The 72,089-nt window shown below is 33.0% G+C and overlaps 6 protein-coding genes, 1 long non-coding RNA gene and 1 other non-coding gene across 10 annotated transcripts; 2 read left to right on the forward strand and 6 right to left on the reverse strand.

Annotated features, from left to right (window-relative positions):
* Nucleotides 1–3,143: 3,143 nt before the first annotated feature.
* LOC146901993 (Nuclear transport factor 2 (NTF2) family protein with RNA binding (RRM-RBD-RNP motifs) domain-containing protein) lies at nt 3,144–8,884 on the reverse strand. Its single transcript, XM_085738700.1, has 9 exons — nt 8,759–8,884; nt 7,749–7,934; nt 6,736–7,039; nt 6,410–6,645; nt 6,149–6,323; nt 5,841–5,965; nt 5,687–5,749; nt 3,989–4,052; nt 3,144–3,895 (listed from the first exon to the last, which is right to left on the reverse strand). The coding sequence occupies exons 2-9, from the start codon at nt 7,932–7,934 to the stop codon at nt 3,660–3,662; spliced, it is 1,389 nt and encodes a 462-aa protein (XP_085594826.1). The 5' UTR covers nt 8,759–8,884; the 3' UTR covers nt 3,144–3,659.
* A 2,380-nt stretch (nt 8,885–11,264) lies between these two features.
* LOC146901994 (furry) lies at nt 11,265–15,087 on the forward strand. The gene is made up of 2 exons (XM_085732692.1): nt 11,265–11,672; nt 14,809–15,087. The coding sequence occupies exon 1, from the start codon at nt 11,291–11,293 to the stop codon at nt 11,669–11,671; it is 381 nt and encodes a 126-aa protein (XP_085588818.1). The 5' UTR covers nt 11,265–11,290; the 3' UTR covers nt 11,672; nt 14,809–15,087.
* A 10,908-nt stretch (nt 15,088–25,995) lies between these two features.
* LOC146901995 (uncharacterized) lies at nt 25,996–28,196 on the forward strand. The gene is made up of 2 exons (XM_085735166.1): nt 25,996–26,482; nt 26,931–28,196. Exon 2 carries the CDS (start codon nt 26,949–26,951, stop codon nt 27,879–27,881), a length of 933 nt encoding a protein of 310 aa, XP_085591292.1. The 5' UTR covers nt 25,996–26,482; nt 26,931–26,948; the 3' UTR covers nt 27,882–28,196.
* A 1,193-nt stretch (nt 28,197–29,389) lies between these two features.
* On the reverse strand, nt 29,390–31,802 carry LOC146901996 (uncharacterized). Its single transcript, XR_015022566.1, has 2 exons — nt 31,507–31,802; nt 29,390–31,149 (listed from the first exon to the last, which is right to left on the reverse strand). It is a non-coding gene; the product is annotated as an uncharacterized LOC146901996 (long non-coding RNA).
* Nucleotides 31,803–34,048: 2,246 nt separating this feature from the next.
* Nucleotides 34,049–34,120, reverse strand: TRNAT-CGU (transfer RNA threonine (anticodon CGU)). Its single transcript has one exon. It is a non-coding gene; the product is annotated as a tRNA-Thr (tRNA).
* Nucleotides 34,121–35,297: 1,177 nt separating this feature from the next.
* On the reverse strand, nt 35,298–42,599 carry LOC146901998 (Galactose oxidase/kelch repeat superfamily protein). 2 transcript variants are annotated; one of them, XM_085731739.1, is made up of 11 exons: nt 42,238–42,599; nt 41,853–42,002; nt 41,353–41,520; nt 40,772–40,924; nt 40,505–40,657; nt 38,951–39,115; nt 38,663–38,836; nt 37,692–37,902; nt 37,383–37,566; nt 36,171–36,426; nt 35,298–35,729 (listed from the first exon to the last, which is right to left on the reverse strand). In XM_085731739.1, the coding sequence occupies exons 1-11, from the start codon at nt 42,416–42,418 to the stop codon at nt 35,671–35,673; spliced, it is 1,854 nt and encodes a 617-aa protein (XP_085587865.1). In that variant the 5' UTR covers nt 42,419–42,599; the 3' UTR covers nt 35,298–35,670. The 2 variants fall into 2 exon arrangements, with proteins under 2 accessions (XP_085587865.1, XP_085587864.1); XM_085731738.1 differs by having other exon boundaries at nt 37,383–37,569.
* A 10,537-nt stretch (nt 42,600–53,136) lies between these two features.
* Nucleotides 53,137–57,901, reverse strand: RBL12 (RHOMBOID-like protein 12). 2 transcript variants are annotated; one of them, XM_085733478.1, is made up of 8 exons: nt 57,524–57,901; nt 56,903–57,023; nt 56,285–56,404; nt 55,122–55,232; nt 54,725–54,763; nt 54,115–54,219; nt 53,972–54,013; nt 53,137–53,473 (listed from the first exon to the last, which is right to left on the reverse strand). In XM_085733478.1, the coding sequence occupies exons 1-8, from the start codon at nt 57,871–57,873 to the stop codon at nt 53,384–53,386; spliced, it is 978 nt and encodes a 325-aa protein (XP_085589604.1). In that variant the 5' UTR covers nt 57,874–57,901; the 3' UTR covers nt 53,137–53,383. The 2 variants fall into 2 exon arrangements, with proteins under 2 accessions (XP_085589604.1, XP_085589605.1); XM_085733479.1 differs by lacking the exon at nt 56,285–56,404.
* Nucleotides 57,902–66,785: 8,884 nt separating this feature from the next.
* ABCB27 (transporter associated with antigen processing protein 2) lies at nt 66,786–71,335 on the reverse strand. Its single transcript, XM_085735979.1, has 17 exons — nt 71,202–71,335; nt 70,841–70,912; nt 70,714–70,749; nt 70,532–70,606; nt 70,283–70,407; nt 70,083–70,182; nt 69,810–69,981; nt 69,228–69,346; nt 69,022–69,132; nt 68,788–68,932; nt 68,474–68,606; nt 68,257–68,332; nt 68,103–68,168; nt 67,806–67,913; nt 67,455–67,562; nt 67,170–67,367; nt 66,786–67,054 (listed from the first exon to the last, which is right to left on the reverse strand). The coding sequence occupies exons 1-17, from the start codon at nt 71,253–71,255 to the stop codon at nt 66,851–66,853; spliced, it is 1,902 nt and encodes a 633-aa protein (XP_085592105.1). The 5' UTR covers nt 71,256–71,335; the 3' UTR covers nt 66,786–66,850.
* Nucleotides 71,336–72,089: the final 754 nt, after the last annotated feature.

A 72,089-nucleotide genomic window follows, 5' to 3' on the forward strand; every position in this document is an offset into this window, starting at 1 on the left:
CACTCTAAGGGTATCTAACAATCCTCTGCCTTCATATCCTTCAAGATCATATGGTGCAGTAGCTTATTCAACGAATCCCCTCTGGATGCTGCTAAGTTATGAACATCATGAATGATGAATCTCATCAAAGCCAGTGTAATTAGCAATTCCAACCTGCTCATACCAAAACAAATGATAACAATATGTTAAAAACTATATTTGTGCTACAAATGACAAAATAATGAACTCCCAACACATGATTTACTAAAGACTTCTAAAACGGTAAAACTCTAGATGTAATACTAATAACCATATGGAAGTACAAAACAATCAATACATCAAACATTTTCAGAACTTCATTTAAGCTGCATGTTAATAAATCTTAAAATGGTCTACAATCTACATTGAGGTTATCAAAACAAACAAGGGAAATCAGAATGAGACGCATACGATCATTGTCATTAATAGCATAAATTGCAATTAGAAATGAACACCAACATCTATTTTCAAAAATACAGAAAAAGATTAAAGATACACATGCAGTACCAGTGTACACATGGCTCAATAACTTTTACAAAACAAGCTTTGGGCCGTCTTTCTAGTTCTTGCCTTACCATTTGTTAAATAATGTTCTCGTATCCTAGTTTTTGCTTCCTTTTTCTTTTGTTTCTCTCTCCACTGTGTTTTAGCCTAAAAAAAAACTGTTCAAAATCAAAGATGAACTTTAAATTTGAAAATTTAAAATAAAACATGAAAATAAATGATGCAATTTTGTCTAAAAAATGAATTTTGAAGTATAAACATGTACATGAGAATAATCGAAAATGAACATGAACATGACAATAATCGAAAATGAACAAACAACAACAACAACAAGCAAAACCTTATCCCACTTTGGTTCAAACACGCATAAATGTTCTATCATATATCATATCTCTATCCAACTCATTAATCTCTAGATTTTTCTTAATAGTTTAGCTAATAATTTTTCTAGGTCTTCCTCTCCCTCTAGTGATTTGACACTATCTCCGTCAGGTCTACTCTCATTACTATAGAAACTGCAAAACTTTTGTCTGCATGTCGAAACCACCTAAGCAGAATTTTCACCATCTTTTGTACGATAGGTGCTACCCCAACTCTCTCTATTGTTGTCATTTATAATACTATTTTGTCTAGTCTTACCACACATCCAATAACACATCCACATCTCCGCTATGCTTATTTTTATTCTCGTGTTGGTTCTTTACCGAAAATGAACATTATTTATAATTTCAGACCAACTTGGCAATTAATTGAGTAATTCTTTTCAACAATCCAAAGCAAAAACTTAATATGAGAAAACAGTTACACTTGAGTACAAGCAGTGCACAAGATGAGCTACTAATAAGTCTGACAGCAACAAAAATCTAGGTAAAGTGGCTGGGGACAAGTTTGGTGTGCGGCAGCAGCTTGTCAACTTCTCTGTAAATGAAAGCATCTTAGCACAATATGAGGATCCCCATCCAAGAAATGACAACAACTTTGTATGATATTAGTTGTTACTAATGAAATGACTACAATACAACATAAACATACTTTATTTTGAATAGAGGAGTGTTATTTGAACAACCATTTGGTGAACAACTTATGGGACAACCATAATTTACAAAGAAAAAGTAGGTAACACGAAAATCAAGGCAATAGAGAGATAAAGCAAAAAATAATGTGAGTATGAAAGAGAAAGTTGTCACAAAAGTTGTTTAAAAATGGATGTTAAAATATCATTTCTCTTTTGAATACAATGGAATAAAAAGAAGATCACAACAAACATTAATTATTAATTGAATACAGTGTGTTACTGAAAAATAACAATACAAGATATGATTTACAGACTCTCATGGTAAACATGCAGACCATGTCCAAATGTGCCAAAAATGCTACTGCAATAATCCAGTCCACCATTATCATTCAAATTATACACAATAAGTTCGGATTTATTCTTGTTTCTCAGCAGATGAACACCATTTTCTGAAATGAAGAAGGCATCAGACATAGAAGCGTGAAAAAACGATGTGTGAATAAACTTATTATCCAGAGTTATGGTCATCAATTTAGTCCATGACTCAACAACTCCATACTCTTTCATCATCCACACAACCAGAGGTCCCGAATAGTCATAAAAAGAAACACAAATGCAGTAACTCGAAACACTAAAGTAGACAATGGCTCCATAATGTTGATGTTGAGGCATCAACATTTCCCGATAAGTCTCCTTCTCAAGATCAAATGAAATAATCACCTTTTGATTAGTAGAATTAAGACAATGTTTATTAACTATCCAATTCAAACTGCCACTCACAAATTTCCCTAACTCCCTATAACTATCACGACCACACAGGAAATTTTGAAGATTAGTCCAAGAATTTTCACCAAATATATAAATTATGGTCTTAATTTCCTTAGAATTGGACTTATTTTGCACAACTACTAGAACCTTGTATCTGTCATGAACTCGATCGTAGCCAAAGCCACAATATAGGATCCTCTTATGACGAAAACAAAGAATGGTCGATGAATTGGATTTCAAATTGATAGAAGGATTCCACAATCTGAACTTAGATCGATGTTCATCATACAAACAAATCAATCCATTGCATGAATCTATAATATATCTAACGTGGCTCGAGTGTCTCGTTTTCAAGGTAACGGGAACGGAGTGAAGATTCGACGGGTTTTCCAACAGTAGTTTCAAAGGGTAAGATAGGAATGACCAACTTTTATGATCGCGAATGACAGAGCAATCGTAGGGACGCCGTTGAGCTCAGAAGGTGGCTTTTTGCAAATTGGGGGTCTGAGATTAGAGTTTTCCAGGATTTGCAGACACAATTTTATTGAAGGAGAAGTTTCACCGGAAGTCGAACGTGGATCTCCACGATGAGATCTTCCGGTAAAAACGGTGGCAATGGCTTGTTGACGGTGTCATTTTGAGAATATCGTAGTAGACGCTTCCCTAAACGCGACCGCATCACAAATGTAACACCCATGCTGCCTGCAGCCTTTGGAATTACACTATCTTATCTTGATCAAACAACTTATGATTCAAACGATAAATCAGATACAAAATGTTAAAACTTGAATTATCCAATCTTGATCAGACAACCCAAGATGCACAAGGACAGAAAATGTAGGACACAAATGCACAACTCCCATCATTTTATGGACGAAAATTTTGTTTCCAATGTCATTACAGCCCAATTTAGTATACCAATTTCAACTGAAGCAAAGGCGCAAAACATGCACAAAAACTCTTCCTACACTCGCCTCATCAATCAAAATAGTTTCCATTTCCTTTGAGCTTATTACAGAGAAAAAAATTACAAGGTAAACTTCCACATTGGAGATTTATGTTAACAACTCAATCGGAGGAACACTCTTGCTCAATAGTCTCTTTAACATAACGAGAAACCCAAGAGAAGTTGAAAAAATATTACATGACCGATACAAAACACTTCGGCAAGGGCGGGTGAATCCACTCCTCTTCTATTTGAGTAATTGCAAATTGCAATGATGAAATTTAGAAACCTGCACTTGTGCCTAAACAAGGGAAAACAAAGAGGTTTTTGTGTTTGGTTTATAAAAAAAAATAATCAACCAGCAGCGTTTGCTTTGTTTTCTTCTTCTTTCTTTATTAACCAATATGCTCACACTGGGGTAGATGGTGTAACATTATGGTTCCCCACACCATGGCGTCCACCACGCCCACCTCCATTTTGACTTGTCCTATGAGAACTCCTAGGTCGTCCTGAGAATTCCCCTTGGTTTCTGAATTCATTTCTTCCAAAACCTCGTCCACCACCAAATCTCCCACGCCCCCGGAAACCCTCGCCTCGGAAACCACCTCTTCCCGAAGGATGCCTCCCTCTTCCGCTATCGCTTACTAGAATAAGATTAAAAGAGACAAGAGAGTATGATCAACATATATCTGATAAACCTTGGTAATATGATTAAAAAAATGACAACATCAGCATACCTCGTGTACTCGATATCTTTTCCTCAATAACAGCTTGCCTCTCACCAACAGTGATAGGTGAAGCCTGAAAATGAAATTAAATTTAGTAAGATCTACTACACAAATAACTAAACTGTCAACAGGTCATGATATGCAATCACATATAAGTACAAAATATCATGAATCTACTTCAGAATAATTTGAATGGCCTGTGGTTATGGTTGCTATATGCGAGTACAAATAATATAGGAAAAGTACAAAGTAAAAAACCATTCGATATAGGAAAATTACAAAGTAAAAAACATGCAAAAAAAGCATGCATCTGATTCAAATCAGAAACTCGATATAGGAAAAGTACAAAGTAAAAAACATGCAAAAAAAACCACTGGTTACTATCTTTAGTGTACATTCTGAAAAGCAATAGCACAGTACCAAGCTACTTTCCAATAAAGTTTTCTCAAATCAAATAGGCCAACATCTTTCTTCAGACACAAACACATTCTGCTTACCACTGGCATTACTAAGGTAACGCCGTATCTACTTTCCAATAAAACTAATTGCTTCCTAGGTGCAACCGGATTTTGTGAATACGATTACTGTAAATGAATATCCGTTGTATTATTAATCCCCTTCTGCATAGTATTATTATGATTGATTGTCATGGCCACACTGCTACCATAATACAACCCGGCACCAGCACCTGCTTTGCATTTTCACCACTCACTAGACTCCGACCACTTCTGTTAGAAACCTTTCTTTTGGTATATGGAAAAAATTCCCCAAACAGGGCAGAAATGAATAGACAATAGAATGATTCTAACTAGGATGAAGATTGATCAACAAAATTGGGAAAAGAAGAGTTTTTTTGAATATATTTTTGTTACCATCAATTGAATGGGATAATATGATTGAAAGAGAAGATACAGAATGTTTACAATGAAGATACCTTGCACTCAAGGCTACCCCAAAGGAGCACTCTCCTTTCACATTATTGCATTCTCTGGTCGCTAAATTTAATTAATGACAAGAGAAAAAGACAGGAGAGTATTCAGTTGAGGATAGCTTGTTCCTTTGAAGGAAACAATATTGACCAAAAACAGAACAGAAAAGCCGAGCAACTTAAAGCAAGTCTCAAATTCCTAATTGACTCAACTACCTGTATCTACATCACAAGGATAACATACCATGTGAGAAGATACAAATCTAGAATTTTGTTGAAGAAGCATCACTGACATGATAAAATCAAAACAATCAGATTGGGCATCAATCATGAACAGACATCTTCTCAAATTCCTTCTAACCAGAAAACAGTTTATGTTTTTTCACGCAATCATTACAGCTTAATCATCTTCATCCAACAATCTAGCAAGGTACCGATACAGTAAATACAAAAACTTAATCTCATTTCAAACGAAGTTCTAGCAAGGCATTCCAGTTCGAAAGTATACACAATGTTTTACAATCAGAGGCTGCAAAGCTCATTCAACTATTGAACGTTTAAGACCCAGAACTGCTGCTTTCAGAAGTTGGCACTCAGGAACTACAGAGGGAATATCGATAGAAGCTAGTGCGTACCACTACTTATCAATTCAAAAGTTTTCCAGTTTATTCAAAATTAAAGTTAATCTTATCTTATGTGTAATAAATAGTTCTTTCTTGGCCAAATATACATACAGCACTTCCAAACTATAATCAACAGTTGAAAAGAACAGTCTGTACCTTAAGTGCATTTTGCACAGAACTCAATTCCTCATATTCAACAAAGCCAAAACAGAACCCATGCTGAAAGAAGCCAAAAATACAGATTAGCTTACAAGCTTGCTTCTGATGATGCTCATGTTATTTATATGTGCAGATAGTAATATTCACAGACCTTACTGCTTCTTACTTGGACTCCACCATGCTTAATAGGACCAAATTTCTTAAAAACCTCTTCAAGAAGTTCAATTGTTGCATTAAATGGCAAGTTCCGTATATATATGGAATGACCTTCAGAAGCTGTAGCAAAAAGTAAGTAGATCAACTTTTAAACTAGAATTCAATGCTCCAGAATATATGAAGTTATAAACTCATCAATTCATATAGCCTCTTTTTCATTAATGGGGTAGTTTTGAATCTCTTCAGAGTGAGTCAAAATTGGATTAAACAAATATAGTAATAAACCAAAGCATCAATATACACCTTCTTCAGGAACGTCACTAGTCCTTGGTGCACTGTCACTACTAGGCGCTAATGCCTCAGGCCCAGGAGTAGATTTTGCGGTAGCATGCCGTTGTTCATTGGATTTAGCAGACGCCACTCTTGCAGCTCGGCTGGGAACATAGACACGACCAGATGCTGTGTTACTTTTCATTACCTTCATATCAGTGAAACTCTTAGTAAGTTGATGTAAAAGACCAGAAGAGTAACACAATGCAAGAAAATATACAATGATAAACTCACAATTGACGCATATGATGTCTTTCGTGCATCATCCTGGACTGCAGAAGTTGGATCTTGAATTGTAACAATATCATTCTCACTTAGATCATTAGGCGGTGCAGCAACCTCTTCATCAATAACCAATCCTTCTTCCTTGTTGTCCATAGGATAATAAACTTCATCACCATTATTAGGGTTTTCATCCTCTGCAGAGGTTGCAGGATCTTCCACAAGATGTTCGGAAGGGTGCATGTCCTCTAGAAACATTGAAGAAGCAATTACAGATTGAGGTTTAAGCAAAACATATAACTGTTGAATAAACACATATAGAGAAAAGCCATACTAACCTGATTCTGGCATGTGCACAGCCTCACCATTTTCATTGATGACATTATTTATTGAGGCAGAACTTAACTGTGGGACATCATTCTCCTCAATGTACCTAAAGACGTCATTTAAGACATAATATCCTTTGTCTTGTGGAGCCAAAAAGAATGTCTGTGAGAACTTCCTTCTCACGTTATCCTTCCCAGTTAAGCATCCAGTAACTAAAACTATCACACCTTTCTCATAGGACTCCTGAGCATCTGCAGTTTTTATTTCTGCTGTACAATCTTCATAGTTCAGGGAAACAATTGTTTCATTGATTGCCTGATCCAACAGTTATTTCCTTCTAGTTAATGAGTTGAAAATAAACCACAAGTACCAGGGTAAATATAGATAAAGGATACAAAAGATCAGGGTTACTCAAAACATGCATTAGCAGAGTCTTAAGGGATATGAATTCTAAACAAACTAGACATGCTACATCCCACAATTATTTAGTAGGGAGTGTGAATTTTATCACGTCACAGAAGTATTAATCTACATATACCAAATAGCCTGAGATATCAAGCTTTTAGAAACCAGGATGATGGGGGAAACAATCTCAGCAGCTGTTAAGCTAAAAGCGTTAACTGAAAACCTACTCCAACCAAACAACAGAGCCGTTTTATAAAACCTAAAAGATAAACCTAGTTCTGTAAAGTTCTTGCCTTGGTGGGATCTAGGGGCGGATCCACATGGTGGACAATCACGGAATGTCCCATCATTATGATCTGGAATGCCAACCTATAGAACAATACCTACCTATAATTTAACTATAATTTTGAAAAATCAAAATATGAATATTGCCTTTATTAACCTTTTAACCCACTATATATGAGTATCGACCCTACTACAAACCAACATTTCTAGATCCGTAACTAGAAAGATATCATGAATTTATTGATTTGAATCATTGTTCTATATACATTTGGATTTGAACAATCTAAGTATTTAATGTCAAAGAAGTGAATTACACATGCATATTTAAACATACTTGTGTAGTTGTGACAGTTTTCATCACACCATTGCTGTCTGATCTACTCAAGAGACTCGAATCCTGATAGAACCTGTGCACCAAGTCAGGCGATTGATGCAGAATGTGATAATATTGCTCCACAAAGGCATTGCCAACAACTTGAGGACTAGGAGTAGTAGAAGGGTTTGCTTCCTGTACTGCCATCTGCGAAAAAATTCACAATAATGTAAGGGAGGAGAAATCATTAATGAAGCATAAATTTTGGCCAAGGAAGATCCGAAAAATGTATCGTTTTTCCACCCTGCTCTGCCCAAACCCGATCTCAAATTCGTAAAAGAGCAAACCTTCAATTTGGTCTCTAAACTATCACCTTCTCTCCTATTAATTTTTGTTTTTTGCAGACTATTTATTTATATTTCTATTGTTCAGGGACCAAATAGGATAGAAAATGATAGCCTAGTGACGAAATTGAATGTTTAATCTTAATAAAAAGAATTCGCATAATCAATATGTTCATAAGTAAGGGCGAAAACGTGTGGAAAACATCAGATCTAAGCCTACAATTATAAGGAACAAGACGAATGTTGTGTGGAAACAGATGAAAGTATGAAACTTCGCAATTGTCAAAGACAAAATCAAAACAAGAAACAAATGTTGAGTGATTGTTAATATAACACCACATGTAGTTTCATTTCATGCCTTCATCAATAAGTAGATTATCTTATACAACAATTAGAATGTCTTAAACACTGCATTAACTACTTATAAGTTGAAGTGAGAACACTATTAAATGCTAACATAAATAATAAAACAACTTAATTATGCCACATGGAGAGTATTATAATCAAGACTATAAAAGAACAGGATCCATAAACGAAATGAATAAATAAATCTAGCAATATAAAATGGATCAATAATTAAGCAGTTTAATGAATAATTAGAAATTTTAAGAAAAAAGCAGTTAACGGAAATCGTTGAAAGGAGAGATCAGAGAGTTGTTGATGAAAAGAAGACACGTGCGTGCATACCAGCTTGGTTTAGAAAGCAGAAGAGAGATCTCGACAGAAAGAGAAGTGAGACAGAGATTCTGTTGTGAAGGTTTGGTTTTAGTTGTCTCTCTCTCTATCTTGGTTCGGAGATCACAACACAACAACAAACGATGACTCCCGCTATTGCTTTTTTTATTCCTGACGTGAATCCTACTTAGCTACTATACATTTTCCTTTTTAGTACTTAGTTCTGTTTTTTTTGTTATTCTTGCATTTAATCCCTCTCATCTAAAAAAAAACGACTTTGGTCTTAGTCTTTTGAAAATTAAAAAATAAATAAACTAATTATTTTACCCAACAACTTAAGATTTTATCACTCTTAGTCTTCAGGGTATTCTGGTCACACTAAACTGGCTGACATCAAATGTATATCGATGATTGGACCTTGTCATGTAGCATTGAGTTGCCACATCAACATACCACAAAAGATTATCAACTTCGATTATTGTATAAAATTTTAAAGCTCTTTTGATTCAAATTGAAGATAAAAATTTTAAATTTGATTCTGAGATCTATCTGATTTTCAGATCTGTAAATGAATTTGTGATTATCCATATATTGCTTTATTGAATAACTCGTTTCAAAATCAATGTGGCATACCTATAAAATGCAAAGTCGTGCAAAGCTTAAAAATAAGGGGAAAATAGACAAAAACTTAATGCATCAAGTTCTAGACATCTCATGTTATATGCTACCATGTTACACAAAGAAAAAGTTGAATCATGTCGAAATTGGAAAACAAGATTTAATCATGCTAAGATTTTATACATGATTCGCTTGCTTGAATTGATTAAACCTGAACTCAATGTGTATTTAGGGTTTCCCTGATGCTACAGCAAACAATTGTTGCACTGTCAAACTTATATATCTTTGTGTGGTATCGAGCAAATGTATAGGTTGACTAATGGGCCGATCTTGAGTGTCTAGACCCAAATCATGTTGAACAACATATAAATGAACCAAATTAAATAGATTTTCTTTTGGCACCTCCTTGTTTTTCTTATAAGCCTCCCTTTTGGAATCCCTTGGGTGCATAGTTTTGTATCAAAACTTGGATGTATTTTTTGTCCATTTAATTTTAGCATGATTGAGTACTCATCCAAGCTTTCATAAAAGGCACAGAAGTGCATACTAATGGTGTTAAACTAAATGGCATCAATACAATCTTCACACAACAAATTCCAGGTAGCTGAACCGAGTTATGTTCCTGAGTTCCACCTTACAGTCAGCCTCCTCCGAATCAACACCTATGAGATCAACCATGAACTCAAGCCCCTTATCTTTAGTCAATTTCTTCTCGTGGTCTAAGATATGCTACTTGAATGGCAGATACAACAGATACGAGACATCTCTCGTTATCACTCTCATATCCCCTAATCGAAAGACGAAATCTCGACATCTACTCATGCCAGCTCTCAGTAAACAACAACAAGAGACCACGGTCAACCATGTTATAGTTGACACATCATCCAATAAAGACCACTGGCTGTAATGGTCTCTCTGAACCAGTGTTCACTCACCCTCCGCTCATCTTTTGACTCAACCACATGGTTTTGGTTCGGTTCAAGGTTTTTATTTTAGCAACCGAATCAAACCGCAAACCAATAGTCAAAGATATATCTTCGTTTTAAATAAAAACCAATACTCATAAAAATTCAATGGAAACTTTTATATAGTGACATATTTTTTCTTTGTTAAGTTTATTCTTTGCTTTTTATTTCAAAAATGTATTTATGTGCCTTAATTTGATGTTATTCACACTTTTTTATATCTGTTTATTATAAATATATCTTAAAATACAGTAACAAAAAAATAATATTATATATAAAAATCCAACGAGAACTTTTAAAGAATGATAAAGTCTTAGGGTGTGATTGATCTACTAAAAAATGAAGGACATGACAACTCTAACTGTACAATGTTTGATTTGTAAATGCCGTTTTAGGGACATGACAAAATGGAGGCAAGGGACATGACAAAAAATGAAATTCTTGTCCCTCGCTAAACCACAACACAACTTTTTGTCTCATGTACAAGTTGTCTAAAATACTAAAATGACATTTTTTCCACAAAAAATCATATAAGACAAAATTATTCAATACCATAAAACTTTGTCATGTGTTGTTCAGCCTTGTGTTGTTCTGTCTAGTACTTAATGTTTACCAGATCAAACACACCCGTAGCCTTTTGCATTTCTTACCAGAGAGAGTTACTTTTTGTTTTATCTTTTTAATCCGATCTATGTTGATGAGAACATACCATTTACCTTTTTATCTTTCAATTTAGATGTCTTTTAGCCTCAAAACCGAATCAAGTTGCATCTCGAACACCCCTCTCGGAGGGCGCGTAAGAAAGACAGAGTGTGGGAAATGAAAATCTCATTTTCTAATCAAAGAATATGTTGATGGGCTTTAAATCCAAACAGCCCATTTTCACATACTCACAACACCGTTCAATTTTCAATCTGATTCCCCATCTCCATTCCATTCGCATCGAGAATCAATCACAACCATGGCGAAATCCCCATCCTCCCTATTGCAGAAGCTGAAAAGCTTCATCAAAGCGCCATGGGAGATAACAGGACCCGTTTCCCACCCCGAATTCAAATCCGCCTTACCCGGAGCACTCGATTACCGTCCCTATTGCCCCGCCACTACCAAGGAAAAAGCGATTATTCCAACTTCCGATCCAGAAACCGTTTACGATATCAAATACTATACCCGTGATCAACGCCGCAACCGTCCTCCCATTGTTCGCACCATCTACAAGAAAGCTGATATCGAGAAACTCAGGAAAGAAGCTACTTATGACGTCGAAGATTTTCCTCCGATTTATCCCAATATTATTGTTGAAGAGGATATGAATGCTCGTGGCGGTGGTTACCAATCTTAAGGTCACATTTTTTCTTCATATTAATTCTCATGTTTTTGTTGATGATTAATTGATTAGGGATTTGTTTAATTGCTCTTTGAGTTTGACTAGGGTTGAAGTTTGGATGAATTTACGATTTTTACGAGTATTAGATTATATCACAGTGTGTAATTGAAATTGTATTTCCGGTTAATTTGTTTATGGCTTTTCGAAAGGGCATAGCATTTGGTATATTTATTGATTAAAGTGGAATTAAACATTACATGAGTTATTCTGATATATGTTTGATCCATTTCAAAAGTAGAATAATACATTGCATACTGATTAGATGGATGGTTTGTATGAAGAGGAGAGCTAATTAGTGCAAAGTAGTCTGTGGATAAAGATATATCAACTAATACTAGTGTGCTAATGCTTGTCTTTTATGGTTTTACCGTCTAGTAACTTGTTGTATGACTCTTATACAATGTTAAACGAGCGAAAGAAGTTATGTCAGTGAGCAGATGAAATGCATAATAGGCTAGAGTTCCAACAATTTTTTATCTGGATACTGATGTTAGTCCATAAGAGTAGGGTTCCTTTTGAAAATTGATAATCTGGAACATGCGGGAAAAATCATTGGAAGTTGTTGACACCATGATTAGAAGGACTTTTTTTGTGCCCTCAAGAAAATAAAGTAAAAATAGCGGAGTAAAATAGGGGCCCATATTGCGTCTGAACTCAATCCAACACCGCAACAGTGATGTTTTTCTAAAATTCTGAAAAAGAGGGAAATCTGGATTTTTTTTTTTTTTTTTTTCAGTTTTAGAAGTGAAGAATTATATTAGTAGTAGAAGAAGAGTCACAGTAGTGGAGGAAGAACGCACATCTATATATAAAATAAAAATTATATGCAATTATACAAAATATTAGAAGTGACGAGTTAAGTAGAGGAGGAAGAACACACATCTATATATAAAATAAAAATTATATGCAATTATACAAAATATTAGAAGTGAAGAGTTATAGTAGTAGTAGAAGAGTCACAGTAGAGGAGAAACATATATGTAAAATAAAAAATATTTGCAATTATACAAAATAAAATAGTAAAAATAGCTTATAACAATTAAAATATTATAATAACTACTCCCTCCGGTCACTATTATAAGCAAAAATCAACTTTTTAGATTCATTCAATAAATGATGTATTTGGTCTATATTATGACTAAATACATCATTTATTGAATGAACCAAAAAAGTTGATTTTTGCTTATAATAGTGACCGGAGGGAGTACTTATTTGAGATATTTTGATGTTATATTGTTTTGAGATATTTTGATGTTATATTTTGAGATATTTTCATGATGTGATTTTAAAGAAATTTAAATGGTGTTTTAATTGAGTTACGTTGATAATATGTGATTTATTGATTTCTCGTAGTTATAGTGTGGGTAAGAGAGCGGGTATGGATGCAAAAATTGAAGTTGTTATCCACTCAAGTATGGGGTCCAGAATCTAGATACAAGTATTTTTTTCCCAACTGCAGGAATGGGGATCAGATGGGTACTCTAGCACCCTACCCATACCTTACCTATTGTCAACCTCATCCATATACACGGCTATACCTTGCAAAAACACAGGTCAATGGCCTATAATTATTAATATTTGGGAGAATGATGAATGATGTGGTTCATGTTAAAAAGAGAGATACGGTCACATCCTTAAAATTTTCCATTGAACTATAAACATTTGATGTTAGTTGTATATTCACACCCAAATAGGACTAGAAGAACAACACAGATGAAAATTTGGGTTGAATCAGCACAACGCATTTTTCGGCCACTCCTTCTTTAAGACTCTATTCATAATTCATACCGACAAACACAGGTAAACCCTTTTGGGCCCAAATCATCTGTTTCTTTAGCTGTCAGACAACCTCTGTTTTGTCTCTTCTCATTGTTGATTATCATGCTTCATAGTACCACCTCATCTCTGTCACAACCACCCAACAGAACAACTGAGCGACAGTTTCAGTCTCTTTTTGTTGTTATTTACTTGTTAAGAATGTCTTAGATTGATCGTGATTGTGCGTCTAGGCAATGAAAAGGACAATCTAGTGATAGAAAACTTCTGCCATGGAGAGTTCTTGGCTGTTAAGGTAACGTTTGAACCCATTTGTAGGCAGCATTACCTTTCATTTCTAAGAGGCTAATTAGGCAGCAACCACAACCGTTGGGTCAAAGCTCCCCTTATCTAGACTACGATTTTTGGTTATTAATGATGATATGTCTTCAATTCTGGATGATTTTTAAATATTTTTAACATATAGTAAATGTGTAGTATAGAAGTCACCCTGCTATAGTGTTTTTGGGGCTGGCTGCTCTGCACATTTATCCAGCCAGGATTGGCAGCTAAAGTTTAAAATATATTGGTGTTGGCTTTTTTTCTACTTCATTATTATGGTTTGATGTTATTTTGGTATAAAAAATAATTAAAGGTTGTCATTCAGAGTATTTGGATTTTGCTACTTTATCTTATCTAACTAGTGCATTAATAGTAGTATGAAGATACACTGGCTATCCATTCCTACCTGTGTTTGAAGCTATTTGCTGAGGTTATGTAGATACGTCTGTATTTAGCATCACGTTCACGTGTGTTATCCTAATCCTGTTTGGACACAATTTCATTTCATATAGGCGATTTGCTCACTGGTTAGTTATTTAGGAAAATAAAAATAAAAAGATGCTAAATTTTGCAACTGCGGTGCATTTTGTCATACTCATTTTGCTTGTTATCTTACCCTATGCTGTAAGCAATTTTTTAGAGGCTGTGTTTGTCTAATATCATGTTTTTCTGTTTGGACACAATCTCGATATATTAGGCCAAATTGCTCACTTGGTTACCTATGCACAGAACTACTCGGAACAAATGGGAGTCCAAATTTATAGCATACTATATTTCTCTATGACATTTTTTTTTTCTTGTGCTCAAGTGTATGATCTGAATTCATCATAGTTTGTGTTTGTGTTTGTGTTACCAATTCCAGATCAATTTATATACACTTTTACCTGTTTCAGTGCTCACAAAATTGTTTGTAGACTACATAATATTTTATTCATTTACTTAGCTTCATATTATCTTGTGACTGTCTTTGACTAAATGTCTTTGCATGTCACCAGGTTTGTGCTATCATGGGATTACATTAATCACCCAGTCAACTTTTTGCCTTTGTCAATGGGAAGGTCTGAAGAGTCTTAGCACAGACCTGTAATTGTCTATTTTAAACGGCTGTATGCATTTTGTATCAATAATAAAAGGTTGTTAGGTGCAGTAAGTTTAATTATCTGCGTACTTATTTGTGTTCATCGGACCAGAAAGTAAATTGCCTTATTATTGACTTTTTAACAAAAATTGCCTCATTGACTTGATATGTGGTAATATGAATAATCACCTTGAAATTCCCTGTTTGTTTGGATTATGAGTGAAGCTTTTACGTATGATTTCAAAGTCTCTCCACGGTGGCTAAACAACCAACCATGCAGCATCTACATTTTGGAAATGAATCCTCATTTTTTTTAGGCAATTTTCTTGTAAGATGTGAAATGTTCCTGATTCTTCGCGCAAGAGTTTAAGCTTTGAGAAAGTTTATTTGTGGATGGTATTGAAACCTCTATGTTGCCTCATTCTTCTAAATTTATGTTGAATTGCTGCACAAAAAGAACTCGTGCACTGTTCAATGTTCAGGGTATTATTAAGGACTCTTGTGTTGAGGGGTGTTAGCTATTGAACTTCAAACTATTCATAAACATTCTTTAAGCTTTTCGGGTTAGTTGATCCTTGATAGTTAACTACGGACCAGGTTATGTTTGTGCTAACACGGACATGGCTTAACAGACAATGTTAAATGGCGTTTTCGTGAAACCTAACACAATTTAAAAATGACTATTACATTTCTCACCCTGTGTCTTTTCTCGCGCGCCCTATTTTTTTTCCCAAAATACCCCTTGTCCGGATAACACAATCCAAACACATTTCGGACTATTAACTCCGGATAAATTTGTGTATTTTGTCACTTCATCCACCTTGATGGATGATGATGCCAGTTATGAATGTATTGATTCGGATAATATAATCTGGAAATTGTAGATAACTTCCGGATTATATAATCCGAAACGTGTAAATCACCCCGTTGAAAGTCAACAAAAGGGGGTGGTGGACGATGGTTCCGGATTATATAATCCGGAAAGTGATAATCCTGTCCGGATTATAAAATCCGGACTGCATCAGTACAGAGGCAGAAGCCATCTGTTTTGGTTGAGCCTCTGTTTTAGAGCAGATTCAGTCAATGTTTTTGGCCTTTGACCATATGCAAACCAAAAAATCAAATTATAACATCAAAATTAACAACACAATATAATTTTCAAACTTTAATAAAACTTAATTATCCAAATGGTACATAACATAATTATCCAAAATATGCAAACATTAAAATTAAATAAAATACAATCAACCCCTAATAACTACACCCCCATCACCTCTGCCACCTCTCCTGCCACCACCCCTGCCATCCTCAATAGCTCCCCGACGACGGTAAACTTTCCCATCATGCACCTCTTTCAACGCATCCTCCAAATGCTGCCATTCCTCAGTCCCTTTCGGCACGGGACCACTTCTCATCACAACATAGATGTGGTCTCTGATGCGGCTCATCCTTCCGCTAAGCTGTAAGTACGCAAGGTTTCCATCCTCCTGAGCAGCTCGCGCATCAAAGACCTCACACTCTGGTGGCCTCGGCACTAGTACCGGCATGTATGGAAGAATCATGCGTGGATGAGACACCCGGTAAAACCACTCGATGTATCCATCTACTGCCTCCACATATTCTCTCCCAACATCTGAGGTGTCAGCGCATAATCAAGTGCATGCTGAAAGCGGTTTGTGATCTCCGCCAAATTAACATCAGTAGGTGCACTCTCAAGGGGATGTCTCGGTATGGTCTGAACCCACCCAAACTGACGAAGCACCCTCTCCGGCAGATATCTCACCATGCGCTCTCCGAATCTCAGCCATCCAGAGTAAAGGCTGACCTGTTGAAACGGACTTGCCTGACGGTGCGCTCCATATGAGGCCATGACAACCCTCGTCAAATCCAGCGCATCCAGATAGTTTATGTAGTTGTCTAATGTACCTAAACCAGACAGTGGTAAAAAACTCATCGCGCGTGGGTACTGATTCTCTAAATATCCTTCCCAGACATCCTTGCTTCCCGTACCTGGGAAGTGGTGAAACACCCAAGCCTGCACCAAAGACAACATAAGTTTATATATACAAACCATATACACTTAAATTTTAAAAAATAAAACATAGTTTTTAATTTATACCTGCAACAAAGTCAGGTATCCTGCCACCTGACTGGTGTACCAACGTGCAACATTGTTGAGCTCCTTATACAAGTGAGCTAGTGCCGCAACTTCCCATGAAAAACCAGCAACAATCTCAAGGTCTCTAAATACTTCAGGTACACAACATCCACAGCCCACTGGCCCTTGCCACTGAATATTGTGATCCCCACCAAGTACAGCAAATATATGCGGACAGCCTGGTCCCGCAACCTCTCCACCTCCGGAGTCACACCATACTCGGCCGCCAAATCCCTCTGCTCCTTCAAACGGTCCTTGAAGATCCTCTCAAAGTAGCTAAATCGGCAATGTGCACCTTTGGTCTTTTCGACCTCAAAAAGAGCATCACCCGGATCAGACCCCAAGTACAACTCCATCCATTCCACTGCCTCATCCCGTGATAAGGACCCATGGGACAAGAGCATGCCGTCAATGAGGAGATGCAGCAAACAGGCCACATCATCAAGTGTGACTGTCATCTCCCTAATAGGAAGGTGGAAGCTGGAAGTCTTCTCGTGTCACCTCTCCACAAAGGCACAAATCAGACCGTGGTCAAGCAAGCTGTAGCTGGTATCCTGAAGCCAACCAAGGCCGGTGTCATGCAATTTGTTTTTCCACCACCGTGCATTCATGATAGGTTTGGTGTCATTATCATGCATCACATCTATCTTCTTTCCATTGTTGATGCATTTTAATTTTAGACGCCACTGCAAATAATTAAAATTAATAAAGTGAGTTTAAACTCATGGCTTCACAAACAGAAATTACAGTAAATAAACATGCAGATTTAACAGCACATAAACATGCAGTTTCAGATATAAAGTAAGTGAGTTTAACACTAATAAATACCTCGCCATCAGCCGCCTTCCTGGCCACGTGCACATGGTACCTCCACAGCAGGCCAGTCTCGTGTGGGCCACCGGGATAGTCATCTAGTGGCTCAGGGTCCACCACCTTCTTCTTTCGCCTTTGCTGTGGCTCGGCATCTTCCATTTCCTCGTCAGCCTGAAGCTTCTGCTCCTGAAGCTTCTGCTCCTCCATATGTTGCAATTCCACATCAGGGTGCTCCTGCTCCATGTCCATATACTGTTGCTGCTCAGGCTGATGCTCGACATCAGGCTCGACATCAGCACGACGTCCTCTAGCACCCCGACGCCTCGGAAGAACACCACCTTCCTCTTCCAGCCGTTGGCGACGCTCTCTCCTACGGGAAGCATGCCCTGCCTCCCTTACGCGCCGAGTATTAGAGGTTGAACCCGCCGTGACATGCACACAACACAATCAGCACAGAGCAGTAGAAAACAAACGGCCAAAACCAATATCGGGTGTTTCCAGAATTTATTTTTCGGAATGTAACAATACAGTCCGGAAAACGAATTCCGGATTGCTTCAGTTCATAGGGAAAAAAAATTCCGAACAAATTACTTTCATGCATACAGAAATTGAACTAACCTTCCATGTGATGTTCCTCAAGGATTCAAATGCGATCCGTTTGAGCAAGATTTCACCGATTTTGGTTTGATTTTTGCAGTTCGGATTTTGGGATTAGAGGGGGAGAGAGAGAGAGAGAGAGAGAGAGAGAGAGAGAGAGAGAGAGAGAGAGAGAGAGAGAGAGAGAGAGAGAGAGAGAGAGAGAGAGAGAGTGAAAAGTGAAACTGTAAAAATGGGGGGTGAACGCCCTTTTATACTTCGAATGGGTCCGGAATATGTAATCTGGACCGGTAGTTAATATTCCGAAATATGTATTCCGGAGGGTAATTTAGTCATTTTTCCAGGACGCGTAAGAAGGGCATAGAGTGGGAAAAGTAATAGTCTTTAAAAATTTAGCTGAAATACTTGAAATTAGAGGTATAATGAGCGTAAAGAGTATATTGTTATCAGAAAGTTGATTTGTTGAAAGCCCATTATCAATTTTGTTTAGTTTTGATTATCGTGTCTGGTTTTCTTTGGTCATATTGATCAAACAACCGATCCTATATTGATATTGATTCAGCTATACTTGCAAATTTTTGCAATGTCAGTTTTCTTGCACTTCTAAAGGAAAAAGCCAATAGTGAAGCTCTTGTTAGGAATGACGATGGATGGAGGGAAGTAATTGAGAATTTAACTGGTAGTACGTGTATCTTCATTTGCTTAGGTTATGTTGTGCAGTGTGGTTTCTAATTCCATACAACACCTATTTTCAGGACTTGGAGTTACTGTAGTCACTCAAGCTGAGCTATTCTTGGATTTGCTCTCTCCTGTAATTATTTTGTTCCAAATAAATTTCATTAAAAGAACTACCAGCATCAAAATTTGAGCTCTCCAGTTGACCTTCAATTTTATAAATTCGATAACAATAAATATTGGTCTCCTACATACATGTATAATAGAAGGCAACAGTAAAGCACCACCAATGACCAAAGCCATTATCCCTCATTCTTAGTCACTTTCATTCACATGGACATACACAGTGAGGTTTGGTAAAGCTCGCGGTGACCGCCTAAGTATATTGAAGGTAAAGAGAAGAGAGTGTCCTGCTCCTGCTTCAACCTATGCCCCTATATACCACCGACATTACCTACACATTTTAATATATATGGACCCCTTAACAAGGACTTAACCGGAAATCCTTTTAAGATAGCCAAAGAATATACGAGGTCAAAGCTGAAATCATAAATAGTTACTTTGAACACTACTCTGAATTTTGAGGAAATATTAGAGCAATCTGATCTTCGTCTTGCATACATCTCTTAGTACATCTTGTGCCTTGATGTATTGTATGCTTTGGTCAATACATTTTTTTTTTCTTTTCAAAATTAAAAGTTAAGTGATTCATTGACAGTTTAATTTCGCACAAATGGTTGATCTCAAGTAGTTAATGAATTTTTATTAAGATTCTTAGTCAAATTTTACCGAAAATCAAAAAGTTTCATTTTGATAAGAAACTAGTCTAATTTTGATCCAATTTCACACAGGTGCATATTATGTGGCGCATTCCCATGTTCTATTTATTTATCTTTGCAGTTTTACGGCTTAGTGCTAATGACTGCTTGACCAGCTAATAAAAAAAGGCTAATGTTAACTTGTGCCCTCAAGGCACATGTTAAGATACTCATTATAGAAATACACATATCAAAAGACGTGCATTCAACTTCTTAAAAGTCGTTATATTGTGTTTTCCAATGCAAAATTGCTCTATTTAAGTTGCTTAACATGTGCCTTAAGGGCACAAGTTAACATGACCCATAAAAAAATAACCCAAGAGTCTTCGTGAGCATAACTCAGTTGGTAAGGACATGCATTGTTATACGTCGGGGTCGGAGTTCGAACCCCGGACACCCCACTTATTCATCTTGAAAAAAGGTGAATTCAAACCCAAGAAAAATCATGAAAATACAGAAAAATTTGTAGTTAGATTTATTGATGCGTTTCACCAATATAGTATATACTGTGTAATATACTGTATACATAACTTCATCAGTTGTATTTAATTATTCTATATGTGCAACTTCCCTTCATCTGCACACACATGAAACCATGAATGAATGCATATAGTTATATTATATATTATACCTATATATACACAACAATGTATTGATAATGATAGATTCCTCTCTCCAAACAGACAAATGGGAATTTATCACTCATATGATATATACAAAAATCTCTCAAATTATCTTACTTTCATGCATCTCTATCTCTGAAAACACATTTATTAAAACTGCATCATATCATGTTTCAGAATGGCTGATACCTTACAATCGTTGATGGTGATAGTATATATTCATTCAATATAGACTTATTCACTACTACTCAGTCCACAGTGTCGTTGATGTTGATACGACACGGTTTCAGTTGCATGATAAAAGAAACTAAATATGAAACCAAAAATCTTCTTTCTTTTTTCCTTTGCAACATTTAAAGCAATAGATATAGCTTTTTTATCAACTAGTCTGCACTGTGAGTCTCAAAATTTGTCATATATGTAAATAAATAAAGTTTTGGAATAAGGAATGTGAAAGATATATATACACGTATGTACGGGAACTAATCCTTCTCTAAAGTTCAAGCCAAAATGTACATAGAGCACTTAATGACATGTCAAATTCTTGGCTACTCAATTAAGTAACTAGTATTTGGATTACTTGCATTTGAATTTTTATTTTTTCATGCCTTTGTGCATAAAGTCGTATCATCGTCCACAATATTAATTTTTTTTGCAGTTCAATGATATGAGTTGAGATGCCGAATGTTGAAGGATCTTTATCGGTAACAAATTTTCTCTTCTTTTACAAACTAACCATTAACACAAATTTTCTCTTCTTTTACAAACTAACCATTAACATTTGCCTATTAATATGCGTTCAGTGTTCGGAAAATGGTATCTAAATCTCATATTTGGCCAGTCACTAAAACCTAATGAATCGATCAAGAGACAGAATTATTTGAGATTAGGCACAGTCAGTAGTAAATTATCATGTCCTCGTCACATCCTTGTTAAACTCCTCTTCCCCTTATAAGTTCATTACTTTTCTGTGATCTTGCAGACAGAAAAATAATGTTGGCCACATAAAACAAAATATACTACTTCAGCAACAGTACGTCAAATTCATTATATTTTTTGTTTCTGGCAAGAAAAAAATTCAATTAACCATAATGATAAATTAGAGCGGTGAAAAAAAAAAAAAAGAATTTAATTTGTATGTATTGACATTGTAATTTTATTTTACACGTTCATTCAATCAAATCACTACCTTTTTTGTTTATAGAAACCAAATGGGCCGTTTTTTAGGTTTCCTAAAATATCTCTGCAATATCTATTTAATATGATTTGTTCGAATTTATGTGTAATTTTTTGTTTTTCCACAAACAATGCATAAATTAATTTTTTTTAGTCCTTTACTAAACCTCGGGTACAGAAAATAATCCCCACCTCACTAGATAGAGTTACACATAAATTATATATTATATATATAACGAAAACTACCATTCAATACCCTACTTCAATGGAAAGGGGGAATCGCCGTTAGCCGCTCCTCTACAATTAACCACCTTTTGTCCAACATGATCACGAACGAACCAACTTGTTCTGATCGAAACGATTGAATAGTATATGAGAATGGTGGCCCTTTTTGCTCATAGGGCATCGTCGAAGAACTATGTCGAGGACAAGAAATAAGAACCTTCTGTTAGTTACGCCCTTTAAATGTTGGTTCTTTCTTAAATATGAAGATAGATCCGGATAGATATATTGATAAATTTCAAATCATCCATCTATCACATTTATCACGTTACTCGATGTTTCTTTCTCTCTAGTGATAGTGTTCAAGAATTATTTTCCATTAGTTTAAGGCTTATAAAGTAGGTTCAGCTTTTGACTAGAACACAACTTCAGTTTGCACAGTGTCATGATGATCTTAAAATTATTTTGGTGGTGATTATTTATTTCTAATGTCTAATATAGATCCGGTTGAAAGATAAATATTCTATTTTTAATTATTTGCTATTTTTTAATTTTATCATCATAAGTTTTTTACTAAAAATAATAATGAAGCACATAAAATATCCGCACAACTAATTAAAGTATGAGGACACTTGTTCTCTCAAAAAAAAAAAAAAACATGAGGACACATGTAATCGTATTTCTAAACTCTTTATGTATCAATAACATTTTAGACAAAACTCATCTACTCAATTACTTCTCGTGTCTCATATTAAGCGACGTTTATTAGGGTATGTTAAAGTTTGTTGAGTTTGGATCTTACTTTCATAAGCTAGTTCATAAATAAGATACGATATATATACAACCAACATTATGAAAATCTTGTCAATGTGAAATTTCAATACAACTTCAATATTTACTCTCATTTTTAGTGTTAGATAAAATCTTGTCAACGTGAAATTTCAATACCTTCAATATTCACTCTCATTTCTAGTGTTAGATCTTAGTCTACTACCCACATTATCATTTTTTAATAATATTATGACGTCAAATGAGTTTTCACCCTCAAAAGTTAACTCATAAGATGACAATATTCAAACACATACATCAAATATGTCGAGAACACATACAATACAATTTCGATAGATTTTTTTTTCAAAAGACAAATTAATCCATCGATATTGACGCTGAAGAGAATCGAATCTGATGAGACATTAAAAATAACACCCACTAAGATCACACGTCAATACCACTACTATAAAGTTAACCTTAAGTGGTTTCCTTTTACTTAATTTTTCCCATTGAAAAACAATTTATTGCTTAATCAGAAGAAATATTCGCAAAAACATATACTATTCGTTAACTGGCATAGTCACAATTAAATGGATAATCAAATGGAATCTAATTGTTTAAAGGTGAAAGTCATACAGACTCCAATTTGTGCCATGCAAATCTCACTGCTATTTGTTCGTGGTCCCCCTTTGGAGCTATAAGTGGAGTTGGATGCTTTAAGAACCTAAGATGCTATATGGTCCCTCATCTATACCACAGCTAGCTATATCTATCATCTGATCCAATTCATCACACACCAATGCAACAAACCAACTTTTGAAAGGTTATGGTGGAGGTAGATTTCATTTTCATTTCTTTAGGTAATTAAACGTTATGCACAAATTTATTTTGATTTTAAAATTTTGACAATTCAAAAAGGAAAAAATGAAAATAAATATTTTTTGTTCTTGCCTGTGTCTTAAATGGGACTCTAAATCATGGTCCAACGGTGGATCTTTACTTATTTTTAGTAAAAATTAAATTTGATAATAATAAAAAATTGATAACAAAAATAATATTTTCCCCATAAAAAAAATAATATTTAATTTATCAAAGTTTGTAAAAAATAAGAGGGTCCAACGTTGGATCGAGACTATATTAGATAATCTCATATTGTTTTTTTTAGGGGATTTTGACGTCTCCATATTTAAGAAGTAGGAAATAGTACAGTAATGTATTATTTTTATGTGCATTTGTATGGAACCAAAAGAAAAAAAAATTCTATTTATTTTTATTTTTTTATCAATGATATTTTATGGGTATCATTACATAATATATAATCTGATTTCGTTATAGATTCATACTGATCACATTTTTATTAATATATACGTATAATGATTTTTTTTTTCAAAATTATAGTAATTCTAGCATGATTATTAATTCTTTAAATAATATTTTATACAGGTTATAATTCATATACATGCACGTCTTTTAAAAAAAATTCCAATATTTAACTCTTGGACATACATTTTTTTTAAGTAGCTTAGTTGTTACAAATCCATATTTTAAAAGGAATAAAATGATGTTCGGTGTTTGAACTCCGACCTATATACATATACATTATCCAAAAAAAGGTCCAACCAAAATTTAGTAATCGATTGTTAACTTTGTAGTTGCCTTTACATAATGGTATACTAGAAAATACCCAAACTGCTTCACAATTGCTATCATTCTAGAGCAAATAGATTCATTATGGGGGCTTCATAATAGACTACACAATTAAATATCATATCAAAGTCAAACCTAGTTAATCTAATCCTAACTCCATCCTAGAGGAGACAAAAAATGAAAACAAACATAACAAATTTGGAGGCATCAATACCTCCCACCCTAACCACCTAAAGTTGTACTCCCTCCGGTCCTAAATATAAGCAAATTTCACTTTTTAGGTTCATTCAATTAATGATGTATGTGGTTCATATTATGGACCACATACATCATTAATTGAATGAATGTAAAAAGTCAAATTTGCTTATATTTAGGACCGGAGGGAGTATCATACCTAAAGAACGAACTTACATGTATAAACAAATGACTACCCAAACTCCACCGAACAACCACAAAACATTCACAAGGTACCACTGGGATTGGGAATAACTCGCCACCTTAAGATCACATATTCGAATCCTTCCGATGTAAATTTTTATGGGACTAATCCATATAGCGCTTTGCTACTGCTTTAGCCCCCCGACTAGTGGATGGTGCAATTTGTTCCTTGGATTAATCGATCCTTGGACTAGATACAAGGTTTTCAAAAAATAAATTAAATTAAATTGCCGCCTTAAGAGGTTTTGACATATAGGATATCTTTATCCTAAAGTAACTTCCATGATAAGACAATTTAGAGAGGTTTAACTTTTCAAACCTTGGCTAAAATTTGAGTATCATTATCTGACATTATTTCCCCCAACTTGAGATGATGTCAAGAGCATCGAGTACACCGAGCTTAATTCCACGATTAGAAATCCTCAACATGGGAATCAGGGATCCCATTCAAAATGATGACCATATTAATATGTCCAACATGTCGTGCTCTCAAAAGAACAACCATTTCCTCAACCTAAGATCCCACACCCACACACCATCAGGCCAATGACTAATGTTGCCAACCACCAAGCCCCGTTAATCCAAAACCTGAAAAACTTATAGAATTAGGTTATATATATATATATATATATATATATATATATATATATATATATATATATTTGATTTTCCTATCATAATTTTACCATCTTATTAGGTTACATTTGAATGACTAACACGAGAACATATATTTAATTTTTTTCTGTGACCTCCAAGATGAAAATTCCGTAATAGAAATAAGGAAATGCTAACTAGTGTTCAAAGGACACTCTTTAACAATCTTGAACAATATCCCTCTAAAAAAAATCTTGAACAATAAATTTTTATAGTGATTTTGATATTTAATGTATGCATTGAAAATTAAATTATTTAACTTTTTTATTAAATCTTTTCTAAAATTAAGATCCTTAAAGTGTGGTTGGATACTCGATAACAAAACTCATACAAATATTACAAATAAAAAATCTATAGCATCTAACCTAGTAGTCATTAATTAAGCTGGTGATTATGGGGAGAGGATCCTCTCCAGTGAAATTCTCTACAGTTTTCTGCAGTCTTTGATCTCAGCCATTAATTATACTCTCTCTCTCTATTTTTAATATTAAAAAAGATTCTCTCACTTCTTTGATAAAAGGATAGGATTCCACATGAGAAAAAAGCACCGGAGAGGATCCCCTCCCGTAATTATGTATATTAAGAAATCACAAAAGTAAATAGCGCAAATTTGTTTGACGTGCCACTTATGCAGGATGCCACATGACGTGGTCATAAGTAAAATTTTGACATTTACTTATTACATACATACATGCATGGTGTAAGTTCTAATTTTTTTTTTGTTGTTGAGGGAACCTTTTATTTATTTATTTATATTTTTTGCGTTAATTAATGCAAAATTATTCCTTTGCAGAAAAAGGCTGCAGAGGTCATCTACTGACCTAATTAACATTAAATTGTTCATTTTGGAAAGAGTTGTTCGTACGGTTTCTAGCTACTTCTGTGTTTCTCTTCCATTTCTTCTCTTTTTGGCTATGGTGATGAGATGAAGAGCTTATAATAGAACAGTACTTGCACACACACACACCAATATATAGCATCCAGATTTTACTCTCTCAAGTAAGTTGTCTTGTCCTCCATAATCCATATCATGCTTCAAATATTTTCTGTCAAGCCCTATTTGGTTTAGATTTGATTTCATCATAACTATCAATTCTATGAATAGAATTTTCTTTACCATAATTTTGTAGCAACATGTATATTGTAAAGCTTATATTTCTACCATTTCTTTAGCACCATTTTTGACACATACCAACTGAAAAAAAAAAAAAAAAACCTTTGTCAAATATAAGCAAAATTTTAGAATAATTTCAACAAAATTAATATTAGAAATTTAAAATTTGAAATAAACAACACAAAAAGTTAATTAATAATGTTTTTTCTAGCACATGTTTTTGGCTATTTTATGAATTTTTGGTCTTAACCTTAACCTTCTTATTCTCAAAAGTAATATGGATCTTGGTAATCTGAAGTTTTTGAACTAACAGTTTGTAAGTTGTGCATGCAGGAGAAAACAGTTAGGTTGATGATGATAGAAAGTTCAAGTAAAGATTATAACAAAGAAGCAACAAAACAAGAAGGTGAACATGGAAGAATGGAATCAGAGAAATTCTCCAACAAAGCAATAGCTACATCAAGACAATGGACATCATTAAGAAATCCAAGAATAGTGAGAGTGTCACGTTCTTTAGGAGGAAAAGACAGACACAGCAAAGTTTGCACAATTAGAGGATTAAGAGACCGTAGGATTAGGTTGTCTGTACCAACAGCAATTCAGCTATATGATCTTCAAGACAGACTTGGTTTAAGTCAACCTAGCAAAGTTGTTGAATGGTTAATTGAAGCAACTCAATCTGATATTGATAAATTACCACCACTTGATATTCCTCAAAGTTTCACTCAACAACAAACCCTATTTCAGCAACCAGGTAGTACTTGTTTTTCTCTTGGAGGTGGTTTTTATGGTATGAATCAAACTAAAGGTAAAGAAGCTGAAAGTTCAGAAAAGGGTAATTATTATAATACTAATTATTCATCAAATGGTTTTCCTTTTCCATATAAATTGGATCCTTCAAGTACTCTATCTTTATCACAATTTGGAAGCCATAATCATGGTAATTTATTTCCTTCTTATCAAATAAGTACTAGTGGCAGTGATATGCAATTTTCATCATCTTCAAATTTGACAGTACCTAATTCATCTGGTAATTCACAGTTACTTTTGTGTCCTTCTGTTATGCCATTGCCATCACTTTTTACTAGTACTCTGAATGCTCCATCAATGGAAAGTAGTGAATTTCCAAGACAATCCAACCATGTTCAAATCTTGAACCCCTCAAGTAATGGTTCTTTCATTCCAACTATTCATCTTCCAATAAATTCGCCGTTTAGACGCCATCCAACACTGTTTAGTTCCAAGCTTCTTGATTCAGATGATAATAACACCAGAAATGGGTAGTTATGGTAGTACTTTTGTTGTTCTTTGATGCTCCATTCTATGCCTTATGCATATATAGGATGAGAAACAGTGCTTCTAATTTATATTTTTCAAACTAGTATATGTGTAAGTATGGCAATGCTATACATATAGAATAATTTGTGTTGAATTATACTATAATTTCCCTTTGTGGCTGCAGCTATAGATACCTTGTTGACAAAAAACTATAACAGGTACGAGGTAGAATAAATCAATCTAAAATCCATATATATGCTCATGATTCTGTATTCATTTGATTATACATATGCAAAACTAATTAAATATGTTGTTTTTTTTTACATTTTATTTAGCATGGTATGTGTATATTTTTTTACAAACTCCTAATTAGCAGTTATATAATCTCATTGTCATCATGTTTGCCATTGCATGTATTACTATTAAAAAAATAATTTAACAACAGAAAATTAAAAACAAAAAAATACTTAAAATCTATTTATAGCTAATTCTGTGCAAACTGTTAAATGATCAAGAACAAAGCTAGAGACCAACTATTTTTTATATCTCTAATTTTGCGTCTCCATTGATAGTTGAGAGTTTAACGGTTAGTTGCTTGATAGAAGTTTAATTAAAATTAGAAATTCCTGAATATAATGTTTGAAATGTGTGATAGTCATTTAATTCTATTGATTATTTAATGTTGTTTCTTAGGTTTTTGGTTATGAAAAGAGACGAAGAGAGTATATTATATTTGTTGCTATTTGTTGTTTAAATTAAAATAAGATAGGAAATTAATATGATCCCTAGATGTTTTTGCAATAGTATACATTACATAGGCATTAATTTACCGGTCCAAATGAACAGTATTTTTTTGTTCATGCATGATGAACAGTCCTAATGAACAGTTAGACTGAGCTAGAGTAAGCTTTTCTACAATTAGTAAGGATCTGACTGAGCTTGTTTAAGCCTGACATATATAGGTGGCATGCATGATAGTATAGATGTGAATAGTTATATGTCAATGCTTATATGTATTTATATCATATAGTATTAATTCATGCATGTGTTTTTAATTATGAGTTGCATTATATATATTGAGAAACTACAAATTAATTTGGTTTAACAAGTTGCATTATATTGAGAAACACAATGCAAATTGGTTTCTTTTGTTATAGACAAGAAGTGAATTCTAAGACTGCAGATAAGGGTTTTGTTTCCTAAGCAAGGGAATACATATACCTTGAAAACATTCTAGAATGACAAGTGAAACATATATATGTAATGGTTTTGTTTTGTGACGCATGGTTTTCTTTGTTCTTTTTTTCGTTTATTGTCCAACTTGATGAATATGATAAAAAAAAAAAAAGGTTTCCACTTTCACTCATAAAATAGGGGTTCGAAATTCCTGTTTTAACTAGAGTGAAGAAGCTATCTAGTTGTAGTCAATAGGTCACAAGAATTTATCGTGCAATTTTAGTGTCTCCTAACCGAAATGACATTAAAGACGAATAATTTATGTTTTTTTGTCACAATTTTAATTTTTTTTTATAAGCAAATTCATTAATGGGAGTTCTAGGGGTACCCAATCCCATTACAACAAAATAGTGTTAACCACTTTGAAGACACGCCAAAGGGTTATTACACCAAAAGGAGAAATTAAAGCATGTTTTGGCTTCATTTCTAGCTGACAACCAAACCCATGATAATGTTTTGATACAAATGTTTTTTTGTCACAAATGTTTCATTTTTTTTTTTTACTCAAACTCTCAAATGTTATATCACTAATTTAAAAAATTCTAATTGTAGTTTGTTTTTGCAGTGAGAGGTTTAACTATCTGGTGGAATGAAAAATAACTGACCATTTTGGAGCATGTTAATTAAATGACTTCCGGGATAATTTATTTGGGGATATTAAAAAGTTTTGTTGAGTTTAATACTCAACATCCAATCATTTAACACCACATCATTTTTATATTTAATATATTTTTTATTTTTTAAAATAAATTTACATTTAAATTAATTTTAACTTATATGGGTGGTGTTATGGATATTGCGTAGCGTTGAAGTTTGAACCCAGATTCCCCAATTATTCATAAGAGAATTTCTTCTAATTAATTTTTTTGTCATGCAATAACCAATTAGCAGAAACAACAATAACCAGACTACTAGGGGCCAAAAAAAGAAAGAAATGTATATTGATGAAGAAGTGCATAGAACTAAATATGGAAGCGTATAATCCCTCTAATGGAACACAAAGTGAAAAAGTGAAAAAATGTTTTGGAATCTACAGTTCTTTCTGACTTTGAAAAGGAAGCAACATAAAATCACAAACAGAGACTGAATTTGAAAACAGTCTCTGTTGCCTGTAGTAGTAGACAATAATAGATCACAAGATCCAAGATAAATTAAAGGAGAGACCCAGTTTTTGTTGCAGTAACACAAGTTGGGTAATTTTAAGGGAACCTTTAAAGATGACATCAAAGAAAATGACCAAAAGTTTTATTTGCATGTGGTCCACATTCTAAGGTTTTAATTCAAATTATGAAATAAAGGAAATTCAATAATAAGAAGACAATCAATTGACGAGACAGGTTACATTTATAGATGTAAGTTTTATTTTATTGGAGAGATTAGTGTGTAGAAATGTTTGCTGACTTAGATCGATTTTAAAGCAAAAATTAATATTATTTAAAGATAAAATACACACAATTCAATTGAGATTAAACAATTTCAAATATTTGCTTCTCTAATAATTTCGAAAGTGATTTATAGGATAAATTCATCAAATGGAACAATAATAACCTCTCTAGTGTCATCTTTAACGTTGATGGTAGTTGTCTAGACTATTTGGTTAGAAGTTGGGTATGGTGGAGTTTTACGTAATGACGCAAGTTTTTATTTATCAGGTTTTTCCGACTACATTCAAGGTTCATCTGTCATTCTGCATGCTGAACTATATGATATTTACCACGGCCTTCTTCTTGCTAAAGACATGAATATTATTGACCTTGTTTGTTACTGATTCTCTGCATTGCATCAACCTCATTCAAGGTCCCTTCATGAAGTTTAATGTCTATGCAGTTTTGATTCAAGATATAAAGGAGTTAATAGCGCAGACAAATGTCACATTTAATAACCTCCTCGCGAGGGAAATCAATGTGCGGATTACATGGCCAAGTTAAGAGTCTCTTCTAATATTGAGTTCTTACTTCACAGTTCCCTCCAATGATTTGTTGGATCTCCTTAAGACTGATGCGGCCGGAACTTTCCTTTTCTTTTTGTTTTGATTAGCCTTGTAACAAAAAAAAAACAATTTCAAATATTTGATTCATTCCAATTAAATATGGTTTGCCTTGGATCGATTATTGTACATTCAAATTACAATTGTACATAAATCTATTAATATTATAAATACACGGTAAAATAGTATGTTTCATATAATAATATACTTAAAATTAACTTTACAAAATAACTTCTTTAAAAAAAAACTTTGCAGAATAGTGTTAATCAATTATATTTAAAATATATGAGCTAATAACTATCATTAAACATAAAAGAAACCAACAAATAATATATTAATGCAATATATCATATATACTAATAAAAAAAAGTTATTAAAAATGTCGTTGCGTGAACAAGGGAGGTTTACCTCATGGAAAGGAGGTGTCTTTCCTTCGTTGGTGACTGGGTACTCCGCGACAGGTCTTATGCTCTGTCTCCTGACTCCTCTCCAAAGTGTGGGTTGTGGGACGAGTATATGAGTGATAAAAGTGGAATGATGTGAAGTGATCGTACATGGGGGCGAGACTCCCTATTTATAATGATTGATTTGATTTTGTCAACAAAAAAAAATTATTGATTAGATGATATGCTTTTTATTAGTTGCAATCTTCTCTCTTTAGCTTTAGTCTAGTTTGTTACGAGGCTAATCCAGCTATCGAAGTAACCAACATGTCAAATAGGCGGGGAGGTCTATCTGGCTCAAGTGAGTCCCATGTAGGTAAAAACGAATCATGTATATCTGAGTGTAACAGGACCCGAGGTAGATATAGGTGCATCTATCTGATCTAGATGAGGTCTCGGTGTATAGGAACGACTCGATAGCTATCCAGATGGTGGTATGCTATGATGTGCTGGAGCGCGTAGGCAGTATGTTGATATACAAGGGGTACCAAGGTGGTTGTTTAGATCGCTAGTCTGTCTTACACATAGATCCAAGGAATAGATTGTGTATTATTGCTAATCACATCACTATATCTACAAGCTAGCTTTTCACCTGCACCCATTGCATCATAACTAAACTGAAAGTAGTTAACCACCAACTAATTTCCCTAACTTTCAGTTAACTAACCAACTAACTAACCCATACTAGAAATTTAATTTGCACCGGTTTATATAATTTGTTTTAGTTTTGTAATAGTTGCAAGTCCTCTATTTTATTAAACATGAATTATGTAACATCTCGCGTTTGAGAACTCCATGTCGTAGAGGGTGGGATGTAAATGATAAAAGTTGGCTGGCACATCTAGTGTGGTTGTATTGTAGCATGATAAGATTTAATAGAATTACAAAATTCAACCATTAGATCGTATATCATCCATGTTAAAAGCTTTAACAAAACCTGTTATTTGCCAAAGAAAAAAACTTATATCATGCATGCAATGATTCTACACACTGTTTGAAAAATCATAATTTATTTGCTATATATCTTTGTATTGTTTTGTACATGGTAATCAAGCAAGTTGACACTTTCCACAATTCATATGAAGACGATTTCCAAGATAATATTCTTAAAAAATATGAATAAATAAATAATAAGAAAGACTTTTTTCCATGAGTTTTTTTATTAAGATTCAAGGTTAATTATATTTGATGAATAGATGTGTATCAAACACTAAAAATGAGTATTTTTCCGGTCAAAATTCAGACATTAATTTGTCACGTTGATGGAGTTTATACCTTAGACCAAACCTTCGTTGATAAAATAAGAAAGATTTAGTACAAATACAAACAAACCAATAATAGAAGAACAAGTAAGAATAAATCCGTGGTGCTTTTGTAGGGTAAGTTGCAAGCTATTTTAGGCGTGCAGAGCAATAGGATGTCTTTACCTACAAGCGAAATTTAAGGGCTTTGTGGTCCAATTTCAATCTATATCATATCCATTATGCTATGTTGCTGTAGCTGTACATTTGTTAATAATGAGGGGACCATTTTGTCGTTCATGTTCTTCTTCCATTTTGTTAGCGTTAATTGATTGAACAGAAGAGAATGTAAACAAGCGTTTACCTTGGTAAGTTGCAATAATGGATTATATTTAAGAGTTCTTTTACTTTAGTCCAAAATTATTCGGTTAATAACTTTTAGGGTCCTGCTAACAGGTGCCCCTGGGGCACTGGTTAAGCATACCATAAAAGGGAATTATTACCATAAAAGGAAACTGTTTTTGATTTTATTATAAATTAATTACACAATTTCAATGCATTAACTATTATATAATTTCCTTTTTCATATCCTTAACCAGTGTCCCAGGGCACCGGTTAGCATTTCCCTAACTTTTAAGGTGCTCCTTCAAAAAAAAAAACTTTTAAGGTGCGTTTGTTTTAAGATTACTGCAAACATTTTTGAGAAGATGAGGTTAGGTAAGGAATGTTTGCGGTAATAAAGTGAACTTGTACTAAATTTTACAAACACATTTGTAGGAATAATACTCCTAATATTAGCACTCTTAAGAATAATAGTATTTTTAAGCAAATGCACCCCTTACTTCGAACAAGATGACAATAATTGATTTGGAGAGAAAATAGATTCTAACGAAAAATCAGTTGAAGATAAAGTTATTTGCGTTTTGATACATGCTTGTACTAGAGTGAGTTGAACTAAAAATTTAGGTGTAAAAATCAATTTTACAATCAAAATCTACAAATACTAATTTCAAGTAAAATCAATTGTGAAGACGAAATCAATTCTAATAAAAAACAATCAAAGATATTAGAATTAATTTTATATCTTTAGAATCAATTTTGACCTATTTAAAAGTGAAGTTATTCTTCCTTTCGTTCTTTTCCGTAAAAAAAAAAAAAAAAAGGAAATAGCAGTGGAAAACCTATTAATTAACTCAGGTAACTTTTCCAGGATAAAAGGAGATAAAAGGAAGCAAACAAAACAAACCGTTAAAAATAAACTGATGAAGCCCCCGGCGAGGATCGAACTCGCGACCTTTCGCTTACGAAGCGAACGCACTACCACTATGCTACGGAGGCTTGTTGTTGTTACATGTTGCAAAACTTATATATCTTCTAATTTTCCAATATATCCAAGCTCATATTTTATCGTTTACCAAGTTGTATTTTATTACCAACTTTTTATAGAAGTTTACCAATCTCTCTATTTGGTAATAAAATTTGTAAACAATACAACTTTAATATATCATTCTAATTTCATTTGTAATATCCATTTCTTCCGTTCATAATTTAATCTTTCTTTTAGCCCCTTTAGTACACACACATTTGTACCTAAACCTTTAGACTGGTGAAGGTGACAAGGAATTACCAGAGCCTAGAAGGTACCTTCCTATCTAAAATAAAAAAAGTCTAAGGTGCCTTAAAATGTTATTCCCGTAACAATTTCACGTATGTATTATGTCTAAAGTATAAATCGGGAACCTCTTCCTAGATACCATCAGCATTACCTTTTGCCAAATTGTTGGCATACATAACTTTTGAAGTTTGAACGCAATTTGTTTGCATTGCTGAACCTTGAAGAGCTTTGAGGAAAATGGTGGGTGGTTGGTTAAAAGAATTGATCGTTTTTACTAGCAAACATGGTGTCGACGTCTAAACCACTAAAAATTGTAAGATATAAGAAAATAAAAATAAAAATGCTCGTTTTATTAGCATTAGGATGTCCACATCTCAACCGCTAAAACAATTGTAAGCAAACTTTTAGACCAATCAAACTGTAAATACAAAAAATAATATATATTTTTTCTGAAGGGGTGTATATTTATTTTATTATTAGTATGAAATGTTATATTAATAATATATTATTCATTGATTTTTTATTTTTAATAATAGATGTTTATAGATTATGCTAAAAATGTTCTCCATTCGGCATTGTTTGAAACACATTCCATATGAATTATTCATCAAAAAAATTAAGCCATTAAGTAATTCAATTTTTAAAATGTGTTAAGCTTCACGAAGTAAATTAATTATAAGATATTTATTAGAATGTTATAGACATCTCTTATGGCGCCACATTCTTCTATTTTCCCACTTCCAAGCAACAAAAGAAACCATATATACTTGTGTCACATGTCACTCAGTTGGAACAAACTTTGTCCATATTATCGACAAACACAACTTGTTCCAAGTTGCAACCCAGTCATCAACACGTTTCAAACCATTTAAGATCAAATTTGACCCAATTTCACAATAATTAAAAAAATAAAATAAGGTTTCATTCTGTGACCTGATAACATAATCAAATTAAGGCAGGCTTCTTACAAAATTTTCTTTCTTAGAAATGATAGAACGCAGTATGAATGGAAATAATAAACAGAAAACTATATGGTTTCAAACTAAGAACTACTTTTTATCACTACCTACACCTAAGGTAATCATGGTTTTTTGTTCAATAAAAAATCCAGATCAAAAGGCGTCAGCACAATAGTGTATCCGACCAGTTGACGATGTTAGCCTATACCAATACCACCAGTTATATTGATTGACCTCTCTATGATCACCTTCAGAAGACAAGGTATGTACAAATGCAAAGCAAACAAGGTCTTCATTCTCTCCTCAACTCAAATTCATTTTGCTGGTTCACTGCATTCTCCTGTCCTTGGAATTGTAGAATCCACCAGTACACCTACAATACAAGTTCAAAGGAATATTTGATTTATGTATGTAAACCAAGGTTCACTTTATATGACTAGAAACAAGACATATATTGAAACTATAAACTATATAGTGCATAACTACTTTTTTCAGTTCCTAAAAATCACTTCCTTTCTCGAACATGATACCTCATGTTATCATTAATTGTTCGATGCGTATCGGATAAATCTGCATGACCTCTGACAATGTAATCTAGTGTTTGATCCTTATTGTTTTCCCATTCAACTAAATAAAAGTTTAAATTTTAACACAAGGTAGGCTGAGCCTCTACGTCATCCATGCTTCAATCCCAGAAGGCACTTGGGTGAGGAGAAGTGTTAGATTTAACAACTTAAGCTATAGAAATATTGGTTGATATTTGAATGCAGCAAACAGAAATCTATGTAACACTATTTTTATCAAGTTTTTATACCTTGATTTGACAAATTCACAGCACTCTCAACTGTGGCTGGTTTCATAAATTCTGTGTTGCAGTTTGATGCATCACTATTTTTATCAAGTCTTGAAACTTCTGAGTTGGAAATCGGCACATTTGTTTGGGCTTCAACTCTAGAGTTTGTCACATCATTTGCTCCATCATTTTTCAAGTTTACCCCCAAGGTCGGTGTTTCAATTTTTTCAGCATTTCGATTCAAAGAAGCAGCTTCTAGTCCTGGGTTGGTAGGAACCTGCATGATAGTAGATAGTCAGGTATTTATAAAAGAAACCTTAAAAAAGACCAAGCCAGAGTTCACATGGATACACATCATTAGCTTGTCATCTATTATCTGTGAACATCATAAGCAGACAAGGACTCGCAAATTGACATCAAATTCTCAATAAAGGACATTACTACTGAATGACGGCAAGGTGTGGCGGATTTTTTTGACATCCCCGTAGGAAACTTGTAAAGGGGTGCTTGCCGGCAGCACCATAAGTCGCAATGGCGTGCTTATATGGCAGATTTTAGGCCTGCCACCATTCGCTATTTGCAACACTAATACAGGACAATATTCAACCCATAATTACAAAGTCCAAGTATACGTATAGAACTAAACATAATTTAACCATAAAGGAAAGATATTGTTATTGTACAGAACAGATATCCCTGACACATGTCATTTGAATTACAACAGCCACAGGTCATAGGGGTGAAAAAAATCAAAGAGGAAACACTTTAGGCAAAGTTGTAGAAATGAATCTTATGATTGTGCTAATAATTTACAGGAAATAGTGACATGTTCGAGGAGCGCATATGTACAGTGTGTGTTACAAAACCAAATTCTGGAAATCCAATAATCCCAGAGACAGCATATTATCGCTTGTAGCAGTTCCGGAAATTCTAAGGACAAGAAAACATGATAAATTGACAATATTAAATCATAACATAATGACAAATTTCCTTTTAATAAGAAAGCTCAACTAAATCACTGTCAATATTTTTATATTTACTCAAGAATGTCTATCGATACAACGGTTGGAGAAGTTACCATGTGACTACGAGATCCCAAGTTTGAGACTCTGTCACGGCAACCCCCCCCAAAGAAGTCTCTAATAAGTGTATATTTGATAAAAGAAAAAGATATAAATGATATGAAGGCCAGAGTCTAGAACTCAGACCAACATAAGTAAGAAACAGCTTGACCTTGTGGTTAACCGAAGCATTGGCAGTCATTGGATTCCTTGCTGCAAGTGCAACAACAGCTTCAGAACTGTGATAGAGAGATTCTGAATGTCTATTTTCCATTTGATTCACTTTATGAGTCTTCAATTTGTTAGAATGTGTACCATTTGAGATGACACCATCAATTTCACCAGCAGTCCTTTTCCTGCTTTGATAATTAAGCATTTCTCAAAGTTCAAATAAACTTACATAAAAATTTATGCCTAATACTATCAACACAATGAAAAGTGACAAGAGTATACAGGGAGGGGAAGAACTCAGAAGACATACCTATTGAAAGCATGAGCAGATGAGTGAAGAGAGTCATGAGCAGATGAGTGAAGAGAGTTTTGTTTGTTTAAAAACAGAATTCCACGAAGAGGCTTTCCATCAATAACAGTTTCAATAGTATATCCTTCTGAGATGTTTTCAGTAACCTTGGCTTCAAATGTTTTCTTTCCATGTGGAGGCAGTGATTGATTTGCCGGGATATTTGGTCTACCTGTATTTATGACGCATATTTAGCTTTTCTCCATTGGTACATTAAAATTTAACTAGTCAAACATCGTTCCATTCATTTTTCCCTTCTTGTGGTTCCTTATTATATTCCAGTGTAGTCAATCGTGGATCATAGAAAATAGTGGGTTGGTAAAATTCTGCTATACTGCAGTGGTAAAGCGCCGCTATAGCCGCTACTTGACAAAACTTTGTACTTAATGGTCTAAGTGTATCGCGGAACACTATCAATTTGTTCAAATTCCTCTGCACAATAGTGCTATTGCGTCGCTATTTGACGACAGAGTTTAATTCAACACCGACTTGCCATGACTATACTCTACAATACATCAAAGATTAATTCATACTAGTACGAGGAAATTGTTCCATGCTAACACAGACTTGAATAAACGACTATTGCAAAGAGTTCAACTATGAACACAAATTTGTACTGCCCAATTTCATCAATGGTAGACCATGGCGAATAGCCAAAAATCCGACATATGGCGCTGCCATCATTCTCAAATTGGCCATGGTGGTTTTCCACAAATACGCCATAGCGGATATTTGACATCACCGGTACTGCCTTAAACTCAATTAGCCAAATAGCCCAAACCCTTGTGCATACGCCCCATATACCTTTGAATAAATTCCTCAATCCAACATATCAAGGTCGATATAGGCTAAAAGCTTAAAACCATAGTTAAAATTTGACTTTGTGATATCTGTGAAGCAGAAACTTTATATATAAAAAGGTAAATTCTTACTTGGCTGGCTATAATTCATCGTAGTCGTGACCTGACCGGCATCATTACCCACTCCATATCTACCCATATCTTGATTTTGGCCAGGAATGAGATTTTGGTCTTCTTGGCATTTCAGCTTCAATATCTTCTTCATAGATAACTTCTCTGGTCTCAGTTCACTTTCCCTAGAAATACCTAGAAGTCAGAAATATTTCAAAATTAGTCATTCAGTGATATAGAGAAATGCCATAACCAAATGATTGCTTTCTAAAAATTTAATACTAGCAAATATAAAACACTTTGTTGAACCTGTATGTAGGTAATACATATCATCCAGGGCTTCAAGACTCTTATTACAACCACCAATAAACACAAGAACACCACCCATAGATGGGTCTAAACAGTCACCAGCTACAGAAAATCTAGCAGAAGGACAATTGGTTGTAGTTGTATTGTTTCTCCAAATACCAGTATCTGCATAGTATAAGAAGTAAAAGATCATAGAGAAAACCAACTTAATCAATATTAATGAACATGTCATGCTATTAATTTCAGAACAGCAAACAACAATCGATAAATTAAATTAACTATATGTCTTTCGGAACAATGAAAATACCATAAGCATCACAATAGTCACCAGGGAAATAATTTTGAAAAAATATTGAGCAAGTGACCCTGCTTGGGAAAAGCTACATGACAAAGTAAAACTCTGATCATGTGAATCATTAAATATCTACTGAATAAATGTTTTAATAGGGGTGTTCAAAAAATTTGGTTAACCTTAACCAAATGACTAGCCAAACCTGATCTATATTTTAAAAACCCAATCCAATTAATGAAAAACCAAACCAGCCCATATAATAACAGAAAAGTTAAACCGGTTTTTAACCGGTTCAAAACCAGTTTTTTCTTTTAGGAAAAACTCATGTTCACGTTCAGTTCCCATTCCCAGACTCACTGTTCCTCAAATAACGATCAGATTCCCTTTTTTCTTCAACTCGTTTGTCAAATCGCTTCCTAGAGTGACAACAGCTAGAATCTCACTTCACAAACGCGGTTCTACAGCTTATCGGAAAAGTGCTTCTCGAAAACGTGATTCCCAATTTTGAACTGGCTGGATATGCGTAAATATTGCGTGTTTATTATTACTGATTCAATAATAACCAGCCAAAATCTCGTTTCGAAATTGAATAAGAAAGGTAACAGATCTCTGATCTAATTGAGTGTTTATATGATTGATTAATTTATTTTTATGAAAGAGAAAAACAAAGAAGAAGATAACGTTAAAAAAAAAAAAAAAAAGGAAGAGTAATTATATCAGTATCTTCATGGCAATGAAATTAGGGATTTTATTTTATTTTGACAAAAAATTAGAGATTTCATAATCGCTTATTTCTCGGAAAGCATCTCATAATCACTTTTTCTCATAGGCTACTTGTGAAAACTGATTTAACTCCACAAAATCAACGTTTAGGAAAAACTGGATCAGAACCGGTTTTGAACTGGTTACAACCCTGATCTAAACTGATTTTGCTAGAAAATTGGTTTTTAGTGTAATGGGTTTAAAAACTGAACCAGAACCTATATGTGGTTTCAATTTGGTTTGGTTTTAAAACCATGCACACCCCTATGTTTTAATAACTTGTTCCACTGAAATCAAAAGAAAACGAGGTTGTAAAAAGACAGTTACTGGTGCATCAACCTTTGTGTTAATTCTTTACTAAGAAGACAAGGAGTGTAGTGAAAAAGTTGGAGCAATTACACTTACAGTAAGGAACCGCTTTTCTTAAACAAATAAACCACGATATAACAACAACAAAAATTGAAGACGAAAGTGTATTTCATAAGCTATATTGAACATACCAACATCAAGCGTATAAAGGTCATTATATAGATTTTGGGCATCTGTAAATCCACCAAAAACAAACAAGTTCTTGCCAAAAGAAACTGTGGAATGACCAGCCCGAGGTGGCAACAATTGGCCTGATGTACTCAGCTCCCTCCAGTTCAGAGTATCTAATATTTACAGAAGTTCAAACGAATATCATTATATTCTGATAAATGTCCCTTACTTGTGAATCATTAAATTCACTTAAGTAAACAAATGAAAAAGATAAAACAGATTGATACCAGTGTCAAAGATATGGACGTCAGACAAATAATAATCATGCCCGTCTTCACCCCCTATCACAATAATTCTGTTCTTCCACGTTGAGCATGAGTGGCTATCACGAGGAGATGGTGGCGTGCCTGATGTTGTAGGACGCATCCAAACAAGTGTCTCTATAAGTGAAACAGCAAAAATGAATTATCAGAATAATCTGCGTCTGATACTTCAATCAAAAGCAAAACCAACTAAAATGTTCAAAAGCTCGGCCTGAAGTAATCCAAACCCATTGCCCTTTGTTCTCACTATTTAACCAAACAAGAGCCCCCTGACTCCCTTATTTCATTCACAATTGAAATTATAATATGCCTAAAAAAGCAAGTCCGGTATGACTAGTTTTAATTTGTTTACATTGATAATCAACAATCCCCACTTAGTGGGATAAGGCGTTGTTGTTGTTGTTGTTGTTGTTGTTGATAATCAACAATATAAGAAATCCTAGTCAATTTATCATAATTAATTTAAATGGCAAAGGGTATTTATTGTGTAGCGAACTGGCTTGATGAATAACTGACAGTATCACAGCATGATAAGGCAGAGTTACCTGTATTCAGTATGTAAAGATCATTGTAGTAGACCTCATTGTTATTATCAGCGGATTTTCCACAACCTCCAAAGATATAAAGCCGCTTGCCAACAACTGCTGCGCTATGACCCTCACGAGCCTCTGGCCCTTCTCCTCTTATAATTGGAGAATCCCAAGTTTGCAAAGCTAAAAAACAATTTAGAATCAGAAAGTTGTAAATATATGAAGAGCATGTAACTAGATCGCTGCATCGTAATATCTTCAGGTTTTAGCTTAGACAACCGAACATTTTGCCTTTTGAAATAGAAATGGTTGGAGATACCACTAACACACACTCTTCATTATTATTGAATAAATTTCATATGAGGCCCGCTAAATAGAGATTGTCCCCATGTTTTAAGTTTAGTAGATTCCACATAGATTTTGACATAATAAAGAGTGCTTGTCAAATAGTGTATTGCTAGCTAGCAATCATCAAATGGAAATTAAAGCAACAGAGTCAGAAGATAAGTACTCACAAGTATCTAATATGTGCAAATCTTTTAGTGGATTCGTTCCATCAGTACCCCCAAAGACAAATAGTCGATGACCGACGACACTGCAAGTGTGACTGTCCCTCGGGGTCGGTGGGGTGCCTTTTATTGCAGGTTGGCTCCATGTCTGATTCACTGCAAATAAGCAAATAGAAAATGCTCACATTATCTAACCAGAACAAATGCATAAAAAAATTAAAAAAATTAAAATAAAAGGACACACATAAAAGGTATAAAAAAAATTCGAAATCAAAATTTTAAAATCAGAAGATAGAGCAAACAACAATGGTAAATCAATTACTACAAAAATTGAACACAAAGATTAAAAATTTAAAAAAGAAAGAGTGAAGAGTGAGAGAGTCGCACTAACCAGTATCAAAGATATGAACTTGGTTGGTTTGACAGTTATCTTTACCATAACCACCAAAAACATAGATATGTCTACCACCATTAATGGAGTTACATGTATGACCCCACCTCTTCCCTGGCCCATCTCCTCCAGAATCTTCTTTTCCGTTCAACGCTTTAACCTCAACTTTTTCCCACCACATTTTCGAGATGAAGAAGAAGAAAACTCAATACCCCAACAAAATTAAAATATAAACTTTTTCGTTTTTTTTTTTTTAATTTGAAAAGAAAAAATGGGTTTGTGGGGTAGAGGGTGAAATCGAAAGAAAGTGAATGAAAGAAAGGGGCATGCAAAGAAAGATTAAAGTGTCAAATCACGGCGAGCGAGCGAGAGAGTGAAAGAAACTGATAGAGAAAATCAAACACAGAAGGGTTAATTCTTCTATTCATCGTGTAACACGTGGACAATTCAAGGTGGTTGGATCACGAAATATTGGTGTCAAACGTGTCATATCAGTTACTCCTCTTTTTTTTTATTTAATTAATTCTTATTAATAATTCAAAAATATAAATTACAATGGATCACACGATATTAAATTCTTGTGAACTTAACTTAGTTGTTAGAAATATTGCATATTATATGTTGAGTACAAAGTTCAAACCTGATACATCGTTTCTTCACATTTTAAATGTGTGATTTCTAGCTACTACGCTATTGGACAAAAAAATTATAAATATAACTATGAATTTTTTGAACCAAAAAAGATTATGAACTTCTTTTTTTAGGGAAAAAAAGCTATGAATTTTTAATATGTCTCCTCTTCTGTGTTATGAAAAAAAAATGTTTAAGGTTCTAATTTTTTTTTTTAAGGAAGTTTTTAGGGCTCTGTATAAATTATGTATAGTAATAATTTTATTTTTCCCTAAAAAAAATTATTTTACCAAGATCGATGCACGGCGTTCTAGGCTTTGTATAATCTAAGAACTTTGATTTATTTTCTTGAATAGATGTTTCCATTTAAGATAAGATAAGATAGATTCATCGAATAAAAATATACTTGAGTTGAGTCTCTCTTTTTAAATAAAATGTTTGATAAAATCATATTTCTTCATAGTAAATACACGGTTCAGCTTCTTTTCTTTTTTTATCAGGAGGAAAACAAAACAAAAAAAAACTAAGCAATTCGGTGTCTAAAAACTTCAGAGGAGTCGACGAACAAGATATAATCTAGTTGCAGGAGAGGAGAGGCCCATATCTTCAAAGTGTCAATGTTGTCAGCCCCATATTTAGCCAGCTAATCGGCACATTCATTGTCTTCCCTCAAGGTGTGGGAAAAAGAAACCAACCAAGGAAGAGCAGATAGCTTTCTAATAAGCGAAAGAATACTCGCATGAGGATTAAATTCATTATTATGGGCATCAACAATCAAATCCAAAGCCGCTTGAGAATCAAATTCCAAAGTAATAGATTGATAACCAAGGTCCCAAGCTAGTTGAAGACCTCGCAAAATTCCTGAGAGTTCGGCAAACAAATTAGACGCTCTACCACAGGAACCAGAAAAACCTTGAATCCAACCCCCATAATGATTTCTTAAAAGGCCGTTGAAACATGCATTGTCTGGGTTACCAAAAGAGGAACCATATATTTTTTTTGTATTATAATTTGATTTCGTGATATTCCATTTTTTCTTCCTAATTTGGGCCTAACAAAAGTGTTTATTATGCGCTAAAAAACTATTTACTTTATTTCTTTCTTTCTTTTTTTGTAAAAGATAACTTATGTCATTTTATTCATAATAATGTGGGCAATACAATGAGAAAAAATTGGAAATTTTTTGGAGTAGACAGAAATACAGACGTTTTAGCAAGATTATAAGTGATTATTTGTATGTTTGAAAATCCAGTTAACTTGCCATTCCCGCGTTATCAGGCAATGTCACTGCTGGAAAATAAAAGCTAGAAAGTGTGGCTTCTTCTGAAAAGCATGTATGCGGCAAAGTAACCGCCGTAACAAACAAGCACTCTATATTAGTTTGGCTACAAATAAAAGTTGTATTATAACTAGCATCGAACTGGAATAGAGACCTACAACTAAACACCAAGGTCACTAGTTCATTATCATATGTATGAACAAGAAACTCATAGAGTCTGAACAACCAAGTTACGTATGCCTCTCATTTTCCACTTTAGTGTTACGCATCACACACTCATTTTGACAAGAAAACTCCACGATGATGAAGATTAAATATGATGGGAAAGCAAGATCAGAGCAATCGCCAACCAAAACGCTTAATTTTTGGATGAACTTGTAGAGACCAAACATGTCCCCAATCACAGCTATTTCAATATGTATGAACAAGAAACTCATGGAGTATGAACAACCAAGTTACGTATGCCTCTCGTCTTCCACTTTAGTGTTTCGCATCACACACTCATTTTGACAAGAAAACTCTATGATGATGAAGATTAAATATGGTGGGAAAGCAAGATTAGAACAATCGCCAACCAAAAAGCTTAATTTTTGGATGAACTTGTAAAGACCAAACATGTCCCCAATCACCGCTATTTCAATATGTATGAACAAGAAACTCGTAGAGTATGAACAACCAAGTTACGTATGCCTCTCGTCTTCCACTTCAGTGTTACACACCACACACTCATTTTGACAAGAAAACTCCACTGCGATGAAGATTAAATATGGTGGGAAAGCAAGATCAGAGCAATCGCCAACCAAAATGCTTAATTTTTGGATGAACTTGTAGAGACCAAACATTGTCCCCAATCACCGCTATTTCAAGGGATTATATCATGAATTGTGGAATTGAAACAAAACATATATGATGGTTTGACGGTGTATGCACCATCCGAAGAGGCTTTCCACACAATAGAATCAACTTCAATCCGAAAATCTAGAGGAATTTTGCAGGTATCCTCATTCGCTTGGGGATTCATAATTCATGAGACAAAGTCATGATTCCAACAATTAAACACAGAATCAAAGAGTCAATAAATTGTTATTTGTGAGAGAGGAATAGAAAGCGGTGTTACAGCCTGCAGGCCTCATGTTTTGTCTAGTACGGGTTCACAAATTAGACCACATTGACTTGATTTTCATCACTTAACCTCAAACAATGGCCAAGTGATAAAAGATAGACGCTCCAAGTACTCCAAATAGAAAGCGGTGTTAATGGCCTCATGTATAGCCTAGATTATGACAAAATTGGCCTTCAGAAAACCCTGTTCGTGAACTCTGGGAAGAGTTTGTAAGAAAATCCATAATGGTAGTCCACTGCTAGGAACTTTTTAAATAGACCCCGCGTGTACACATCACTTATTTATAATTTTTTAATGAAAATATCTATTAAGGATTCAATGACTTCAATGACAATACACCAATAAAGACTCCAATGAAAAGTACTTAAATAAGTCTCACTAACTTTACATCATTATACAAAAATAATTTATTATTTCTTTTGCAAGTGAGACCAATTTGAAGAATTGTAAGTAGTGTATCCAACAATAAATAAAATTTAGCCACATGAGAAATTTGTAAGTTGAGTTTTTTGGTACGAAATATATATTTAATGTATAAAAAATTATTTCAGTAAAATATGAAGTTAAATTTTTGGTTATAAAATATATTTTTATAATCCATAGAAGAAAAAAAATTAAAGTAGTTTTTTTTTTTAAGAAATGTTTAAAACATTATAAAGAATCTAAATATAATTTTAAAATAAAGTTATAAAAGTGAGTCATGTCCGTTAGATATTTGTTTAAAAGAAATGTCTAAATATATTTTGAACTTATGGTCGGTTTGTATCCAAAGGGATGTATTGGATTAGGATTTAAAAAGATTTTAAAAGACTTTTTAATTATGAAAAAGTCTTGTGGTATTCAATCAAGATTCTTTGTCATTTTAAAAAAGTTTTGAGGTATCCAATCAAGACTTTTCATCACTTAAATAAAGTCTCGTGATATTCAAAATCATTTGAATTTCAAAGGATTGTTTAATAAATTGGATTTTGATGGATTTTGTGGGATTTTCTAATGAATTTTTAGCAAGAAAAAGTCTTTCATGAAAACATGAGATTTGTTGGGATTGTTTTTCTTTTAAAAAAATCATTCAAATTTTGAAAGATTGTTTAATAAATTAGATTTTGATGGATTTTGTGATATTTTGTAGTGAAATTTTACCGAGAAAAAAATATTTCATGAAAACATGAGATTTGTTGGAATTGTTTTTCTTTTAAAATTTTACTATCTCTCTCCTCTCTCTCTCTCTCTATCTCTCTCCTCTCTTCCCCCCCCCCCCCCCCCCCCCCCCTCTCTGTCTCTCATGAAAAAACAAAAAAAAAAAAAACAAGAGTTTGTATTGAAAATATTTTGATAGAGAGTGTGTTGTAATCATTTCTTTCCAAAGAGTCCATAAAATTCATAAAATCTTTGAAATCTTATAAATCAATAAAATCATTTCAAATCCTTTAAAATCTTACGATGTAAACCCATTGAAATCCAAATTGTCATTGAAATCCAAATTGTAAATCCTAATAGTCTTTTAAAATCATGAAAGTCATTAAAATCCTACAAAATCTTTTAAAATCTTCGAGACTTTTTTAAGCAAAAATTATCCTTTAAAATCCTAATTCAATACTCTTTGTATGTCAAGAAAACCAGAATAGTACAAATGAACCTTTCTATTTGAGGGTGACGCTCATTATAGTCAAAGGTTCAACTTGCTACGAGGATATAAATAAAATTGTTGTTTTCCCTCAAGACTCATGTAGAGGAGCTTGCTTTATTATCGACTTAATTGTATATGGTAAAGAATACATTGAAGCAATTAAAAAAGTTTTTTTTTAGGATAAGTTATTTTTTAAGAACGTTATTTGTCACTATGTTATTAATGAACGTTTTGGTTAGCTTGTAGGTAGTTTGATATACCTCACTGGTACTCGGCCAGATTTTTCATATATGTTCATTTTGTTAGCCAATTCATGGTTTCTCCACGTACCACACATTATGTTGTTGTCCTTCAGATTATTCGGTATATTAAGGGTACTTTATTCTATGGTCTTCATTACTCAGCTACGTCCCCATTGATTCTTAGGCCCTACTTTGATGCCGATTGGGCGGTGATCGTCGTTCCACCGCTGATTTTTGTATTTTTCTTGAAGATTCACTTATATATTGGCTTCGAAAGAAACAAACCTTGGCAGCTCGCTCTAGTACTGAAGCTGAATAATGCGCTCTTGTTGATACTACTTTTGAGATATTGCGGCTTTGTTGACTTCTTGCTGATTTAGAGACATCGCAGTCTTCACCAACTGATCTAGATTGTGACAGTCAAAGTATGTTTTCCATGAGCGAACCAAACATATTGAAATTGATTGTCACTTCATTCGTCATCATCTTCTTTGTTGTGAACTTCATCTTATCTCCATTGACACTCTTGATCAACCGGCTGATTTGTTCACAAAATCTCATTCTCCTGAACGTTTCTGCACTTTAGTGTCCAAACTCAAGTTGGTTGATGCTACGCCCACTTGAGTTTGAGGGGGGGGGGGGGGGGGGGGGTGTTAAGCTATATTATAATTCTCTATTTATTGTAATTATATTGTAATTATGTTAGGAGTAATTAATCTTTATGTGTTATATTTTTTGTGTTTCTTTATCTCCAATCCTATAATATAAATAAGACAACTTCATTGTACTTGAAAATGCAAATATTTCTCATATCTTTTTGAGTTTCTACACTGTTGTTGTTGTCAAGAAGAACATCAAGAAAGAAGTAAAGAAAACAATAGCAGATTATTTTCTTGACGAGGCTGAAGAGTGGATTGATCATGTAGAGTTGGTTTGTGATAATACTGAGACATTGTACCTTGAGGACGCTGCTGATGCTGATTATTGTGACTAGGAAAGTGATTTTGATTGTGCTATCAGAGAGTTAGTTCGTTTTGTTATTTCTTGTTAATCCTACTAGTTACTTTTTTTTTGTTTCATTTGGTATTTACTGCATTATGTTAAAATTAGTATGTGATTTTATCTTCTTTCTCCACGCGATGGTGCTGGAGTGTGTGGAAGTTGAAAAATGTGATGTCTTCTTCCTCCTCGATGCCAGGGTTGATCGATACTGCATAGGGTCATTATTGACCAAAAAAGTGAACTTTTTGCTATTTCTCTGTTTTGCAGTGTTCTGTTATTGAGATTCGTTTTGTCATTTTCTAGGTTTAGACATTTTTGCCCTTTGGTTTGATGATTAATAACGCTCTTTTGATTTTGGAATGCATATTCTATTTCCGCCTATGCTTCTTTTTAGAGTAAATCGTCAAATTAGTCCATGTCTTTGTCCCAAATTCTCAAATTGCTCTATGACTCTATTAATAACTCAAAATGGTCTTTGTCTTTATCAAACGTTTCTCAAATTGGTCCCCGACTCTATTAGTTGTTTTGTATTTTAAGTCATTAATGTACCAAATAATATCCAAAATGCATTATGTCATTAACCACTAAATAACATCCAAAAGACATTGAGCCATTAACACTTAAAATACAAAACAATTAATAGAGTCAGGGACCAATGTGATAAACATTTGACAAAGACATAGACTATTTTGAGTTATTAATATAATCAGAGACCAATTTGAGAATTTGGTACAAAGACAGAAACCAATTTGATGATTGTGATAGGTGAATCTCTTCGTTTTCAGTTGATTCTTCCTAGGCAATTTTGGCAAACTAACTAACCGTATCAATACTATGACTCGAATTTCATTTGAAGCATTCAAGCCTCCAATTTTATTGAGATTTTTTTGCCAAGATGTTATAAAAATATTTATACACAAGCAAGTTATATAAGCACTGTTAATCACTTCTTTCAAAAAAAAAAAAAAAGGGACTGTTAATCACAGTTTGCTTAATAGTATTGTACTTAATCGTATTGGGCAAATTTGCCCAAGATTTTGAACAAATTGGAAGTTTTAGAGGTTAACCAATGTGCTTAATAGTACTGTGGTGTCCAAATTAACCACCACACTGACACATTGCAAATAAATTTATTAATTGGTAAATCATGCACAATTATACATTTTTTTATGGATATATAACCCGTAATTTATTAAATAATCTATTAATATCTACCTAAATATAAAATAAATAAATTATGGATATCTAAGATAAACCTGTCAGAATAAAGCTATCCATGATAAAAATGTGTAGGCAAATAACAATCTAAAATTTTCTCTATCGATTTATTTATTAAAAAATTTATTGTTTAAAAAATGAATGAAGTATCTATTATTTTTTTGTCACTATTATCTATTAAATTTGCAAAAGCTATGTTAAATTAAATATAAGTTAAAATGAAATTTAATGTAGGAGAAAACTGAGAAACAAATAAATAGTCAGAATCATGGACAAAATTTACGTGAATTTTCATATGTACTTTTCGTATGATTCTTTGCTAAATATTTTTTTTTTACCATAACAAACTTTGAAAAAATCATGAGTAGTTTATTTAGAAACCATACAAAAATCAACTAAGAAAATGCACCTAAGTTTTTTACTAGAATTAAAATAAGGACAAAATTTAGGTGAATTTCTTAAATACTTTTCATATGGACTTTCACATAAAATAAAATACTCATAACTCCCATGATTCCTCAAATCTACCAAAATATTATCAATTTTGTTATAACCATAAAAGGTTAATTCTACGTGAAGAACCATACGAAAAGTATGCAAGAAAACACATATACATTTTGTCCATAAAATAAAGGATTTTTTTAATGACAAACGTTAACAAATACTTCATCCGTTCATTTTTAAGTGTCGTTTTAAAATATTAATTAACACCGAAATAGCGAAGTGTATTTTTGCAACTTTTCTTTCTATTATACTATCATTTTAATCCACCAACAAATATTAACACTTTCTCTTTCCAATAAATTTAATATGAAACTTCTTCTTCGTTGTCATCTTGTTCTTGTTTTTTATCTTGTCAAACGAGTCTTCAACTATTTCTCTCTCTTCACCTCCCAATGAGTCTTTCACTCTTTCAATTCCTTTTGAACATTCACGGACTCTTTTATATTATTTTTCTCTCAGATATGTTCTTTTACTTTGCACTTGAAATTTTTAACAATTACTACTCATCTTATTTATAGAATTTTAACTATTCATGGAACTATTATTATAGGTAACAAAATTTTGTTAAAATTTTAAGATAACAAGAAACAAACTTTGTTTAAAAAAAACAAACAAACTTTGTTTAAAAAAACAAACTTTAGTTTTCCAAATATATAGCATTAATTAGTTTTATTGAAAAAGATAAGAGTAATTGACAAAAAGTATAATTGACAAATCATTCCCTTAAAATATCAAAATGACAGTTAAATAGGAACGAAAAATTCACTCTAGAACGACACTTAAAAAACAACGGAGAAAACATTTTATTAAGAATATATATATATATATATATATATATATATATATATATATATATATATATATATAGACACACACATAATATCAAATGAATATAATCTACGTTTTGGACCTGATTTTTTCTTTCATCTTTACCTTTGATCTAAACTATTTTATTTAATACTTTATCTTTTTATAATATTTGTTAAATTATTAATTGAAAAAATAGCAAAGTCCCATTAAAATACGAACAACCTCGTTACAATAAGAATAATATTAAACACTATTATTTTTATCTTATTTATAAAAAATATTTCATCATATATGTCAAAATTGAAATCTCTTTTTATATAAAATTAGCCATAGTAAAAAAGTGGATAGACGAAAAAATTAATGTTCATCTATCCGCTTGTATTAAGAAGAAAAACAATAATAGTACTAGTAATACTGTAATAGTAGCAGCAATTAAGGATGATAAAAATTTTATATGTATGATATACTCGGATAAAATCTACGATGGACACAAAGTGGATAACTTAACGAGTACACACATATAAAATAAATTGATATTTTTATTACTTTAAAGATTACACACATGTTAAATTTATCTCATCCTGTTACCTTAATTTGCTTTATGATAATTGTTTCACGAGAATGATCTCGTCTAAAGAAATGTTTTAAAAATCCTTATTCATCAATTTCATCCTTCAACAACCGGTAAAGTGCCAATCAAAATATTTGGCTGGAACGTCTCATAATGTCATTCAACTAAAATATCATCTAAAATATTAGGATGCTTTGGCTGTTTGGAATTGTTTAAAGCATGAAAGAAGTATATTTTATCTTTCTATCCTCAATAAAAATAAGTATTAATAGATTATACACCTGCAATAATCCAAATTATACAATTGTATTGACAACTTTCACAATAAACATTTGATAAACCAATATAACAAATATAACAGGTGGGTGTTACCTATAAAGCAAATGTCGGGCAAATACATCTAATCTACATGTATTATCAAGTTGAATAAAATTTATAAATTAAGAAACTCATTGTAGAGTTATTTAGCATAAAAGGATGGGTTTTTTTTATCATCACTGAAGAAGAATCATATTTTGATTGATGGCACCGAAGAATAACAAGTGAAAAAAAGCAGCGAAGAAGAATAGAATTTTGATGGCTCCAGAAGAGAAGAAGGTAGATGGTGGCACTGGCAGAAGACATGTGGAATTCAAAAAGCTCATTTATGAAGTTGCGAAGGAGATGAACCTAAATTAGAAATCACGGTGGAAGGCATAGAGATGATGAACGATTCGTTGCATAAGATTGTTAACGAATCCGTGTAAAATGTTGTTGTTTACAATCAAACATGTTTGCATATATTGCATGCTTAAACAACTCTTTCTTGGAGATTTGGCCGATAATGCTAACCTTCATGGTTATACCACTTGTGGCAAAGTTGTTAACGACATCAATCTCAACAATTGGCTGATTAGTCAAGATATAGATCCTTGGTCTTGTAATTGATGGATGGATGCTACATCACCTCCACTTCATGCTCTTAAATATAACGATTTGGCTGTTGATTTACTACTTTATGTGTGTTGTATCTTCAAACAAGACTTAACCATATTTACTGCATATTTTGTATTGTATATTGCATATCATTGCCATCTTTCTCTATACTCTAAATTGTCGCTTAAAATTAAGCGTACTTTGTTAAAAGACTATAATTTGCAAAATACATGGATCTCGTAACTTTTGGATGTGTTTCGCAGGTAAGTTTATAACTAAATAAAAAATGTAATGATTTAATAAAGTAAAAAGGTAATGATTTATAGTTGACCCTGGGATGTGAAAATATTTTGTGGTCCATCTTGTTTTGTCATAGTAGTGGATGCGCTCTTATACATATCTTTGTGCATATTGTAGTTTCCGTGCATGAACAAACATACCAAAAAATTAAGTGCAAGTTTTTTTATCCTTTCGATATTGCTCCATCATATGTCGTTGCAAGTAGATTACTTCTATACTTACTTCACGACCGAACTTCGTGACCCCCTCTCATTGGAGGGTTAACAGAAAAAACACATTCTTTCGAAATTATTTTCAAAAAGGGTTTGGAAGAGATTTTACTTAAGCATGTCACCAAGTTCAATTGTACTTCTCCTTTTTGAGTGATTATTTTTAAAGTTGAAATTACACTTCATCATCTGCATTTTGAGCATAAACATTAGGGTATAGGTATTTAACCAAGTATTTGGTATCTTATACACAGAAAATGCTATATTGAGCAAAGAATTATCACCACGAATGTATCGTGAAGCATTGAGGAGCGTTTGATCAATTTAGATCTGGGAAACAAGGGTGGAGTAAAATTAATAAAGGGGTCCAATGTAGTGACAACTTACAAATAAACTATCGTGATGTTTCGGTGAAAATAATTTTCGCTGGAAGTAGCAATTTCCTTAAATAAAATGGCATGCAAAAGAATTGAAATAGAGTAGGGCAATCCCAACTACATTGACACCGCGAGCACTAGTAAGTTCATATGAAGTAGATGCGTTGCTAATTCAAATCTAACCTAATAACTTCTTTTTGACAGAATAACTATTTTTTAATAACAATCTAACCCAATAACTTCACCTAATTTATAGTTGCTAATTAAAAATGATAGATTATAGCTAGCATCATAATTAACAGAGTAAAAAACTTGTTTTGCGGAGGTCTGAAAAAGGATTTAGAATCTTCCTTTCCGAACTCTTGACCATGCTATGGCTGCAACTGCAATGCCACCCAAATGTGCAGATCCTGATATCGCACTGTCTCCCTACAATTTGAAAACCAACAATTATTTATAATGTTAGCCAAATGTTAATGCTTTGTTTTTGAGAAGGAATGTGCTGCGAAAGAAAAATAATGGTTTTCGTTTTTCCCTGGTAAGTAGCTGTTTTTTTTTTTTTTTATTTATTAAAAGGAAAAATAAAGGACAAGAAAAACAATCTAATAAATTCTCTGCCTAAACAAAGCCGTCTGTTTCACCATCTTTCTACGGGCTTAAAGCATCAAGATGATCAGAAAAAGACTAGTGATTTATACAGAAATTTCATAACAATGGACAGACCTACTAGATTGCATCAATTTGATGATTTTAGTATACTAAATCTCGAAATTTGTAGAAATTATGGTGATATCATAGCATAAGTAGTTATGACTACGAGTTTGGTGATCCTTCTCGGACAACTAAGCTACTTGAGATGGAAAATGCTATGAAAAAAGGTAAACATGATAATATACAAGAATACAAGATTGACAGGGTCCATCATACCTCTATTATCCTCAGCATATCTTTTCCGATCAAAAAGATCCCCTTGATTCGCCATAATTTTATTACACAGCAGAAAAGGATATGTCAGTCTCCAACTTGCAAATTTCAGTTTTTGACCCATCAGAAGGTAGATAACAGCTTACCAGCAACGCCGCAGGAACTGGTATAAAAAAGTTCAAGTATATAGTTGCTCTTGGATTGAGGAATATGTTCAGCAGCATAACTGCATTCACAGCTCCACTTGCTCCCTAATCATTGGAAAGTTCATGTTAATTAAAAATGAGTTTAACTAATGCTATAAGTGATAAATGAAAGTAATCATTCGTGACTATACAAAAAAAAACTTGATAATAAGGGTCTGAGTTATTAAAAAAATAAAAAAAACTTGATAACCTAACTATAAGAAGACTAACAAATATTGACATTTCTGCGATTTGGCGAACTTGATGGAGTCAAATAGTTAATTGACACCCACAGGCCATGAAACTTATTTACACAATTGTGTTCCACAGAGGAAACATAATTTAAAACCTAAAATGGAATTTATGAGGCAACATCCTATTCAATTTGATTTTTGAATAGAAGAGTCTTCAAGGAAATTAACACAGAATAAAAGTAGAAAGCCTTCCCTCAAAACACATTGCTCATAAATCATAATTAACGAGTGAAACCAAGAACATCAGTAATTACATAATGCGTCCTACACTCCCTGAAGAACGGAAGCTGGTAATAGAATAGTTACTATAAGCTCACCAATGCTAAATCCTTTGAAGCCTTGATCGCGCCATAGCCCTGTTGCAAACAAGATGCAGAGAAATGTTAAGTCAAATATAATGTTGATGATTTTTCACATCTTTCAAAGTATTTCGATCAAAAGATCATAAGTTCAAACCAAGAGTGTAAATATTAACTTTTGTCAGCAAAAAAATAGCTTTCAAACTTTTAAAGCAAAATGAAAGTAAAATCGAGAAATCCATATATCAAAGGTTTGAGGCTGAAGAATGAATTAGCATATTAATGACAATTTTTTTCTAGCATCTGGTGAAGGCTTAAAATCAAGATTTTGTTCCTTTGTTTCACCCAGAATTTTTTTTAAAAAGAAAGTTTTAGAATTGGCAGAAAGGCAGTGTCTTTCTAATCATCACTGGACCTTTGATGTTAGAGACTTGTAGGATTGATGCCCAAGATAGAAAACAGAACCACCAATTGCGCCAGCAAGATATAGCTTCAGCAGAAATTCAGGCCCAAATTTACTTGCAATCTGATCAAAGCCCAATTGGAAAGAGTTAAAGGTTAATGAAGCTAATGGTACAAATAACTGGTTGCAGAGAAAAACAAATAAATGGTTACTCAAACTGATGATCTTAACAAGTCAAGTTACATGTCACTATCGAATAATTAAATCTATTACTGTGTGTACCAAAAAGTAAGGCAAATAAATGAAAAAGACATTACATTAACTACAAAATTTGAGAAAAAGAACAAATATCAGTAATATGAGAATTGAGGGGATGGCTAGTGGTAAAATCACAGTCTTCAAATTGTGTAGTATTAAAAGTCCCAACAATTAGTAGATAGTACTTAAACTACAAACTCAAATTCCACATGTAAGGGGGTTTTCTTCCTAAATCTAACACCTAGTAACAAGGATACCAAGAAGTTATAAAATGAATAAAACATATTAATCAGAAGGAGTACATAAACCTACAAAAAGAAAAGGAAAAATATGAAATAGGCATACCCAGTCATATGACCCAGAAAATTAAAGAGAAAACATGAAATTGCATAATATATGTAGCATGATATAAAGTTGTTATTAGCATTTTGCATATATTTAAAATCTAAAGACAAAAGTGATTGGAAAAAAAGATTATCCATAACTAAAAGCTTGCTGCGTGATTACTGGCTAATTATTAGTTATATTCAGTATACTCAAGATAAATCATCTGACAAATGAAGGGGGTCAAGATAAATCATTTGATGAGTGAATCCAAACAAACAATTTTCAAGAGACAGAAGATCTGAAATTGCCACCTAAACAAACAAGCCTGAATGCCTGATAATCTATCTAGATTACCTAAGAACTTCAGATATTTTTTTTATTTTTATTTTTGTCAAAATTCTTGCATTTCAACTTAAATATCAGACTCCAAATTTCATAACCATATGACTTATTATTCTTTGTTTTATGGTGAAAGTGAGTCTAGAGTAGACACCAACCTAAAACAAAATATTACTAAGGTAAGGAAAAGGAGAAAAAAGTGAACATATGAGCGAGAAATAATGATAAAAAACGAGAAAAAGAAACCGCACACTCAATCCAAAGAAGTAGAGTCCAAGCATGTTGGACATTAAATGCCAGGCATCTACATGACTGAATGCATTGGTAATCAAAGTGTGCAAGCGTCCACTCTTAATATTGTCTAAAGATATCTGTGAACAGAAAATAAATGAATCAGCACTCTAGATGAAGTTAAATACGCACAGGCAAAAACATCAAAACAACACATTTATCAATTTCATCCTTCAACACCTGGTAAAGTGCAAATCCAGAAACAATTACTAATTTGATGTAATCTACACTAATCTACACGCTTCAGGCATGAATTAGGCCGGAACGTCTCACAGTGTCATTCAACTAAAATATTAGGATGCTCTGGCTATTTGGAATTGTTTAAAGCATGAAAGAACTATATTTTATCTTTCTATCCTCAATAAAAATAAGGTAAGAGCACTGATACATCTCCAAAGATAATAGTAATAGATCATACACCTGCAATAATACAAATTATACAATTGAATTGACAACTTTCCTAAGAAACATTTGATAAACCAAAATAACAGGTGGGTGTTACATATAAAGCAAATGTAGGGCAAATATATCTACAAGTATCATCAAGTTGAATAAAATTTATAAATCAAGAAACTCACTGTAAAGTTATTTAGCATAAAATCTTGAGTCGCTATCTTCCAAAATAAAAAAACAGCAACATTAGCTACAATCAACCCCAGAACCACGTCATCTGGTGTCAGCCTGTTTAGCCACAATCTCCTGCAAAAAGGACAAATTATATTATTGAAATCCCATATAACACGTAAAAGCCTAAACCTCTGTAGCACCTAAACCTTCTGATTGAAGGCGTGTCCGGTGTCCGACACTACACATGTGATTACTTTCAATAATGTCATGTTCAATTATTTCATTTTCTTAAATTACAACCGGTGTCAACATGTGAGTGTCAAGTCCGTATCTGTGTTGGTGCTTCATAGGTCTAAAGATGTTGTTAAATAAAAATCAGGGTTTTATCTATAGTACATTATAGAGTAATAAATAGTGATTACTAATAAGAATAAGAATTAGTAAGTAAAAAGATTGAAATTTTCGAATTTGGTAAAATCCAGGTGTTAAATAACAGATGAAAATAAATATAGAAGCAAAACCCTCTAAACCCTAAACTAAATCTCAGTCCAAATTATAATGACAAAATTGAGATTGAATGAATTCAGATTGTAAACAAATGAACGGGTATAGAGAATGTGACGGAAAATTACCAACCACTCCGATACGAATTATTATTCCAATTTGAAATGTAGTTCTGTCGATGAAAATGAACTCTGGGAAAGCTACGATCAATGATGCTTTTGGCACTTGAGAGATAGTTTCTTCGAAAGATCATTGATTGGGAGAAAGAGGAACGAATTTTGGTGGAAAGGGAACGCCATGAGTGAATGGCGGAAGAAGGTGAAGGAATGTGGTGGTTTAGATTGGAGGGTTGGACGATGTGAGTTGAAGGACGAGTGTGGGAGATACGGTGAGGGTTGAAGGTGAGGTTGGGTTGAAGGTGGTGGTGGTGGTTGTGATGGCGTGTTACCGCCGTGAACCGCCGAACTAAGCTCTGCATTTTTTTGTTCACTGTTTGATCATAAGCTAGCTGAAGTGTTTAGAATCCCGTTTATTTGGAAGGAGTAAAGAGTGATTTTTTTTTTTTTTAAACAGAAAGTGGTTATTTTCAACTGCTTTTTAGGAATTTAGATAGATTGTAATGTGGTCAAAAAATTTGGGTGGTTGAAGCTCATTGATTTCATGTAAATTTAGTAGATTCGTTTGAAATAAATTTTAAATACTAGTTGTATTGAATGTGTGTTAAAAATACGTTGCTAACTTTATTCATGTAAATATCAATTTTATAAATCTAAAATATTTAATTTGAAATCTTGGTAAAAAAAATATTGAATTTGAAATCTAGCTTAATTGATTTCAATATAATATTTTCGATGTGTTGATTGCAAGTTATTATAATGGCATCAACGTCGAAAGTTGACTCAATTGTTAAGGAGATTGTTCATCAATAAAATAGATTCATCTCCGTCTATCGATACGAGAATCTTTTTGATGGATGATATGTACGTACTTTGAGTTTTGGGATATGATAAGTTGGAGCTCAATTCACCTAAATTTTTTATTAGAAAAATGAAAAGATTGACACAATATGCAATGCAAAATTGTATTTTTTTTTTGAGAAAATATAATATCAAAATGCATTTTACGAAATATTTTTTGGGTGAAAGAATTTTGATGCCAACTGTAACGTCTAATTAATTTTGATGATAACAAAGTACTTATGATAAAATAATTGATCTTGACATGATTGAGCTTTAAGTGGTTAATGAGATCTTTCTAAGATAAATCATTTGATATATGGTGGGAACATTTTTTTACAAGACTTTACTTACCTTTCTCAAAACTTTGAATTATTTTTTTCCAAGAACCGGAGGGTTAACGAAAAAACAATTGATCATAAAGTTTATGACCCAGTTTGATCAAATGTGTAGAAACTAAACTTCGAAGGAAATCAAAAAGAAATTTCATCAGATGAATGAAAGTTATTCTATAGAAAATAACTAAATACGATGTGTCGTATAAAAAAAACGGGAACAAGTATGAATTTTTGAGCTCGTCCCTTTAAAAAAAGATGAATGTGGGTAGGACCCGAAATTCGGAAGTTCCTGCGGGAATTTTCATTTACATTAGAAGTTGACATACTCTTAAATGAAATATGAGAAGTGACATAAGTATAATCTGAAAATGAAAAAGATTAGAAGAAGAAAAAAAAAAAACTAAACTGCACGCAAACGAACTTTGGACTATGTTTAAGGGGTTTCTTAATTTATAGCTAATATCCTCCATGTAAATTGTAAAGTACTACTGTACTAGTACAATTTATAGTTATAAAAGACTAATTTATGTCAACAATTTTAAAGATAAGCTCTCCATTTCTTACAGAAGTTGAGAGGAACTTTAATCCAAAAAATATTGATTAATTTTGAAATTCAGTATCCTCTATATTGAAACATTGTGAAATTAGTCTTGTAAGTACAACTTAAATGATTGCTGCAAAGATATTTAGGATCTCTTTGAATAAACAACTTATTTGCAACTTATAATGCAAACGCTCACTATGATGAGCGCTTATGCATAAGCTTCCATAAACTATTTTTATAACAAAAGATAAAATATCATAACATTGTTTTTGTTATAAATATTATAGTGGATGTCCAAATAGTAAATGGGTTAATGGGCTATACTACTAGATCATTGGGTTTAGTCCATAAGCTATTCTATTTCCCTATAAATAGAGCTCATTTGTAACATTCTCAACTAGATCAGAGAATAATAATTTGTAACATTCTCAACTAGATCAGAGAATAATAATACTTCTCTCTATTCTCTCTTCTTCTCCTTCTCTCTATTATTGTTTCTATTTACTTAGTTTTATAACACGTTATCAGCACGCTCTAATCAACTAAGAAGGTACATAACTCTTCTTAATCTATTGTAGTAGATTGTAATTTTGTATCGATGATTATAGGCTATTGTTGTAATTCCATCAATTTGGAATCAATGCCTTATAGATACACTTTATCGTTATTATGCAAATTATATACTGTTTGTTTATTTTTAATTAAAAATTCAAGCATCCCTGAAGGATTGCATAAAAGATTGATCACATCTATAATATAGCTCCCGAAGAACTATATTCAAAAAGGAACGCCTCCCTGAAGGATTGCTTAAAAACTCAAATTGTTTTCCAATGAATTCCTGATGAATTCAAAGGTGATGTATCCCTGAAGGATTACTTAAAAACTCAATTTTTTTCAATGAATTCCTGGTGAATTCAAAGGTATTGCATCCCTGAAGGATTGCTTAGAAACACAATTTTTACGGTGCATCCTTGACGGATTGCACAAATGAATGGATTAGATTTATATTATTTTTTTTATCAAGATTTGATTTAGTATATAGTTCTTAAAGAACTTAAAGAAACTATTTTTTTTCCACCATGAATTCCTGCAGAATTCAACGTCCATGCATTCTTGAAGGATTGCACAAGGATTGATTTTTTTTAGAAGGCATAAGAATTTATCGCATATTGAGATATATTATAAAGTTCCTGAAGAACTCAATATTATTCTGAGTGAATTCTGGAAGAATTCAATTCAATAGTGAAACATCTCTAAAAGATTGCCAAAAGAATTGATATGATTGTGTAGAACTTGAACTCAATTTGTTTTTACAATAAGTAACAAGAAAAATTGATTTTATGTATTTGCCCAGAGCAAATATATACATTACAGTTTATTACTATCATGTTTCAAATTGTGATGATAAACTCCACCCAGATTTAATTTCCCTCTTTTACTTATTGGTTCTTTAGGAGAGAAATTGGTTTCTTGATTACATGTCTTGCAATTTGAAAATAGAAATATGTGACAAGTTTTCTTTGTTTTGCTTTTATTTGCATAACAATCATTATTCGAAAGAAAAATGCCATATTAATTCGTTTTAATGTAATTAATTGACATTACAAGATAAATTAATCTGTCTTAATGTGATTAATTGCCTTGTTAATTTGTTAAGAGATAATATTCTTGTTTTTGAAATATTAATTTGTGTGCTTGTAATGAAAAGCAAATTTTAAAAGCATATAAGCAAATTTTAAAATAGAAATATATGTGGTGTTTTTTAATCAACGTGACAAGAAGTAAATAATTGATATGTTTTGTCGTGATTTTGATTGTAATAATTCTCTTGATATGCTTCTAAAACATTTGAATTTGTAATAAGACTTGTCTTTAAATATGAGATCACATCATTAATTAGGTCTTCATTTTCATAATTAAGATTTTATTATTGTAATTATTATTATTACTATTGCTTGGTTCTTGATCCTTGTGGACATATTTTTGAAGAAATAATTTTTTTTAACATTAAACCATATATAAAAGATTTCTCAAAGAATTATAATTGTTTATTAATATCATTTATGATTTAATCCCAAAGAAGTACAATTGTTTATTATTAGCACGTCTTTGAAGGATTACTTAAAGAATGATTTTTCAAAGATCATTGGTTATGAACATTTGTGATATAGTTCTTGAATAACTAAAATAAACATATCATTGGAAGCATCCCTGAAGGACTATTTAAGGAATGAATCATCTCAATCATTGTTCATGAAAATTCGTGGCATAGTTCCAGAAGAACTAATACCATAGTATCAAACACCCTTGTGGGCCATAAAAAAGTGATTTTTCTTGGTCACCGCTTATGTAAATTTGATGTTGAGTTCTTGAAGAACTACACATTTAAATCATAACAGAACATAAATTTATAAGATCTATTTGATCATAAAAAAAAAAGGAGGAAAATGTGAGACAATACATGTTTTTATACCACTCGAATATGCTCCTGAAGTAGCAAAATGAGTGAATATCTTCAAAAATATTTTTGAAAAATTACTCGCATTTGTAATTGAATAATGAGTGATTTTTGATCAAAATGGTGAAAGGTCACATTGAACGTCATTCCCAGAAGTGAATGGTTCATACTATTTGTGTTATATAACTAATATCATAGTTATGGTAATTGATTTAGTAAAGATTACTATTGATATGATACATGTCAAGGTCGTACGATTTCTTTAGTATGAACTTAGATCAGTTGAGAAATTACTACGTGATCAAAGATTTTATTGATATGATCATATTTCTATTATATGGATTGAAATTTGCAAGATTGTCTCCGTATTGATCAAAGTTTGGTTATGATTTTCTTCTATATGGCTTGGATTACAAGGTAAGCACAAATTCTTCAAGATTATTATCTCATAAATATTACATGTTAGATATATATATTTTCTCGTGATCTCACATGTAATTTACATTGTGAAGATATCAAACTTTTGAAATATATCTTATGGACAAATTTTTGTTGCGTAATTATTCACCTGAAAAATACATATGATTTATAAAGTTTTTTTTCTTGGATAAATTTTGAGTTTACCTCTTTTTATATCTATAGTAATACAAGAGATAAATCAAGACTTTATCATATTTATTATATAGTTTTATTTGGAAACATTATGGATAAGAACAAATGAAACACATTATTGTAAACCAGAAATTTACAAATCATGTTTCAAACCTCAAATGGATAAAAACAAATGAAACACATATTATTGTAAATCAGAAGTTTACAAATCATATTTCAAATGGTAATTCTTAAAAATATATAACAATCCCTGAAGGATTGCTCAAAATGATTTTTCTTGATCATTTATGATATAGTTCCTGAATAACTATAAAGATTACTCAAAGCTCCTGAAGAGCTAATGTATTGTTAAATAGAGTAACAAAATTACACATTGAGGTTACATTTAATATAATTTTATTGAGTTTTAAGATATCCATCTAAATGGATATCATATTGAAAAATATATGTTAAACATCTCTATTACGAGATATACTATGGTGAAAATAAGCATAATCGAAAAATGATGTTGTCTATGATTTGTAATACGCTTATATTAGTGCAATGAAAGCACATATTATGTAAACCAGAAGTTTACATATTATATTAAGTTTGTCGTTGGCAAGACCGGTTGGGTTATCCCGGATCTATTATGATGCAAAAATAGATAAATTTTAATGGATTTGTATTGAAGATCCAGTAGATTCTTCAATCAAATAATTTTTTTCTTCAAGGAAGTAGAAAATTTGAGGATTTTAGTCCTTCAATACATGTAAATGTGTATAAGGTGATATTTGTGAATAAATACACCGAAAATATGGATCAACTAAATGACATGTGTGGTTATTGTTAACTCACAAACCTGAAGCTTGTGAGATTATTCGACCAACAATGTATGATTATTGTTAACTTACAAACCAGAAGTTTGTGAGATTATTTTGTCAACAAATTTGACAATGAGTTTATTTTCTGAACTTTTCAGAAAGCGTTTGATAAGTATCATTTGTCAATTAAAATTGATATTGAAAAATTGCTAGCATATGCTCATAAAAAAAATGGACTTGAAGATCCATTCTTTAGACGTCTAAAGTTAATTGTATGATTGATACTTATGAAGCCATACATTATAAACTCTATTTTGGGAATCAACAATCTTTTATGTTGATATATTGATTTGCATCAAGCCAACTTATTACTATATGTAAGTCCTCCCTCTAATTCATCATTGGTTTTAGGTTAACAATCTAATATTTCTCATCTTAGTAAATTTTTGGATGTGTTGTGTATATCGCAATTGCTCCAATATAATACACTAGGTAAATCTTGAAAGAATATTGGGAAAACATTTTTGATATGAATCTCCATCTATCATAAGTTTTATTAAGTCAACTTGTTTACAACCCAGTAGGTTGATTATCAATTGATGGATTAGTTTTCCCAATATTAGGGGGAGATGATAAGCAGCTAAAAAATGTGAACCTGAAGTTCAAATAAATTATTTGAAAGGAAATATTATTGTCTCATCACGATCCTCAAGATATAACTCATTTGCAAAGTTAAACAAATTGAATATTAGCTGCTAATGCTCCAAACGAAATAGATATCCCTGTAGGATATTCTAATATTGCAAATGAGTCTCAACCGTGCCTGAAGCATGGTAGACCAATCGGTTCCAAATATAAAAATCCTCGAATAAGAAAAGGAGCTTAAAGGAAAGATAACCCAAACGAGGATATATAAAATCTAAAAGAGTGTTATGACATAATCGATTTTCCAGTTCCAGAAGAACTTGTCAAGTACCTAAAATTTATGAAATATCAATTAATTATGTCATGAATGAAAGATCTCAATGGAATGAGATGGAACCGAAATGAAGTCAACATTGACGTGTTTTTGCATATAATATAGCGCTATATGTGATAAGTAAAAACGAGGATCACATGTTAAAATCTATTAAAGTTATAGATAATCAAAATATTTACAAATGAAAAGAGACAATTCTAGTGAAATCAAACTCGCTTCATAAAGCAGACTTTTTTGGACTTGTAGTCCACACACTTGAAGGTGTGAAGTTAAATGGATATATATGATTTTTCGCGCGAAAGGGGAATTAGATTGATAAAATACATGTATATAGAGTTTGATATGTTCACCGAAAGTGAATTGGTAAATGTCTACCATTTATTTTTAATAGACAACTATTTTTAAGAGGCATATTCACCTGAAGTGAATTCAAGAACTTTTTCATACTTGATTAAGTTTAGTAGCACATGAAAGGATCAAATTATATGAATGATGCACTACAATTTATTTGTATCACTCACTTAATAGTGATGATTATATGAAACTCCCTGAAGGATTTCATTTGCATAAAACATATCATCAAAACTATTGAAAAGATGGCATCATTTGGCCATCTTAAGGATTTGAAAATGAACTTGTTATAATTGAATTTATGATAATGGTATAAATATTATTAGAACTCCTGAAGAAATTTTAAATTTTGTTATATAAAGGTTGATATGGACAAATCTCATCCATTGTCTACTCCAATGGTTGTAAGATCCATAGATGTGGAGAAAGATCCTTTCAGACCTCAAGAAGACGGGAGAAGAACTACTTGGTCCTGAAGTACCATATCTCAATGCAATAGAAACATTGATGTATCTTGCTAATTATACACGTACTGATATATCATTTTCTGTCAATTTATTATCAAGATATAGTTCTTCACCTACACGAAGACATTGGAATGGAGTCAAACATGTACTTCGTTAGCTTCGAGATGCAAGTTATTTGTCAAATCCTCATCATGGTAGATCACAAACGGGTTACTTGTTTACAAGTGGAGATACAACCATTTAATGGAGATCTGTATATCAGACCATAACAGCAACATCATCAAATCATGCAAAACTTTTAGCACTTCACGAGGCAAGTAGAGAATGTGTTTGATTAAGGTCATTGATTCAACATATACAAAATAATTGTGGTTTATCTTCTGGAAGAATGGATGCAACAATCATTTATGAAGATAATACATCATGTATTGCTCAGTTGAAAGAATGATACATTAAAGGAGACCAAACAAAACATATTTCTCCCAAATTCTTTTTCACCAGTGATCTTCAGAAGAATGGTGATATGCATTCAACAAGTTTGTTTGTGTGATAATCTTGCAGATGATTTTACAAAGTCACTCCCAAGTAAAGTTTTTGAGAAACTTGTATTAAGAATTGGTCTTCTCCGTATATTTGTCTTCATGAGGGGGAGAAATAAATGTGTCCTGCACTCTTTTTTCCTTCACCAAGGTTTTGTCCCATTGGGTTTTCCTGGTAAGGTTTTTAACGAGGCAGTTCACACTCAAAAGGATATTGTACTCTTTTTCCTTCACTATAATTTTTTCCCACTGGGTTTTATTTTAGTAAGGTTTTAATGAGGCATATCCTCGATGGACATCCAAGGGGGAGTGTTATAAATATTATAGTGGATGTCCAAATAGCAAATGGGTTAATGGGCTATACTACTAGATCATTGGACTTAGTCCATAAGCTATTCTATTTCCCTATAAATAGAGCTCATTTGTAACATTCTCAACTAGATCAGAGAATAATAATACTTCTCTCTATTCTCTCTTCTTCTCCTTCTCTCTATTATTGTTTCTATTTACTTAGTTTCATAACAGTTTTTGTATATGCTATAAGTTGTTTTTATTAGTTGTATTGAAGAACTTGTGAAAATAAGTAGAAAAAAGTTTATAAAAATTGTCATAAACTGATTTCATGAATTCTCCCAAACTTTCACACAAAACCTATGCAAGTAGATAAACTTAAATAAATCAGTCTAAGTAGGTTAATATATTGTGACGCTGGTTCGAATTCCTAATTTCTCACTTCTTCACACTTAATGTGTGTGATTCTCACAAATGGATCAATAGAGAATGATACCAAAAATAACTCCAAAAATGATTAAAAATATAAAATATCAAAAGATTAGGAAAATATAAAATGTAAAAATTTTAAAGATAAAATAAAGTTAAATTGTTTTTGTATATGCTATAAGTTTTTTTTTTTTTATATATAAACTATATTAGAGAATTTATGAAAATAAGCTATTTTTTTCCGAAAATTGTCATAAGTTGTTTTCATAAGTTCTCCCAAACAGTCTCACAAACTAATGTCAGTAGATGAGTTCAAATAACTCACTCCAAACTGGTCCCAAGTCACATTTGATTTAAGCAACTTCATTTATCTTCCAGCATTTTGATTTATCCGACTAGCATGCAAAGCTAACTTTAAATTTTCCCAAGCAAACTTGCTCAAATTAAGTGTAGATAAACATAGTGCTCAATATAAGGAGCAAAATTTTTTAACTTAGAACTTTGTGTGTCGAAGTATAAAGTGCCCCCTCCCCTCTATGGTCTGCGAGCAGACTAGAGTGTTCTCGAAAGTACTGTGGTCACTGGCAACGGTTATCAGGAATTCGCGAGGCATAGATTAGATATCGTCTGTACTTGTAGTTGTCTCCTGACTAATGCAGTATAAACACCATTCTTGGTTAGGCATAGATTAGATTTCAGTTTTTGTTGTCTGTAGTTGTCTCCTGACTAATGCAGTATAAACACCATTCTTCTCGAGAAGCTCGTCATGAGTGCCACTCTCAACAATTTGACCATCAGAAACAACTGCAACAGTATTAGCAGTTTTAACAGTTGATAACCTATGAGCAATGACTAGAACTGTCCTTCCCTTCATGATTGAATCCATAGCATCCTGCACCATGTTCATTACATCTTTTAGCTTATTGCGCAAAACACAGTGATAGGAAAATTTTACACGTTGGTGAAGCTGGGAAAATAAACTCGTGCAAACTAATGGGTTAACTCACCTGCACCAAGTATTCGCTTTCAGCATCTAAGGCACTGGTGGCTTCATCAAGTAAGAGAATTTTTGGGTCCATAAGCAGCGCTCTAGCAATTGCTATTCTCTGTTTCTGTCCTCCAGAAAGCCTTATGCCTCGTTCTCCAACAAAAGTCTTGTATTTTTCTGGGAAATTTGATATAAATTCGTGCGCGTTGGCCATTTTCTGCATTCAATTTGATAACAATCATGAGCAAATGAAAGATGGGAGAGAGATGTTGTCTCGTTAGTGAAAAAAGACAATAAATATTACAGCTGCATTTTCAATATCAGCATCCTCAATTTTGCCATCAAATCCATAAGCTATGTTCTCCTCTATGGAACAATTGAAGAGTGTAGGCTCCTGACTAACTATGCTGATCTGCAAATATGGGAGCAAACCACTTTATTAGTTATTGAAATCACAAAAATAAATTAGATTTTGGAGGGTTAATTTTATATTGAGATCATACACTTCATATATTAAACCATATGGTTACATGGTGGAACAGCTGCTTTGTGCCGAATTATTAATTGATGGTTACAGACTTACAGTGTTTGGCAATAAATAGAAATACAAAACTATTTGAAGAACCAAGTATTAAAATAAAAAAAAATAAAATACCTTTCTGTGTAAATGTTTGTGTGATATCTCTACCAGAGGAACACCATTCACGAGAATATTTCCCTTAGTTGGGTCATAAAATCTTTCAATTAAGTTTGCAATTGTAGTCTGCACAAACAAGAACCGAGTTAATTAATGCACATGATGTTATTCGTGTTCACTTAACTATATTTTTCTTTTTCTACGCTTCTATTAAAGCATTTTTAATCATAACCTTTGGAATGATGAGCTGCCAAAATAAACAATGAAACAAAGGAAAAAGTAAGAGAAGATGATCACAAGAAAATATGAACTAACCTTTCCACCACCACTTGGACCAACAAGAGCAACCTTTGAGCCAGGTTGCAGTTTTATATTAATGCCCTAGAAAAGAGCAGAGAATTATACTTCGTTTTAATTATTACCGCTGAAGTTATATCACTAGAACATAAAACTAGAAGGAAAGCGCTACCTTGAGCACCATATGATTAGGGCGTGATGGATAGGAAAACCATACATCATTTAGTTCCACTTCCCCATCATGATCACTACAATAATAGACATTTAATATCACTTCTCATTTTAAGAGATCGCCTTTCTTAAATCGAAAATATTTTAAGCTAAAAAGGGGTAAATTTAAATTCTGAAATTCACTTAAGAAAATAGTGTAGGAAATTTATGTAACTGACCCCAGAGGACATTTATCTCCTGCCTTAGGCATCGATGAGGCACGATCCAACAGTTGAAATACCCTTCTGCTAGCGCCGGCAGCTTTCATAACTACAGTATACAATCCCGACAAACCAGATATGGAAGATCCAACTACAAGGCAAAGTAATTGAGTCGACATAAGTACAAAACTGGTAGCTCAAATTCGAATTCAACAGATTAAATCACAACTGCATTAAATAAAAAAGAAAAACAACTAGCAACTTAACATACTTTCAATTGTGGATAAGAACTCTTTAGCTTGGAAAAGGAAAAAATAGAAAGAGGAAAATACCTGAGAGACTATAAAGAATGAAAGATGTAAGATCACCCGAGGTCATGGAACCCTTGATCGTCAAATTAGCTCCATATATAACAACTACAATAACTGAAAGCGTAGATGCTGCGTTAAGACCTCCAGAGAAGAGTCCAACAACTTTCTGTATAACAAAGTAGACAAGATTAAATGCTGTAAGGGCAATAAAATTGAACATTAGCATGTGTAACAAAATATGAATGACTAACTCACAGCTTGTTTAAGTCCAAGTGATCGGGTCTCATTAACTTTCTCAGAGTAGCGTTCTATTTCATAATCTTCCTGAGCAAAAGATCTAACTGTTCTTATTGCACCAAAGGATTCCTAAGCAACACAGACAAAATTTAAATCGGTTAGCATATCTTCTCCTATGAAAAACAGTTGAAGCTATTCTACTCTGTTTAATGGGAGAGACGTACCTCAGCAATTGAAGAAGCTACTGCAGCTGCAGCTTGAGTTTTATGAGAGAGTTCACGCAGGAAACGACCAAATTGACGAACAGCGACAGAAATAACAGGTACAACAGCCAAAGCCAATACTACAAGATATTGTCAAGAGAGAGAACACACGTTAGTATAAATCTTAGATTAAAAAACCAGACCAAATCCCTCAAAAAACTTGTCAATTTGTCCAGACAATCCGAAAAACCTGACAATAAGAGAACCTTTTCAACCAGTTTAAAGACAATAAAAACCACTGGTGACAAATTAGTATGATTTTTTTTATTCAATCAAGAATAAAAATGAGAATAAAATCTCACATGCATGGTCCACATAAGGACTGTTATTATTTAGTATTTCTTATTAAATATTTTTAACTTGTAGGACATGTTTTGTGTCATTTTGCTCAATTGAAATTTCATCTAATTAGATTTTTTATGAGTTTATGATTCTAATCTTACTTAATAAGTATTAAAAATATATAATTAATTTTCATGAATTTGATTGGTTCAATGGTTGGTATGCCTTGATGGGTGTGTGGGTGCTGCACATATTACTCACATGTTAACTTCCATGATGTTGCAAACATGAAGCTGAGACCAATAAATGCAGTTGACAAGTTTCTCAATGCCTCTGAGAGGTTGGTAGTTGCAGCATTCTTAATGATCTGTGTATCTTCAGATAGCCTACTTAAAAGTTCCCCGGTCCGTGTAACATCAAAGAAAGCTATTTCCTGAAAAACCATCATCCGTGAATTAAAAGCTTCAAAATTTAAAATTTTCTACTCTCCAAGTTATCAAAAGTAACATAATTGAAGAGAAACAAACAAATTACCTGGTTTACAAGGTGACTGAACAAATTCTTCCTTAGCCGTGCAACAACCCTTTCACTGGCAGAGTAAAAAAGCCAGGCTCGAAGTGCCGAGCAAACTGAACTGTAAAACTCAGATTACTCAGTAAACCGTTTGAGATCATTATAAGATAAAACTACAAGATGAGTTGAAAAGTACAGGTGATCGCAAGGATCATACTTACCCGATAACAACAATGAGGAAGATTTCTAGTATGGTGTTCTTGACAGCCTCCAATGCTGCATCTTTCTCCTCGGGAGTCCCGATATCCCCTGAGACAATGTCAATTATCTTCCCACCAAATTTTTGCTGCAGAAGCAACATATTTTCATGTTCGTAAGAGCGAACCTTTAACTTTATAAAATCTATACAATTGGAGCAAGTAATATAGATACGTGTTGGCGTAACAGAAAAGAGAGTAAATGATGCATACAACTAAGGTACTTGATGTGGCTGCAATCAACAGAGCTACTGTAGCAATGACCAATTTTCCAGCCTCAGGCTTTGCCTGTTATTATTTTTCAAAAACAGAAAAAAGAAGTAACTTTAACAATCTTAATAAAAAAAATATGGCAGCTGTACATACATGAAACAACTAAGCCAGTGGCTACTTACAAGTGAAAAGACTCTAAAGAATCCCACATGTGCAGCCTGAAATTTTAATACATAAAGGTAAAAAGTGTTCTTAAAAATAATAATATGATGATTTAAATAGTCCAATAAGGGGGTATGATATGATTACCGGTACTCCATCACCATGTTCAAGGTCTGATACTTGATCTGCCGTGGAATCGTCACGTTTCTTTCCCCTTCCCTGTAATATAAGAAAACAACGAATAGAGTGGTAAACAAGTGTAGAAGGATAAATGCAGGGTACAAAATAATTTTGGACGTTTTTGTATTGTAGTAATAATAAATGCATAACCAATAAGCATAATGAATTGGGAGTGGGGGACTACAGTTTCAGATAACAATACTAGTAGAGTAGTAGTCTTAAACAATAAAAACATGCATAATCTGAAAAAATAACTATGGTCATAACAGAACAAAACAAAGGGTGAAGAGAGATTACTGATAGGAGAGAAAGAAAGAAATTGACTTACAGCACCGCGTTCAGCCTCCAAAAGAGGTGCTCTTTCGCCTCTTTGCCCGTTCATTCTCAAACAATGATCCTTCCTTTCTCTACGACCTTTCTACTCTACTCAATAGTCAATAACTATGGAGCAATGTCAATACTGAGGGAGGTATTGTCTATAATCCATATAAAATAAAATAAAATAATCTTTTTAAGATACAATAATAATATCTAAATGTATTTTGGAAATAATACACACAAATGCATAGCAATAGCATAGAGACGTATACACCTAAAGTTACTTTAATGTATTTTGTTTCTTTTTGCTCTGTCTACTTTTTCTGAAAGATACTTATTCGTATTAGATAGAAGACGTCAGCAAGGACGTCATTATCAAATCTTAATGAAACGAATGAGTGGTAATGGTATATCCTACTTGATACTTGCAGCTTAACTTAGTTCAGTCCGTGATAAATCTGCTGGTGGTTCCCACTTCCACGGAGGCAATGCCTTCCCTTCTTTGACTTTCACTTCTCTTTATTCACAATCCACGTGGTGCCATGTCACTATGCATAAAATAAAACCATTACTCCATTTTTTTCTAAGATACGTGTCACAAAATTGTTTTTAGGGTAAAATATGCTTTTCGTCCCTGTAATTATAGGCCATTTGAATTTTCGTCCCTGAGCTTACTAATCCTCCCATTTCGTCCCTGTAAAAGTTAATCACTTGAAATTTCGTCCCTCGCCCCTTTTAATCACTGCCACGTCAGCAAATTACCAAAATGGCATGGGAAATGACGAAAATACCCTTGACTTATTTTTTTTTCCTTAAAAAAAATTTCAAAATTTTGAAAATTCTTTTTTTAAATTAAAAAAATCTGAAAAAATAATTAAAAATCATAAAAAATTTCGGA

Source organism: Medicago sativa, chromosome 8 (assembly GCF_051527215.1).
Source record: "Medicago sativa cultivar Bolivia chromosome 8, Bolivia_mono, whole genome shotgun sequence".
In the NCBI taxonomy this organism is placed as follows: domain Eukaryota; kingdom Viridiplantae; phylum Streptophyta; class Magnoliopsida; order Fabales; family Fabaceae; genus Medicago; species Medicago sativa.

Excerpts from the sequence above, each read along its gene's own strand:
- LOC146901993 (XM_085738700.1), bottom strand. The coding sequence starts at position 7,934 with ATGGCAGTACAGGAAGCAAACCCTTCTACTACTCCTAGTCCTCAAGTT. Across the intron at positions 7,040-7,748 it reads AAACTGTCACAACTACACAA|GCAATCAATGAAACAATTGT; the intron begins GTATGTTTAAAT and ends CTGTTGGATCAG. Across the intron at positions 5,966-6,148 it reads TAGTGACGTTCCTGAAGAAG|CTTCTGAAGGTCATTCCATA; the intron begins GTGTATATTGAT and ends TTTTTGCTACAG.
- LOC146901994 (XM_085732692.1), top strand. The coding sequence starts at position 11,291 with ATGGCGAAATCCCCATCCTCCCTATTGCAGAAGCTGAAAAGCTTCATC.
- LOC146901995 (XM_085735166.1), top strand. The coding sequence starts at position 26,949 with ATGATGATAGAAAGTTCAAGTAAAGATTATAACAAAGAAGCAACAAAA.
- LOC146901998 (XM_085731738.1), bottom strand. The coding sequence starts at position 42,418 with ATGTGGTGGGAAAAAGTTGAGGTTAAAGCGTTGAACGGAAAAGAAGAT. Across the intron at positions 42,003-42,237 it reads AGTTCATATCTTTGATACTG|TGAATCAGACATGGAGCCAA; the intron begins GTTAGTGCGACT and ends GCTTATTTGCAG. Across the intron at positions 40,925-41,352 it reads TCTTTACATACTGAATACAG|AGACACTTGTTTGGATGCGT; the intron begins GTAACTCTGCCT and ends TTTCACTTATAG.
- RBL12 (XM_085733478.1), bottom strand. The coding sequence starts at position 57,873 with ATGCAGAGCTTAGTTCGGCGGTTCACGGCGGTAACACGCCATCACAAC. Across the intron at positions 56,405-56,902 it reads TTATGCTAAATAACTTTACA|ATATCTTTAGACAATATTAA; the intron begins GTGAGTTTCTTG and ends TTCTGTTCACAG. Across the intron at positions 55,233-56,284 it reads TCTACTTCTTTGGATTGAGT|ATTGCAAGTAAATTTGGGCC; the intron begins GTGCGGTTTCTT and ends GGCTTTGATCAG.
- ABCB27 (XM_085735979.1), bottom strand. The coding sequence starts at position 71,255 with ATGAACGGGCAAAGAGGCGAAAGAGCACCTCTTTTGGAGGCTGAACGC. Across the intron at positions 68,169-68,256 it reads CTAATCATATGGTGCTCAAG|GGCATTAATATAAAACTGCA; the intron begins GTAGCGCTTTCC and ends GCTCTTTTCTAG. Across the intron at positions 67,563-67,805 it reads ACAAACATTTACACAGAAAG|ATCAGCATAGTTAGTCAGGA; the intron begins GTATTTTATTTT and ends CCATATTTGCAG.